The sequence below is a fragment of the Helianthus annuus genome, chromosome 3 (genome assembly GCF_002127325.2).
Source record: "Helianthus annuus cultivar XRQ/B chromosome 3, HanXRQr2.0-SUNRISE, whole genome shotgun sequence".
Lineage (NCBI taxonomy): Eukaryota > Viridiplantae > Streptophyta > Magnoliopsida > Asterales > Asteraceae > Helianthus > Helianthus annuus.
Window position 1 is genome coordinate 120,890,862 of NC_035435.2, and position 72,089 is coordinate 120,962,950.

The 72,089-nt window shown below is 38.4% G+C and overlaps 6 protein-coding genes across 8 annotated transcripts; 1 reads left to right on the top strand and 5 right to left on the bottom strand.

The window, feature by feature from the left end:
- Window positions 1-19,586: 19,586 nt before the first annotated feature.
- On the bottom strand, window positions 19,587-20,114 carry LOC110932003. The gene has a single exon (XM_022175370.1). It carries the CDS (start codon window positions 20,112-20,114, stop codon window positions 19,587-19,589), a length of 528 nt encoding a protein of 175 aa, XP_022031062.1.
- Window positions 20,115-24,356: 4,242 nt separating this feature from the next.
- LOC110929595 lies at window positions 24,357-26,943 on the top strand. The gene has a single exon (XM_022172754.2). The coding sequence runs from the start codon at window positions 24,804-24,806 to the stop codon at window positions 25,896-25,898; it is 1,095 nt and encodes a 364-aa protein (XP_022028446.1). The 5' UTR covers window positions 24,357-24,803; the 3' UTR covers window positions 25,899-26,943.
- Window positions 26,944-29,727: 2,784 nt separating this feature from the next.
- Window positions 29,728-32,411, bottom strand: LOC110929594 (heterogeneous nuclear ribonucleoprotein 1). 2 transcript variants are annotated; one of them, XM_022172752.2, is made up of 5 exons: window positions 32,135-32,410; window positions 31,928-32,034; window positions 31,500-31,724; window positions 30,229-31,417; window positions 29,728-30,127 (listed from the first exon to the last, which is right to left on the bottom strand). In XM_022172752.2, the coding sequence occupies exons 3-5, from the start codon at window positions 31,719-31,721 to the stop codon at window positions 30,114-30,116; spliced, it is 1,425 nt and encodes a 474-aa protein (XP_022028444.1). In that variant the 5' UTR covers window positions 31,722-31,724; window positions 31,928-32,034; window positions 32,135-32,410; the 3' UTR covers window positions 29,728-30,113. The 2 variants fall into 2 exon arrangements, with proteins under 2 accessions (XP_022028444.1, XP_022028445.1); XM_022172753.2 differs by lacking the exon at window positions 31,928-32,034 and having other exon boundaries at window positions 32,135-32,411.
- Window positions 32,412-34,804: 2,393 nt separating this feature from the next.
- Window positions 34,805-37,469, bottom strand: LOC110929593 (heterogeneous nuclear ribonucleoprotein 1). Its single transcript, XM_022172751.2, has 4 exons — window positions 37,147-37,469; window positions 36,596-36,820; window positions 35,319-36,525; window positions 34,805-35,227 (listed from the first exon to the last, which is right to left on the bottom strand). The coding sequence occupies exons 2-4, from the start codon at window positions 36,815-36,817 to the stop codon at window positions 35,214-35,216; spliced, it is 1,443 nt and encodes a 480-aa protein (XP_022028443.1). The 5' UTR covers window positions 36,818-36,820; window positions 37,147-37,469; the 3' UTR covers window positions 34,805-35,213.
- Window positions 37,470-45,091: 7,622 nt separating this feature from the next.
- LOC110929592 (probable serine/threonine-protein kinase WNK11) lies at window positions 45,092-47,613 on the bottom strand. Of its 2 annotated transcripts, none has more exons than XM_022172749.2 (3): window positions 47,476-47,613; window positions 45,974-46,529; window positions 45,092-45,886 (listed from the first exon to the last, which is right to left on the bottom strand). In XM_022172749.2, exons 2-3 carry the CDS (start codon window positions 46,475-46,477, stop codon window positions 45,509-45,511), a joined length of 882 nt encoding a protein of 293 aa, XP_022028441.1. In that variant the 5' UTR covers window positions 46,478-46,529; window positions 47,476-47,613; the 3' UTR covers window positions 45,092-45,508. The 2 variants fall into 2 exon arrangements, with proteins under 2 accessions (XP_022028441.1, XP_022028442.1); XM_022172750.2 differs by having other exon boundaries at window positions 45,974-46,597; window positions 47,476-47,607.
- Window positions 47,614-48,881: 1,268 nt separating this feature from the next.
- On the bottom strand, window positions 48,882-53,554 carry LOC110929591. The gene is made up of 4 exons (XM_022172748.2): window positions 53,352-53,554; window positions 53,170-53,252; window positions 50,299-50,491; window positions 48,882-49,300 (listed from the first exon to the last, which is right to left on the bottom strand). The coding sequence occupies exons 2-4, from the start codon at window positions 53,221-53,223 to the stop codon at window positions 49,170-49,172; spliced, it is 378 nt and encodes a 125-aa protein (XP_022028440.1). The 5' UTR covers window positions 53,224-53,252; window positions 53,352-53,554; the 3' UTR covers window positions 48,882-49,169.
- Between the last annotated feature and the right edge of the window lie 18,535 nt (window positions 53,555-72,089).

Here is a 72,089-nt window from a genome sequence, read left to right on the forward strand (position 1 = left end):
TACTGTATGAACCAGACCCGAAACTCAGATTTCTAATTTGACTCTTTTATAATCTTTTAAAAAGACCAAAATGCCCTTCTAAGGCATAAATTGAGTTTAAAATTATTCCGGGCAATATAGAACATAACTTACTGATATTATATCATATTTAAAGCATATTATATCAGGGAACTTGCATTTGAATCATTTGTCTACCCGTATCGCCCTTTTTGCGTTCGGTTCGGTTTACGTAACTAGTTTGCGTAAATTGACCGAAACGGGTCAAACGTTATCATTTTTATTTGAAAATCCAGAATGTATTTAGTATACCCATATTATACAAGTATTCAAACTTGTCGGGTCTAAATCACATTCTATCCGGTCTTTCGCTTAATCGTGCGTAAACCGTATCATTCTTAAAACTAACCGGTCAAAGCTTAGGCTTAAATAAAAGACCCGTTAGGAATCTAATAGGTTAATTATAAACCTTTGTTCCAGATTAGGAGGCCCAGTAAAAGCTACCACACTTACCGTTTGTGTTACATACTTGCTCAGGTAAATACATTTTGACTTATTTTCCCTATACGGGCTTGGGGTACGGTATTTAAAATACCGCTTGATCGGGCGCACAAGTCCTGCTCCTTATGGGTGTACAGTCTTGAATAGCTTGTGCGACTTCGTTTAAACAGTCTTGTCTTACTTTAGGCTTTGGGGGGTTATTGACCGTGTCCCGGATATCCTTGGCATTATCTTACGAGATGGCCACGACCAGAGCACGGGGTGTAGGCGTACACTCGGCGTGTATAACTCTTTAATGTGGTGTGTCATTTAATTCTTAGCCCGGACAGCAGATCCCGGGCCACCAAAGATACGAGTGCATGTAAATCGTTCACAAGTTTATATTATATAATTATCCCAAGTTAATAAAAATATTTATGCCTTGTGCATTTAAATCAATTTTCAATCATTTTCAAAATGAGTCAGTCGATTTGTATTTACCAGTGTAAACTGACGTATTTTTCCCAAGAGGTTAAGCGCAGGTACTACACGAAAATAGGCTGGCTGTTTCCTAAGAGCGTCCACTATAGTCTCGCAAGCTCGGACGACAAATATCTATTGAACAATATTTTATCTTATTTGTATTTGATCCGCCTGTGGATCCGTTTCAACTACTGTGATATTTATTATTGCAATTTATTTAAAAGTTGAAATGTATCTATTCTGCTTCCGCTGTGCATTATTATATTGTGTTGATTGTCTATGACGATGCCAATTACGTCACTGTACCCCACACCGGGCCCACCGGTGACACGTGGAAATCGGGGTGTGACATTATTAAACTTATGCTTGGACTTTAAACTTATGAACTGTGGAACTTATGATTTGGACTTACGTTTTATGCTTCCGCTGTTAACTTAAAATCGGTTACCTTCTTTAGGTCACCAATCGTATTGTGGTTGGTTTTATTTACTTAATTGTGTTGTTCAATATGATTGGTGGCTCGATCCTGGTCATGTCACGCCTCCAAGCGGTGATACTCCGCATGGTGGATTTTGGGGGTGTGACAGTTTGTTTGGATGGAAGGAATGACCGAGTCCGAAAACATTTTTGGTAGACCTGACATTGTTCTAGGTTTATCTGACAGTCTCAAGGCTTGGATGTAGGCGTTTAACATTACCACATAGATGTTTGTATCAGTAAAGCATGCATGGATTTTTTACAAAACACATCCTTTGATTTATTCAAACCCTTTGTTTTGTGCATTTTTACATATGGTTTAAGTAGTCACTTTTTACTTACCATACATGACATTTGTTTACACATTGCATGATTTATATTTGACAATAGACATGGTTTATACATAAACATTTGACATTCGGTTTAAACAAAACATTTTTGGTGGTTTGTTTGGGTAAGTGATTTAAGTAACGAGACGTGTGTAATATGATAAAAGCATGGTGGATATGTCGCTGGTACTTCCTATATATAAGTGCTTTTATGATATTACATATCGTAGCGTTATTTAAACCATTTCAAGTTGGACATAATACATTTTACACTTATATCACATCTTCATGAAACATTGTTTTACAAACAACATATTTTATACAAACCCATTTTACTTGGTCATTTATTTATCTGTGCATCTTTCTTTTATATCATCTGATTTCTTATCACTGTTTGTATGATTTATAAAAGAAAACATTTTACAAGGTTCATGACTAACTTTTGACAAACATTTTCTTTAAACTTACAAGTCATGAATCAAATTTTAATCAAACCTATGTATCTCACAGGCATTTTTATGCTGGCGTACCTATTTTCACATGTGTTTTTCAGGAGATGATGCATAGGATTGATCAAGATACACTTAGGCGGACTTGGGCCTTAGTGACAATAAAAGATGCAAGACTAGTTAATATATGTTATGTTACTTTGATTTTAAGACATTGTAACTTCTTTTAATCAATAAAACAAAATTTCAATTTCCATGTGTTATGAAACAATGATTCTGTTACAACACTCCCCGACGATTCCGCCGCGATTTGTTGTTTTACACGGTCGGGGTGTGACAGAAGAGTTGGTATCAGAGCTCATGGTTATAGGGAATTAGGTTAGTCTATAACCTTCCTAGGACCCTAACACAAGATTCTTGCGTTTAGATCTTAAAACAATGCCGTCACCTATCCTGAGGCGACAAGCACAACAAGAACATAAATTTCGAATCTGCTTCAAAAACCAATTATCTGTTCTAGGATGATTGATTACTAGGTTTTGAACCCTCTAAGTTTCAAAATCTCGTCAAAGTTGGGTCTTATAATGTGAACACGTGCAATCTGGAAGGGTGGATGCCTGTACTCTGAGTTTTCTGTCTAAGGCTAGAGTGTTCGTACAAATCCACATAATCGGACCAGTCACTCTTACCTGGGAACTCTTGGGGTGAGTGTCCACTTATAGGCTAAAGCATGTCTTCGTGATACATTAATATGACCCGCTTACTTTGATTAGTTACCGTCTCATTTGTTTGCCTTAGGTAACAAACAAATGATCGCAATTTTTATGCATTATCATTCTATTTTGATTATCCGATAACATTTCACTTGTTTCCTCCTATGTCTTCCATTTCCTCTAGAATGTCTCTTCATCGCAGCGACGCTCAGATGTCCGAGCAGACTACCAAATTTGCCCAACGAATAGGCGAAGTAATCCAGAAGACTGTCGAATTAGCTGTTGCCATGTCTCGTCTCAATGATGAAGCCACCCGAAAAGCATCAAAGGAAGCAGAAGCCAAGCCTTCGAAAAGGTCAAAGAAGCGTAAAGCTTCAAAGAATCCTCCAGCCGTTGCACCAAAACAGGCAGGACCTAGCCAGGTGGCAACACCACCAGCCAAGAAGCCATACAACAGAACTGCACCCTTGTGCCACCAATGTAACCTTCATCATCATGCCAGTGTGAAGTGCCACAAATGCCAAATTTGTGGACTTATAGGTCATACAGCTAGGGTTTGCCGAGCTGTTCCATGGTGCAATCGATGCAACCGTCATCATCCGAATCACATACCTTGCTTCAAATGTACCCACTGTGGACGATGGGGACATCTGGTTGGCGTGTGCCGCTTTGCTACCCAAAACAAAGCTGTTGCAAATCTGACCCATGGATGAGCATTTGGCTGTTTAATAGATGTCGCTGCTTTGAATAATTTGAATCTTATGCTTTTGTATCTTTTATTGAACCCTGAAACAATTTGTTTTGTTTATAAATAAATTGTTGTTCACAATTCTGATGTACAAGTGTACTTACATGTGTGTATGGCATTTCCCTATAATACCTACATCAAGGAACTATATTCTTTACAAACTACTCTTGTGATTCTCCCTTTCAAGTGATCTCTCATGATTTCCTCGCAAAATTTAAGTACTCGTTTCATTCTAAAGAAACAAAGTATAGAATATAAGTGACAATTTTTAGACAATTACTCAAAATGTCACTTTAAATCCTTGGTTAGATAACTAAGGGTAATTTTTCGATCTCATACCCATTACATTCTGGTTTTCATAACAACATGCATAGTATAAGTTTTCAAAACAACCTTCAGGATTTCAAAATATTTCATATAGTTTAAAAACAATTTTAACACAGTACATTTACTTAATATATCAAGTGCATGATTTCAAAAGCATTACCCATGTTTTCAAAAACCTTATACATAATTCCAAAATTCATCTCGCATGATTTAAAAACATTTTATAAACATATTTACCTACTACATCTACCGTATGATTTCAAAAGTGTTATGTAAGGTTTCAAAAACATTAAACACATTTCTAAAGAATTCCATGCATAGTTTTCAAAAACATTCCACTCATATGATTGACTTAACATATGTTGTACCCAACCTCCAAATTCTGCTTCATATGTCGTCTTGGCATATCTAGCACCTCAACTTCATGAGCATTTTACCTCATGTTTTGACTTAAGCACGTCCAGTGCAAGGTTTCAAAACATCTTCAAATTCCAAAATCCATAAAGGATCTTCTTATCTTCACAATTAGATCCTTGTGGATGATTATCACTTAAATCGGAATCCTTAATTGAATTCTTTGTATGCCTTAATACGTACATTACGATTCAATAAGGACAAGCCGAATTCCTATTAAGATCTTCCTATCTTTATAGTTAGATTCTTGAAAATGTTTAAAGTGCCAAATGAAATCCACGGATTGGATTCCTGGTGTGCTTTAAATACATGTGCACAGTTAAATTAAACAAAATGATAACAAATTGAAGATCAAGTTAAACAACTTTGTGGTTATGTGATTACGTGTTATGTGTTTTCTTTTGTGTTTTTATTTCCATTATCCAAATCCTCGTAGAATCTTCCATGAGTAATTCACAGTAGGATATCCAAAGGTACTACCTTAAATCCTTAATGGGCTTCTACGTAATAGGTAAGACCATTGGATTATATAGTACCATTCCATAATTCAAAAGAGACCCCTTGAGTGGTCTAGTTAAAAAGATTTATTCAGGATCTGGTTAAGAATAACATGTGATGCTATAGCTGAAAAGACTCCTTGGTGGTCTATTTAAAGAGATCATTTATTGATATAATTAAAAGGATCCTATGGTGGTCTAGTCACACTCATCACAGGTTTGTTCATTTGGTTTTCCCCTACACATTATAAAATGCACTGTGCGGACTATGCAAGGAATTACGTAATTATGGATGCATACATAATTATGAAATTCAGTGCACAGAAACCTCAGTAAAATTATTCATGTGTAAGAACCTATAGTGGCAAAAATAACGAAATGTGAACGATGTAATGGAGGTACGGTGGACGCACCAATGGCGCTTCATATACTTGTATATAAGTGTCCCTCTTACATTGCGAGCATGATGTTATTAAAGTTACTAGAAGTTCAGAACCCAAACTAGTGTTGTTTTATCTTTTCGACTTCATGTTTTGAGCTCTCACAAGTTTCCTCTAAATAAAATTTCGGGACGAAATGTCCTGAAGTAGGGGAGACTGTGACACATGTGCCTCCACGGCCATCAAACAGATACCAAATCAATGAAATATTGTATTTCATACTTGAAATTTGTATAAATATGTGTATCATTTATACATATCAAGTCTTGTTCGATTTCGAGCTCTAAATCGCTTTCTGGAAGGTTATACGCGAACTGATGCGTAAACGTAATCAGTTTAACACGAAAAACACTCCGGAATAGTGACATGGGCTTAACATACCTTAAATGACCTTTACATAACTTAGAAATAAGTTTTGGAAGGTTTGGTGTGTCGAAATCAAGTTTATTCGATTACAGGGACTAATTTCAACAAACTGCAAAAGTATGCTGATTCATACTGTAATGAACACTCTGGAATATGATCATAAGTTAAACATGCCCTAAATATCCTTTACATAGCTTAGAAGTAGGCTTAGAGGTGTTTGGTGCGCAAAAATAAACTTGTTTGATCAACAGGGACTAAAAGCGTCAAAAAGTGTATAAGTTTGCATTTTCGCGCATATCTTACGTTCTGAATATATCAAGACATCCAAAAAAATTTTGTAATCATTAAAATATTTTATTTTTGTGATTCGCTTGATAAAATTCCATTCGTCGCGTAATTTGGATCGTTTTTCGCGTCCGTTCGTGTTTCGTCGTAATTAACCGAATAACGTGATCGTACAACCAAACGAACTGACAGCCGGTATATTTTCAAGCATATTTCATGTCCCTTATGTTTAGGCATCATTGTAGAGCCTTGATAATGGCTTAACGTGCCTTAAACGTGGCAAAATGGGGCTCAAACACTTGCAGGGACCAAAACTGCACATTTTAAAACTATTTGCTGAACAGACTTCGGATGCGGGCCGCGTAAGCCTGCCCTGGCTCTTACGCGGGGCGCGAGCGTCCCCCAGATCTGCAGAATCTGATTTCCAGCTTGTTCCAGCTGTTACCCTCATTTGCACATGGTTTTAAACATTCTATGGGCTCATTTAGGGGTGCCCATGGTATTCTAAATCAGGGGGTGCACATGTACGGCTCAGATCGAAGCTCGTTTATCGAGGAATGATCTTAACGGTTACCCGAAAACTATATAAACCCCAAGCTTTTCATTTGCAACCCACACTTTGATCTGATTTCTCTAAGTTGAAGCCTAAAAACCTTCATACCTGAGAAATTTTGGATCAAATCCCCATTGCTTGGACCTCTTGTAAGTATTCTTTCGTGCGTTTATGTCACACCCCAATATTTCCACGTATTACCGGTGGGCCCGGTGGGGAGTATCGTGACGTAGTTGATATCATCATAGTCAATTTATCACAGTTCAATGCACAGCGGAAGTCTAAAGTAAAAATATTACAAACCGAATCGAAAGTAACATAAGTATTACAAACGGAATGTAAAAGGATCCACAGGCGGATCAAAACAAAAGAAGATAATTATTCAACAGATTTTTAAGCATCTAAAGCTTGCAAGACTCTTTATTGATACTAGGAGTAGCCAGCCCATTTCGCTTAGTAACTGCACCTAACCTTTTTGGAAAATACGTCTGTTTACACTGGTAAATACAATTAACTGACACTTTTAAAAATGTTTTAAGAAAATTTATTTAAATGCACAAGGCACAAATAATCTTTTATAACTTGGGATAATTATTTAAAAATAATCTTGTAAAAGAATTATATGTTTGTTATACGTTTAGTAGCCCGAGTTGAATACCGGGTTAAAGATTAATAGACACACCACATAATATAACCCATGGCGAGTTATTCTCGAACAGGCGGGTTCATTATTTTACATACGCATCGGCAGGTGTATGCCTACACCCCGTGCTTAAGTCGTGGCCATTTCAATGAATGAGCCGAGGATATCCAGGACATGGTCATTAACCCCCCAAAGGCTTAGAACAAACAAAACAGATTAAATGGGTTATCTCAATGATTTAACCTTCATATGGTTAAAAATTCAATACCCGACCAAGCGGTATTTTATATACCGTACCCCAAGCCCGTATAAGGGAAAATAAGTTAAAAGTATTTACCTGAGCAAATTATACAAATTTATCCCAGCCGTATATAATCAGCAAGTGCAAATATCTTTTACTGGGCTCCTAAATCTGGAACGAAGGTTTTAATAACCTATTAGATTCCTAACGGGTCTTATATAAGTTTAAACTTAGACCAGTTAGTTTTCAAAGAAAAGTATACGGATCAAAACGCAAGATTAAGCGAAGACCGGTTTAGAATGTGATTTAGACCCGACAAGTTTGAAGACTTGTATAATATGGGTAAACTAAACACATTCTGGATTTTGAGATAAAAATGATAAGGTTTGACCCGTTTCGGTTAATTTATGCAAACTAGTTACATAAACCGCACCAAACACGAAAAATGCATAACGGGTAAACAAAAGAGTCATGAACAGGTTTCCTAAGTTAATATGCCTTAAATATGTTGGGATATCAGTAGGATACCTTCCATTATGCCCAAAACGCATTTAAGCTCAAATTAAGCCCCGTAGGGGTATTTTGGTCATTTTAAAGGTTATAAAAGAGATTAAAAATTAATCTGAGGTTCTGGTCTGAAATGATCAGTAAAAATAATTATTTTTGCTTGTCATGTCAGTAGGGTATTGCATGTATCTGAAATTTAACATTTATAGCCAAACTATGCATCGTAGGGGCATTTTGGTCATTTCACATAAGCTTTAAAGGTTAAATTTGGAAATCTGAGTTCAAAACTTTTGCTTACTGTTAAAATATATAAAAATTTTCTTAAAACATCAGTAGGTATTAAGTCTTATTTTTCAAAAATAGTTTTAATCCATAATACGCGTTTAAAACGCGTAAAAAGTCGATTTTAGATGATTTTCAGGCTATATAAGGAAAGCTGAGATTTTTATCAGTACAGAAGGCTTAAAATATTTTATTTAACATATAAAATCAGTAGCTAAAGGTTTGGTATCAAAATGTTATGTAAAACTCATTTTATTAGCAAAAAGGGTATAACCGACAATTACCGAATCAAGGCAAGAACCCTATGTTATGATCAGTTTAAAAATAAATAAAAATCTTCAAAAATCCCAAAATATTATATTACATCAGTGGGTAAAAGTTTTGGTGTCAAAATTCAGGCTTAAATAGGCTTTATGCCAAATATACCGTTTAATTAATAAAAAGCTTTCAAATTACGATATTGAGCATAACTCCTAATTTAGACCTCAAACTGATGTCAAATTTTTAGGACATGTTTATAAATCAGTAATAAAGGTTTTTGTCTTCTCACATTTTCAAAAATCTCGTTTTAAGGTCAAAAGGGCATAATGGCCAACATTTAAGCAATTAACAGAAACATGCAAATGAATCGGATAATTAAGGAACCATATAGTATAACCTCAGAGGGTTTTACTAACTTATAATATGGTCCTAAAGGAACCTTAAGGCATATCTAAAACTAGCTAAATCGGGTCAGAACTAAAAGTCTACTTTTGCGACTTTCGGTTCCGAACCGAGCCTATACTCAGAATTATCGGGTTGAACATGCTTAGACATGTTCTTACATTATTTACCAAGTTATTTTAGTGTTAAAACAGGTTTCATAACTTCTATATTGCTAATTATGAATTTATTTGCAAAAATAGCTTCTGTTGACTTTTTAATATTAAGTTTGACCCGACAATTGACTAAGTTAGAGTGATAATCAGTGAGTGCCCTTTTAAGGGTTTATTAACCACATAATTACCAACTCATAGCCATTTTCAATTCTAAAAATGACTGGACCATTAGTGATTAATCACTAAGTCAAAGCTTAATTACGACAGCTTTGACTTTTGGTCATTAAGCTAATGAAACTTGAACTAGAGAAGCTAAGAATGCTTACAAAGGCTCTTAGCATGAATTAGGAACTTGAGGAAACTTGCTTGAAGTCCAGAGAGCTCCAGAGAGTGTGTTGAGAATGATATTTGTGAATGAGCAATGAACTAGTAAACCAACAAGTTCTTATATAGCCAAATAAACTTCACAAGATCATTACACATAAGCCTACAGGTGATTCCTGATCATCCCAGGTGTCCCCTATGCATGTAAAACCATTGGTTCAGCCCCTGGGATCGAAAACCACCATGCAAAGGCGGAGTAACCTGCTGTACCTGCAGCTGTCCATATTACTGCCCAGTTACAGGTCTTACCGACCGTAAGCCTAATCCCTTACGGTCTGTATCCGTAATTCAAATTGTATCGCCAGTTAAGCCTTCTTACGGACCGTAGGGCGAAAGCTTTGCGGTCCGTAAGCCTTCCATCAGAGACAAAATTTTTGAGAACTTTTATATTTGATCATGCAACTTTTTAACTCGAATCTATAGTCATTTTCAGCAGGAATGGTCCACATGATCAGGTCTGCATTGTTCAGAATGTATTGCCATGCATTAGTGTTTCCTTGGAGTCTTTTGAGATGGCCATTGAATGACGAATTGTCGGTTTTTGCACATGTGACTTTATTTATTGAAAGTTGAATAATTTATCACAAATTTAACCGGATGCTTATGAATTCTTTTATCAGATATTCATGAGGGTGTATTTATATTTTACAAAGCTTTGGGAACATTAAAAGGTCACTCAGAGGTAGAATTAACATATTGACACTTTTAATCCCTCCAGTTATCTTTTAACATGATCCGAGTTTATGACACGTGTCTTTATAATATTGGTCGTGATTTTACGAGGTGTTACATCCTCACCCCTTTAAAAGAAATCTCGACCTCGAGATTTACTGAAATAAATGAGGATACTTCTGTTTCATTGTGGACTCAACCTCCCACGTGTATTCGGGACCTATACAGGCATCCCATTTAACCTTCACAATCGGTACATGTTTTCTTCGAAGCTTCTTAACCTGTCGATCCTCGATCGACAAAGGTTTTTCAACAAACTTTAAGCTCTCATCGATATGCACATCCTTATGTGACATGGCTAGCGATTCATCGGCTAGGCATTTCTTCAAATTGCAGATGTGAAACACATTATGGATTCCACTGAGCTCTTCAGGCAGGTTTAACTTATAAGCCACTATTCCGACACATTCGATGATCTCGAATGGTCCTATGTATCTTGGGCTTAACTTGCCTTTCTTGCCAAAACGCATTACCCCTTTCCAGGGTGATACCTTAAGTAACACCTTGTCACCTACCTCGAATTTCAGAGGTTTACGCCTTTTATCTGCGTAGCTTTTCTGCCTATCCCTGACAGCTTTGAGACGATCACGTATCTGCATAATCTTATCTGTCGTCTCCAGGACTATATCAGGTCTTGTTAGTTGGACATCTCCAACTTCCGCCCAGCAAATCGTCGTCCTGCACTTTCTCCCATACAAGGCTTCAAAAGGTGCAGCTTGAATACTGGAGTGATAGCTATTATTATACGAAAATTCAATCAATGGAAGATGATCATCCCAACTTCCACCTAAATCAATAACACAAGCCCTTAACATATCATCCAGCGTTTGAATTGTACGCTTGCTTTGACCATCCGTCTGAGGATGATATGCAGTGCTGAAGTTTAATCGAGTGCCTAGGGATTGTTGAAAGCTTTTCTAAAAATGTGATGTATACCTTGTATCCCTATCGGAGATGATAGATACTGGCACTCTGTGAAGAGATACAATCTCGTCCACGTACAACTGAGCTAACTTATCTGAGTTATGTGTTTCCTTAATAGGTAAGAAGTGAGCTGACTTAGTCAACCTGTCAACTATAACCCAAATAGTATCATTTCCTTGCTTTGTCTTCAGTAACTTAGTGATAAAATCAATAGTTACCATTTCCCACTTCCAAGTGGGAAGTTCAGGCTGTTGCAGCAAACCTGACGGCTTCTAGTGTTCTGCCTTAACTTGAGCACACGTCAGACATTTAGCCACATAAGTGGCTATTGATTTCTTCAAACCTATCCACCAGTAATTTGCCTTTAAATCCTGGTACATCTTGTCACTTCTAGGATGAACAGAATACTTGGAATTGTGGGCTTCCTGAAGGATCTCATCCCTGAGTCCTCCATAAATTGGAACTCATATTCGTCCATTCAATCTTAGGATTCCATCCTTGTCATATGATAACTGTTCAGCAGTTACTCCCAATTTTGCATTCGGATAGTTGGCTTCTAATACAGCTTCCTTCTGAGCGGCTGACAATATTTCATTTAGGTTATTCTTTAATTCAATACTCTTGGCATTGATTCTAATGGGCTTAACCCTTTCTTTTCTGCTCAAGGAATCGGCGACCACATTCACCTTACCTGGATGGTATCAGATTTCACAATCATAATCATTCAGTGTCTCCATCCATCGACGCTGTCTCATGTTCAGTTCCTTCTGGTTAAACAGATGTTGAAGGCTCTTGTGATCAGAATAGATCACACACTTGGTACCATATAAATAATGCCTCCAAAGTTTTAGTGCAAACACAACGGCACCCAACTCCAAATCGTGGGTGGTGTAATTCTTTTCGTGCACCTTTAATTGTCGGGAAGCATAGGCAATAACTTTGCCCTTCTGCATAAGCACACATCCCACACCTGTGTGTGATGCATCATAGTAAACCACAAATTATTCAATTCCTTCAGGCATTGTCAACACAGGTGCATTGCTTAACTTCTGTTTAAGAACATCAAAGGATTCTTGTTGCTTAGGACCCCAATCAAACTTGATATTCTTGCGAGTTAATGAAGTTAGGGGTGCAGCAATCCTTGAGAAGTTTTCAATAAAACGCCTATAATATCCTGCCAAACCCAAGAAGCTACGAATCTCTGTGGGCATCTTTGGCTCTTGCCAATTCATGATAGCTGCAATCTTAGCGGGATCCACCTGGATACCACGCTCGCTAACCACATGTCCAAGAAATTGGACTTCACGAAGCCAAAACTCACATTTTGAAAACTTGGCGTAGAGCTTCTCTTGCTGAAGAAGTTTCAGAATACATCGAAGGTGCTTTTCATGATCAGTCTGGTTCTTCGAATAAATGAGGATGTCATCAATGAAGACGATGACAAACTTGTCCAAGTAGGGTTTGCAAACGCGATTCATGAGATCCATGAACGCTGCTGGTGCATTAGTGAGCCCGAAAGGCATTACCAAGAACTCGTAGTGACCATAACGAGTTCTGAATGTAGTCTTATGCACATCTTCATCTCTAACCTTCAATTGATGGTAGCCTGACCTTAAATCAATCTTGGAGAAATAACTTGCCCCTTGCAGTTGATCAAACAGATTGTCGATCCTGGGCAATGGATATCTATTCTTGATTGTAACCTTGTTAAGCTCACGATAATCGATGCATAGAAGCATCGATCCATCTTTTTTCTTCACAAACAGGATCGGTGCTCCCCAAGGAGACGAACTAGGTCGAATAAAACCTTTTGCCAACAAATCATCTAGCTGAGTCCTCAACTCTTTCATCTCTGTCGGTGCTAACCTGTAAGGTGCTCTTGCAATAGGTGCTGCTCCAGGAATGAGGTCAATTCTGAACTCCACTTGCCTATCTGGGGGTAAACCAGGTAGTTCTTCAGGGAATACTTCTGGAGATTCAGAGATAACAGGGATGTCTTCAACCTTAGGCTTTGGTTCATCAATAGTTACCTGTGCCATGTAAATGACACAACCCTTCTTCAAACACCTTGATGCCTTAAGCATAGACACTTGCTTAGGCAACCCATACTGAGTGTCCCCTTGTATGGTAAGTGGCTCACCATACGGAGTCTTGATAATCACTTATTTCTTGTCACAAACAATCTGGGCTTGGTTATGAGATAACCAATCCATGCCAATGACTATGTCGAAACCAGCTAGTTTCAAAGGAAGCAAAGATAACGGAAAAGAGTGGTTCCTAATGGATATAAAGCATCCATCTAACATGGTTGAAGCAGTTTCTATGGTACCATCGGCCAGTTCTACTTCATATTTTATGCTTAGGGTTTTAGCAGGCAGATTTAATAACTTACAAAACTTATCATCAACAAATGACTTATCTGCACCCGAATCAAATAATACCCTTGCATAAACATCATTGATAAGAAAGGTACCTGTTATCACGTTGTCATTCTGAATTGCTTCCTATGCATCCATCTGAAAGACCCTAGCATTGATCTTCTTGCCTTCCTCAGGTTTATTGGCATACTTTGGGCAGTTAGACTTGATATGCCCCTTCTCGTTATAGTTGTAACAAGTCGCATCCTTTATCTTCTTACAGTCCAATGTCTTATGCTCACTAGACTTACAAATCCCACTAGCCCTAGGCTGCGATTGGGATTTCGATTCATACCTGCACTTTCCCGGATGACGCTTCTTGCAGATCTTGCATTTGGGCTTCTCACCCGACTGTTGGTTATCCTTCTTGAACCCTGAACTCTTCTTGTTTTCAGAGTTCCCTTTATGCTTCTTATCAGAACGGTGTGAGCCCCCATCCTCACGTTTCCTTTTCCCTTCATCAGAATTTCTAAGCGATCTCTGCCTGACCGCATCAAGGGTAAGGGATAATGACAAATCAGCTACAGACCTAAAGGTAGTAGGTCGAGAGGCTTTTACACTAGCTTTGATCTCCGGGGCTAACCCCCCCCCCCAATGAAACGGGTTATACGTTTTGGTTCCGGTGTCACCAAGTAAGGAACCAGTCGAGACATGGTGTTAAAACTTGTGAGATATGCCTGACACTCTAAGTTCTTCATAACCAATGTCAGAAAGTCAGTTTCGATCTTCTCAACTTCATGTTGAGGACAGAAATTCTCTTTGATCAAAGTAACAAACTGAGCCCATGTTAAGTTGTATAACGGAATCTTTCCAGTAGCTTGGATTAAAGACCTCCACCAAGCTAGAGCTTCTCCCTTGAACGATTGTGAAACATACTTCACAATATCTTGCTCTGCACACCCACTAATATCAACTACTGTATCTATCTCATCTAGCCACGTCATGCAATCAATGGCTCCTTTTTCCCCAGTGAAATCCCTGGGCTTGCAGGAGACGAAATACTTATAAGAACAGGTTTTTGCTCGTGGCTCCTTATCAAATACAATCTTCTTAGACGGAATGCTACGCTGGTTTGAAGAGTGCTGGCCATCATCCTTCTTTGACTCGTGAGTTTTAGATGGTGGCTTACTATGAGCCACAGAGTGAGTCTTAGGGTGTGATTTAGAATGAGGTACCGATATGGTCTTGATCTGAGTACCACTTGATTCATTAAACTGCCTATCCATGGCCTTGGTAACAGCATTATCAATCAATGCTTGAAGTTCCGCACCAGTTACGTTGATTCTGGTAGTATCATGATTTTCTCTCGGATGACTGTTGACTTCTTCTGATTCTGCCATGTAGCTTGATTGCTACATAAAATGATGACAATGATTTATTCAGAAGTCTTTAAAGGGATTGCCTTTTATGGCAATTCATTAACCAAGGTAACTATAAACCATATGGGTTAATTTAATTTATTTAAATTTTCATTATATTTTATCCTTATCATAAACTATTTAGTATAATAGGGTGGCATACAAAAGGCCTAGTCACAAGGACAATTTTTAAATTATATGCCATGATTTTATAGAATCAAGACTTTAAGGTTTGAACGCAGTTCATTACCTTTCTTGACAGGGAGTCATAGACTACAACTGTCTTTTTGTCTTATATGACAATGAATATGGCCCGCAGGCATTACATCGCTAATGGATGTTTTTAAATAATACAGAAAGGAATTGGAAGGATCCAATATAAGGATGACTTATGTGATTTTATCGAATCACATTTGCCAAGAGTGTTAACATGTTTTTAGATGTTAACAAGGATTTGAATCTTAAAAGGAATTACCATCATGGCCTTGTCTTAAAATGACACATGGCTAGGTTTTGCCTTTAAGATTTTGTTTAATATATAATGGCAGATCTTACAAAAGGAATGATATATTTTATTTATTTCTTATTTTATATTAATGCATATAATGACAGAAATGAAATTTAATTAAAACATTCCACTAACATTAAAAGGAGTACATAATTGCCCTAAACGAGACTTTAACAGAGATAACTTGCCCACGCAGGGGCTAAATTGAAAATACAAGTCCTCACGTGGACTAGATACATAAATAGATGTCCACACAGGGACTTAATTGAAAATTTAAAGAAAAACAAACAAATAAATAAGGAAATCTCAATGATCCCTTCTGTTCTTCCCCTTGATTAAACTTGCCAAACCCTTAAGAAATCCCTGGTGGCTTCTACGCTCCTCTTGAACCTCACGCTCTACCTGGCTCAACCTTTGAAGAATCTCCTGTTGTTGCGATGGTTGGATCTGCGTCGGCTACGGCTGCTGTGGAGGTTGAGGAGGTGGCGGGTATTGGTACCCATAGGCTGGGTACCCAGTCTGATATGGGACTCCATAGGGTCCCTTAGGATGAAGAGCATTGTAGTTTGCCGCTACAAGGTATGGGTCAACGTCGGGGGCATGGTGGATACGCCGCTGCTACTTCCTATATATAAGTGTTTTTATGATATTACATATCGTAGCGTTATTTAAACCATTTCAAGTTAGACATAATACATTTTACACTTATATCACATCTTCATGAAACATTGTTTTACAAACAACATATTTTATACAAACCCATTTTACTTGGTCACTTATTTATCTGTGCATCTTTCTTTTATATCATCTGATTTCTTATCACTGTTTGTATGATTTATAAAAGAAAACATTTTACAAGGTTCATGACTAACTTTTGACAAACATTTTCTTTAAACTTACAAGTCATGAATCAAATTTTAATCAAACCTATGTATCTCACAGGCATTTTTATGCTGACGTAACTATTTTCACATGTGTTTTCAGGAGATGATGCATAGGATTGATCAAGATACACTTAGCGGACTTGGGCCTTAGTGACAATAAAAGATGCAAGACTAGTTAATTTATGTTATGTTACTTTGATTTTAAGACATTGTAACTTCTTTTAATCAATAAAACAAAATTTCAATTTCCATGTGTTATGAAACAATAATTCTGTTACAACACTCCCCGACGATTCCGCCGCGATTTGTTGTTTTACGCGGTCGGGGTTTGACAATTATTAACATGTTAAGGCATATAATACTTGTCATAGGACTAGTTAGGCGGTCCGAACGCGTTTTACGCGAACGACGCGTTAAAGTAGCGTAAGCTACCTAAACGGGTCGTAATGGGCCGTAAGCACTTAGGTTAGGTTTCAATTTAGTATGTAGGCTTTGTTAAACCATATCATATGAGTTCCAATACTCATTTGGTTTACGAAACCTCATCCTATCTGATCTTCCAATTTAGGTCCGGTTTATTAATATAGTTACCTATATTAGGTGCCGATTGATTCTGTGATCCCTCTAGCATTGCTTGGTTGTTATTCAAGACTTCTAAGCATTCTCAAGTGAGTACATAGTCCCCTCTTTTACTGTTTTCAAACATTTTGGGGTGAAACACATGTGCCTACTTGTTACTTTCGTGTTTTTCGTGCTTTCATGATATATACTTGCTATGTTCATTAGTACACATATAGTACATGGTTTCATTATGTTTTGCTATGTATGTTCACTTAGCATGCTAGCACATTGATTTTCATAATTACTTTTGTTGCATATGTTCACTCAGCATATGGACACATTGATTTTCATTGCATTTTTGTTGCATATGTTCACTCAGCATATGGATACATTGTTTTACATTTCTACTTTGTATGTTCATTTAGCATATTTAGTACATTATTTTCATATAACATGCTTACACTTGGTATAACATTTGGTTTGTTTAACAAAACTAATACATTCATTAACACCGATCATGCAGTTCGTTAGTAGGTAGTGGTACCATAGGAATTGACAACTCTCATTCCTGAAATCCTAGGTTTGTTTAGGTGGAAGGAATGACCGAATTCGAAATACATAATTTTGATAAACCTTTAACTTGTTAAGGGTTTGTCTCCTCAGTCGCAAGGCTTGAATGTAGACGTTTAACATTACCGCGTAGATGTTTGTATCAATAAAGCATGAATTTTACAATACATAACTTTTGATTTAAATTATGATTTGTCAAATAGATTGTTTTGTACATTTCTTTCTTATAGGGTTGAGTAAATGCTTTTATTCACTATACATTACATTTGATTATACATGAACATTTTTACATTGGTGGTTTGTTTGGGTAAGTGATTTAAATAACGAGGCGTGTGTAATATGATAAAAGCATGGTGGATACGCCCCTGGTACTTCCTATATATAAGTGCTTTTATGATATTACATATCGTAGCGTTATTTAAACCATTTCAATTTAGACATATTACATTTTACACAAATAACATATCTTTACAAAACATTGTGTTACAAACAGCATATTTTATACAAACTCATTTTTACTTAGTTATTTACTTAATTATGCATTATTCTTTTATATCATCAGATTTCTTATTGATTTTCGTTTGATTTTTAAAAGAAAATATTTTAAGGTTCATGACTACTTTTGTTAAACATTTTCTTTAAATTTACAAGTCATGAATCCTATTTTAATAAAACCTATGTATCTCACAGGCATTTTTATGCTGACGTACCTATTTTCACATGTGTTTTCAGGAGCTGATGCATAGGATTAATCAAGATACACTTAGGCGGACTTGGGCCTTAGTGACAATAAAAGATGCAAGACTAGTTAATTATGTTATGTTTCTTTGTTTTAAGACATTGTAACCTCTTTTAATTCAATAAAACAAAACTTCAATTTCCATGTATTATGAAACAATGATTCTGTTACGACACTCCTCGACGATTCCGCTGCGGTTTGTTGTTTTACGCGGTCGGGGTGTGACACACCTCCCTCAGAATCCCTGCTTTTAGCAGCTCACAAACTTGCTCATTCATAGCTTTAGTTTTATCCGCCCCTAGGCTGCGCCTTCTTTGCACTTTTGGCTCGACGGAGGGATAAGTGTTCAGACAATGTTCAGTAATGTCATGCGGGACACCGGTCATGTCGGCCGGGGTCCAGGCGAAGATGTCCATGTTCCTGAACAGTAACTGCTTGAGGTGCGTTCTGATATTTGGTGAGATTGCATGGCCTATCGTCACCGTCTGTTCTGGGTACTTGCGGTTCAAGACCCATTTTTCTGGCTCGGCTGTTGAAATTTTTGGTGCTTTGACTGGGCGCGCATCCTCAGCTGCCATCACTTCTTTCTTTGCATAGATAATCGCCACCCCTGTCTTGGTAGGGAAGCCAATGGCTGAGTGGGGTGTGGAGGTTACCATATTCATTTCTCCTTGGGTTTCTCGACCAATCAAAACATCATGCCTTGATCTGACTAGCATCACCATGAAGTTAACGTTTGTAGTTCTTAAATGTTTCCCGTCAGATAGCATGACGGGGAAACTGATCTGGCCTAGTGGGAAGACCATCTCATTGCAGAATCCTGATAGAGGATAATCAACAGGTTCGAGGCGCGTTTTATCTTCATTATCGAACTGATTAAAGCACTGTTCATAAATGATATCAACTGTACTACCCAGATCGATGAAGATGTATTATGTTTCATAGTGCCCTATGATGCCGGTAATGACAACGGGGCGCGTGGCGCGTGGTCCCCCACGCACTACCGGAAAGATGACTTGTTGTTCTTGCCATGCTGGTTCGAATGGGCGCTTGCCTTTGTCTCTAGCGCTGTACCTTGGTCCATTGACCATATGTGTCTCTAAGTGCCTAACCTTTTTCTGATTTCCATCACCATTCCTCTGAATCTGGCGCGTCTCCTTGCTTACATTTTTTACCAGATGGCTTAACTTTCTGCTCTTCAGCGCTTTCTCAATTTCTTGCCTTAGACTGATACAGTCATCTGTCAGGTGACCTGTATCCTTGTGAAAATTGCAGTACAGGTTCGGGTCTTGCCCCTTCTTGTTTGTCAAAGGCTTTGGTGCCTTGAAGTCATGATTCTCCGTTATGAGCACCTCTTTCGATGTTTTAATGAGCGGAGTCTAGTGTTTTTCTCGATTCTTGTTCCTGACTGCCTTTCGATAACCAATGTGATTGAGTGTGTCTCGCGCGTCCTCTCTAAATCAAGACCTATCATCATAACCGCTGGACTGGTTTGCTTTCCATCCAGGGTTCCTGTTTTTGTTCCGCCTGTTGTTATCGCGCGAGCTTCCCTTGGAAAAACGATCTTCAGTGTAAGAGTTCTTGGTACCGGCCAATGACTCTTCAGTTTGCGCTACTAATTTCGCGGCCTCCATGAGTTTGTCCCACTCCTTGGGCATACCGTCTTTTGCTGTGATAGTCCTGATGAGGCTATCACAGCGAATGGCTTTCTTGAAGTAAGCGCGCATCAATTGTTCATTTACACCGCCAATCTCTACACACTCCTTGTTGAAACGAGGGATGAAATCTTCTAGCCCCTCGTTGTCGCTGCGCCAGATGACTGTTACCTCAGCCGTGTCGCGCTGATAACGTCTTTGCTGGCTAAAATGATTTACAAATTGGGTTCTGAAGTCGACCCATGACGTGATATTTCCAGGTGGAAGGCTGTCGAACCAGGCGCGAGCAGCCCCTGTGAAGGTCTGGATAAACAAATGGCACCACATCGGCATGTTCCATCCTCCCATAACACCCACGCTTGTAAACACTCGAACATGATCGTCAGGGTCAGTTAGACCATTGAACTTTACCACTATTGGAGGCAATTTTTCTTTTGATAGCGGGGCTAGAGCAATCTTTGGAATGAACTTCGAATGTTCTGCAGCTTCAGCTGGCCTATAGGCGAGGCCGAAGTCTCGTTCTACTTCTTCGCTATATGCGATGCGCTGCCTTGGCTTGTAAGATTCATGATTTTTCTACAAACGGTTGAAGACTGAGGAAACTTCGTCCTCTTGCCAAGTATAATCCTCCGGATCTGTGTCATCCCATTCGTTGTTCATGTTGCGCGGCCCGAGCCGGCTATGAACTGGACCCCTTTGCACATTTGACGGGTGGTCCTAATAACCCTCTGTCTCCCCTCGTGTGTCGCGCGTGTCATGCACGCTTGGTCTTCTAAGGGGAGGAGGTCTGTTGATTCTTCCTTGGATATTTTGCTGTGGGGTGTCTGGCGCGCCCCTTGACTTGGACCCGGAGGGGTAACCAAAGATGGTTTTGCTTGCAAGACTGCTTGTTATGCGCTCAAAGACTGATACGCAGCATTAATGGTAGCAATTTGCTTGGTGTACCAGGAAGCTAAAGTTTCGCCTTCTGATAGCCCTAGTAGCGCCGAAATGTTCGGGTTTGTTACTTCGATTTGCTTGGGGTTCCCGTTGGAGTGATGCGAGTGATGCTCGCGCGGGGTCCCCCAGTGTTTGTTACTTCGATTTCGCCTATCTCCTCGACAGGTTGGACTTGGACATTGTGATTGTCCTCCCCCAATCCTGCGTTGGAGTTCGTGCCGAAACCGAAATCAGGAATTATCCCTTGACCAGCCATGATCAAGAGAACTGCAAAAACTCAGAAAAAAGAAGATGAAATTGATTGTAAAAATCGGTGGGCGCCAATGAAGAAACGCGGAACTAATTTTAGGGTTAATTACTTTGGTTTATGTTTCAAACATGAGGGTTAATCTTCTTTTAACTTTCCTGAGCTCCGTAATGATCCGATCTTCCTGCAAAACAAAACACCGTTAGCTCGTTAAGAGGGGAATATGGGGGTTTCCCTCTTAACCAGACTTCGGCGTGAGAATAAGTATCTGCTTTGAGGAAATAAGTGTGTGTTAAGAGTGAGAGAAGGGAGTGCAGAATGTTTAACCTGTGCATGGAGGTCTCTATTTATAGCCGGAGAGGTGTAAGAGGAGATGGGCTGATGGGCCTTGGGCCGGAAGGCGACAACCAGAGAATATGCTCTTTGTCTCACTGGTATCGACCGTTAGTGTCTTCTAGAAGGTCTCCGGTGTAGGCGCACCGTGATTGGAGCCTCACAGCTGTCGGCCTTGTTGTCCCTCTGCCATCAGCAGGTAAGTGGAGATCATGGGGCAGGTGTCGCCGCCCCCTGATTGGTGCCACGTAGGCGTCCTTGTGTACTTTCTATCTCCTTCATGTCAGACGATCGTGGAGCACGATAGAGCACAGCCTGGAGGACGCTGATTGGCTTTCTCTTCTGCCACTTGTACCTTTGGTACTTTCTGAAGTGGCCTTGCGCCCTAACTCATGCGAGCCTTGCCGGGCACGTAAGTAGCTCGCGCAGGGTTGTAGGTGCTGAATGCTCTTATTCAAAATGCTAAGTGCTGAAACTGATGTTCTCTCTTGTTTGGACCTCGCGCGAGGTCAGTCTTTGTTTAAGCAACCCACGCGAGTCTAAGATTGATCAGTTTGCTGAATAAGGAGTATGGTCCAGCGCGCGACTTGAAAGGTCTGCGCAGCTTTTTGGGACCATACCCCTTTAACACCCCTGTTAGGAGATTTCTCTTTCCTCTACCCCTACCTCCGGGTCTCCCCTCCATTCCCGTTTTCCTTGTATGTGTAAGTTATGTGTATGTAATCTAGCGTACATAAAAACATCTATAGTTGAACATGTGAACTTTTATTCTCTTTTATGTTAAAAAACAGGGGAAAAGATCAAATAGGAAGTTTATTTTGGCTAGGAAGTGTAGGAAGCAATAGGATTAGGACATGTGGCAACATTTAAAATAAAGAAAAAGGGTATTTTAGTCAATCCAACCCCTTCTTCTTCCTTTTTCAAAACCCAGTAACTTCAAAACCCACCATTTTCAAAACCCACCAGCTTCAACCATTTCTTCACTTTCTATCTCAATAATCACTACATTATAGTGCGATTTTCATCACCAATCAATGACTCAAACACCCGATCAACGTGTTCTTCAGCTTTTTTTTGAAGAAAACCTAGTTTAAATTCATAAAAAAATCTCGTTTTTTTCCGATGATTTTGGAGATAATCACTCGATTCGTTCGATTCGAGAGCTGATAAGTGTTTCAATCATTCAAAATTCATCAATTGTTGAAGAAATCACTTCGATCCATGTAAGAAATTCTTTAATTTCATTTTTACGATCTTGGTTTTTTATTTAGTCATTACGTTTTACGATCATGGCGGGGGTCCGGGGGCAGCGCCCCTGGTAGCGGGGTCCCCCCTGGCGGGGTCCAAGGGGCAGAGCCCCTGGCTCATTTCGAATGCATCAGAAAAATTAATTGATGTAATAAAAATGCATCAGAAAAATTAATTTTCCAGAAATTGGCTCATTTCGAAGACAGTAATTCGTAGACAATTCAGACAGTTCACAGTGACAGACAGTTTTATGTGTCCATTACGTTTTAGAAATAAGAGAGTTTTATGTGGTTTCTGGCTATTGCGTTTTAGAAAAAAACACATTTTTAAGTGTTTTTAGTCATTGCGTTTTAGGTAAAACACATTTTTTAGGTGTTTTCAGTCCATTGCGTTTTAGAATGAGTCATTTTTAAGTGTTTTTCTAGCCATTGCGTTTTACAAATAAGACATTTTTTTGTGTTTTTTGTGCATTGCGTTTTAGGTAAAACACTTTTTTATGTGTTTTCAGTCCATTGCGTTTTAGAAAACAGACATTTTAAGTGTTTTCTGGCCATTGCGTTTTACAAATAAGACATTTCTTTGTGTTTTTGGTGCATTGCGTTTTAGGTAAAACACTTTTTTAAGTGTTTTTGGTGCATTGCGTTTTAGGTAAAACACATTTTTATGTGTTTTCTGGCCATTGCGTTTTACAAATAAGACATTTCTTTGTGTTTTCTGGCCATTGCGTTTTACAAATAAGTCATTTCTTTGTGTTTTTGGTGCATTGCGTTTTAGAAAAATGTCATTTTTTAGGTTTTTTTTTCAATGCGTTTTACGTAACTGGTGGTTTTTCTATTGCGTTTTACGCAACTGGGTTTTAATTTTTTTTAAATATAGCAATAGTATACTCGTTTTAAAGATAAAAAAAACGCTCGTTTTTTTAGTGCAATTTTTATAAAAAAAATAATGTCGTATGAAAGAGTTATTAACGTTTAAAAAAATGGGGGGGAATTGGAGGAGAGAGAAACTATTGGCTTGGATTGACTAGAATGCCCTTGAACAAATTCACGCGCCTCTTTTCTTCCTTTCAATTTCCCTGATTTAATCTTAGCCCTTGATTAACTTAATGGATGGTCAAGATCACTTCCTAGCCTTCCTAGCCAAATAAACTTCCTATTGTATCTCCACCCTAAAAACCAGTTCAAAAATATCATTATTTTAATTAACTTTAAACAAATACTAAATGTTAAAAACCAGTAAAAAATATCATTATTTTAATTAACTTTAAACAAATACTCTATATCATGATTTATAATTTATGAATTTGTGATTTTATTTTTGAACACCCATGTTAAGATATGTTCAAAAGGAGGTTAAAACTAATGAAATATCGATACTCAAAATAGTAAGAGACTAATACTAATAACTAATAAAAAACATTAATAACAATAATAACAATAGAGTATGCATAATATATCTTCTAGATAGATAATAGGCCTTCTTAGACGTGTTTACTCGCCCAGTGGCTAACTTTAAACGGGTGTCTATCTGCAATTGTCGTGCCACACCTGCGCCAGATTCTATATCGCAACATAGCAGCGGGCGATCATGGCACGGCGAGCGGTCGAGGGTGGGGAGCAAGTGTGCGAATTTTCTCTAGTCAAACCTCTAGGAATTTCCATGGTCAAATGGGCTATATAGTAATTCTCCATATTTTGAACACTATTTCCGTACCTAGTATTGACATTTGACTAGGATCCGTATGAAAGTCACAAAAAATACTCTTTGTCCTTGTCTTGTCCTTCTAGCTTCCTCTCAAAAGTCCCAAAAGTCTTTGTACCCACACCAACATTTCCATATAATAATCGTCCTACCTATATTTCTGGACACGTGTCATACTAAACCTTAAAGTTTCTTTCTTTATGGAACCTCGTGTGTGACTCATCCCTCTTTAATTGTCTCATTGATGCTGCTAAAATTCTCTTAAATTTTCTTGATTTATGCTCCAAGTCTTGATCTTTAGCTGTACCCATCATTTCTTTTAGGGTTCTTCATCTTTGAGTGGCAAAATCTGAGCTTAACTTTCAAACAGTTTTTCAAGATTTCTTGAAGAAAAAGTTTCAAAGTCTTCATCTTTAACATGGGTAAGTTGTAATTTAGGGTTTTCTTAATATCTAGTGTTAATAACTTAATATATATTGAGGGTTCTTGTTTCTTGCTCTGTTTTCTTGGATACCCATATCATATTTTTGATCTTAAAGTCCAGTTAAGTCACTATGGGAACTCAATCAACTCATCAAAATGCTATCTTGTCAAAGTCAAACCCCTTAGTTTATGGTCAACGAGATTTTAGTTATTTGGTTATAGGTAATGGTAACAAAAAGAATGATATAATGGAGAAGAAAGAGGGGTTTATAGGGGTTCTTGAAGTTTTTATACACCAAGCTAGAGATTTACACAATATATGTATATACCATAAACAAGATGTGTATGCCAAGATTTTCTTGACTAGTGACCCTGAGGCAACTGAGTCGACTCAGACGATTAACGGGGGCGGCCAGAATCCGGTGTTTAACGAAAGTCTTAGGATTAATGTCCGAAATAGCGATTGTTCATTAAGATGTGAAATTTGGATGCTGAGTAGGGTTAAGAATTATCTTGAAGATCAGCTTTTAGGGTTTGCTTTAGTACCGTTATGTGATATATTTGTCGAAAATGGGAAGTTAGAGAAGGAGTTTGAGCTTTCGACTAGTGAACTTTTGCATTCGCGTTCCGGTTTTGTTAAGTTAAGTATGGTCTACACTGGATCGCCACCCGATGTGGTCGAAATCCCGACCCCACGTTGTTTACGTGATCAAGATTCGGTTGAATCGAATCAAGTTTCTTGTGAACTTGAAAGGATCGTGTTTCCAGATCCGAAAGTGATGAGCGAAAACGAAATCATGGTGTCTGAATATTACTCTGCACAGGGTGTGGTCAACGTTCAGTCAACCGAAAACTACGATTTACTTGATTCAGATTCAACTGATCATTTGATTAGTTCTCTTACAAACAATGAAAATGAAATATCTCCAAGCATCGATTCGGAATCGTTGGAAAAGAAAGAAGAGAAAAGTCAAACTTTCGTTGACTTGATTAAAACCGAACCTGAGGAGAAAGTGGTGCAGCAAGAGATTGTAGACATGTACTTGAAAAGCATGAAGCAGTTCACCGAGGCGTTGGCGAAGATGAAGCTTCCGATTGATAAAGAAACTGGATCACCTGATTCAGGGGATCGAGATAGTTTGGAGTCAAACGGAAAAATGTCAAACGGGTCGAAGGGGGAGGGTCCAAGCCCGAAAGTGTTCTATGGGAGCAGAGCATTCTTCTGAACCGTGTTATTTGATTGGTTCGGTAGACAACTATGAGGTAATTTCAAGTTTTCTGTGCATTTGATGAGAAATTAGATCCATAAAAACTTATATTCTCTGTTGTTTCAGACTTGTAATATATGTATGTATGCAACTATGGTAATCGGAACTGGTTTAGTATAAATGGGCTTGGATCAGTTTCGGGTCAAATTCACGAACACATTTAGCTACACGGGTCATGTTCTTGTCGTCCTGACGGTGTCACAGATTGACCCATTTAATTTGTTTGTTTTTTTTTTAAGTTATTTTTAAAAATTTGTTTGTCATAGCTTAAACTGCTTGGATTTTTTTATGCTAAAATTCGAAAGAGAAATAAGTACAAGGTTTTATAGTTCAAACGCAATTATTTCGTATATGTTTTAGATTATTAATACGCAAAACAGTAGAATAAAATAAGTTTTTTGGGTTAAACGGGTTATGTTCGTGTCAATCCAAAAAAAAAAAAAACTCATGTATAAAATTTATGGATTTGACCCGCAAACCCATGAACACGGCCCATTTAAAACACCTACACCTAGAGAAAACCGCAACTCATGAACACGACCCCTTTAACACGCATTGAAAATACCTGATGATGATAGATACATTCTTTACCGAATAAGTATGCGCTTGTGCCAAGTGATCATGTATGTGGCCACTCCTTATTAAAGCACCAACACTCATTAAAGCACCAACGGCAAGCACGGTTCAAAACTGGGAGATCAACTACTTGACCCGAAACAACTTCTTGGTGAATGTTTGTTTAGAGCTCATGTAGGGATTATATACGAACGTTAAGCAGGTTTTACAAACAAGTAGGATGACAAACACAAAGATTTCATTAGAACAAGACACGACAGACAACGCGACATAAATGATCAAACCTCATGATTCAGCTCCAAAAACTTCACTGAATGATGGGTGTTTTTTTGTTTCCAAAAATGACATAAACTTGTAGTTGAGATTCAAGAACACCCTTTTGTTGGTTGTCATGATGTAAAAGATACAAATCCACTTTCATGTGCTTTCTTGTCTCTGACCTCCCCTCCCACAATTTTTTGATATCTTTTCTTTTTGGTCATATAAAGCAAAATCTTAAAAAACAAAAGCTTTACATCCTGTCACAAGATTGATTATGGTCAAGAAAGCAGCTTTTGCACAAGATTTCAGAAAGTGATGATGGGAGTGTTGTTGTTATGCTATTTTGGTTTTCTTTTTTATGTTAAAAAACATATTGTTTGAGAATGTGTGGAGGCAAAATGAGCATGTTAGGAGGTTTGGTCCCTTTTTTAGGTGTAAAAAAACTGAATCATACATGTTCCAATGCAACCTAAATAGTAAGATATGAATGGTTTTATGGACAAGGATTTTCACTTTTTACTACTTGTGTGACAGTGTGAGGTTTGCAATGGCATGTGTTTCCTAAAAAGTAATTCTAGAATTGGTCTTATTTCATAACTAAATCAAGTTTGTGGCTATACCTAAAGTTATGAATGAATGGCTTGAGCTAGATGCAAAGGTGGGGGGGTGGGGGGTGGGTTGAGAAATTTCGGACACTACTGGTACCATACTGATACCGTACAGGGTGTCGTACCATTCCGCCAGTGGCGGACCCAGGAATTTTCCATGGGTGTGCGGAACATTTTTAAAAATTTTAGGCCCCAAGGTATATAAGTAAAAAATCGGTTCGTATCGGGTCAGGTCGGGTCATGTAAAACAAAAGAACATCGAACTAAATTTATATAATTATCAAAAATATGTCAAATCTTGTTACAAACATAATTAAAACGTCACCCTACGGGTTTTCATTTTTTGAAATCTATCCAAAACATGGCTCCATAACATATTACATAATATATCAACTATTCAAGCCTTAGAAATCATAATGTAAATAACCCTAAAAATCATCTAAACAACATATACACCATAAAAAGAAAAAGCCAAACATTCTTCACTAACAAATATATTTCACCAGATCTACTGTGTGGTGTAGGCGGCTATAAAAAAGGCAAAAATATCACCACTAACAAAATATAACCCACCATATAACATAATGAAAAACAAAACGAAGCACATGTGTATTGTCATGGTTAGTATGCGGCTAATATCAACCAAAAAAATTTACCTGTGTTCGATCGGCGGTGGTATGGTGGCTAATTACGGTGGTATGCGGTTGCTGGCTGTTCATTGTTGTCGCTGATGTTCTGATCGCTGGCGTGCGGGGAGGATAGAGAGAGCGGGAGAGAATATGTAGGGGTTTTGGGCTTGTTTATTTTATTTTAGTTTGAAATATTGTTGATTTGTTGGGTTTGTTTATTGGGCTAAAACTTAGTAGTGGACTAGTTAAAGTTATATAATTTGGGTATTTGGGTTTAGTTATTTAGGTATTAAAAGTTATATAATTTAGGTAATATTTTAAAAAAAGATAAGAGTTTACTAAAAAAAATTGAATATAAATTGATAACACTTTTTACTTAAGGGGTGCAGACGGAAAATTCTAAGAGGTGCGGATGGAAAATTCCAAGGGGTGCGGACGGGATTTTCGACAGAACTTAGAACTAATTTTTTTTTCCTCGGGGGTCCGTCCGCCCACCTTGGCTTTGTCTTAAGTCCGCCCCTGCATTCCGCTATTGATCGGTCATATACGGTACGGTATTCAGTTTTGTAGCTCAAATTTGGTATTGGTACTATGCGGTACGGCATCGATTTGGGACTTTTAACGGTACCGACCAAACATATAAAGTACGGTATTTGATTTTGGTTTTAACTAAATTTCAGTATTGGTATTATGCGGTATGATATTGATTTGGTATAATATAGGTACTGATCTCATTCCCTATGCTAGGGTGTATATGGTCCGGTCTAATCTAGATTGAATTGATTACGGTTTAAGAGAACATTAAACCAAGTCATCCAAACCGTTCCATAACATAGATTCAAACGGTTTGATAGTTTAGGCCAAGTTGGTTTTTCTAAAACAACTCAAAAAGATTATAAGTGTTAAAAATACATTTTGATACTAAAAAAAAAACTATAGCAATCTTATATTATTTCATCTTTGTCGAACATCATAGGAAGATTCGACTTTCCGAATTTTTCTTAAATCTTTGAAGGTATCCTATATCCTAATTCTTTGATCATGAACAAGCCTCTAGTTACTAATTCATCTTGTTGGGAACATTGGACATCAAGTTGACTATTTTGAGAACATTGGACATCATGTTGACTATTTTGGTTGACAAAGTCTATTGTTGTTTTTTAATAATGCATTAGTAAAGGGAAATGTGACCCACTTAATAATACTTTGATCTTTTCATGGTTAAATTAACAACTAACAACTAACTCGTGGTTCGTAATTTGTTTGGTAAAAAATCAATTGTAATTCAGCTCAAACTACTTAACTCTTATAAACGAGTTCGAGCATACGGTATCTCATTGCCGACTCCAAATAAATTATCCTTGAATTTTCTTGTATATTGATACGAATTTGGACTTATATGATTTGATGGGTCAAGTTATTTTACAAAGGCTTCGAATTGTAAGAAGTGTAAGAAGGATTTATAGAGTGACAAGTGTTCAATAACCTAAAAGTAAACCCACTACATCACCACCAAAAACCTAAACACCCACCCCCACCCCACCCCACCGCCACCCAAAAACCTAAACCCCCCTCCCCCACCAAAAAGTTATTTATGCCACTGAAAACAAGCATAACTAATGGCTTTACAAACTTGTAACAATTATAATCCAATATGACTTCACTTAATAACCAAACAAAATAGTTCAGGTAACTTGTCAAATATTCAAACACTTAAAAACGAAAACAAAATCTAAAAATGAAACCAAGAGACAATGAACTACAAGTTTTTGCAGTCTTTTTCATCTAATATAAAGAAACAAATCATCATCAACTCATCATCTATCCTTTCCTATGCATCACCAGAGATACATATCTCGACTATAAGCCGCAAACTCATATTACATCTCACTCAAAAACCCAAAAATGTAAGTCAAAATCAAAGTATCAATCCTTAAAAAAAAAAAAAAAACACAAAAATAGCTCACTTATAATCCTAATATCTCTAGAGAAGCAATCTACTTGGCTCCACTTTTTTTGACACTTCTTTCGACTTCAAGACATGTCGTTCCGAAGTTTGTTCACCAAAATTCATTTGTTATAGCAATCTGGACTCCATATTATTCAAGAATTCCTGTAACAAGTGAAATGAACAAATTAGAAGACATGTTTGGGATAGTTTTGACTTTTGACTCATGTTTTCTAACTTATAACATGTTTAAGGAGCGATCATACCTCTGTTTGTTTGCCGTTTGGCTACACCGTAACCATCGACATAACCAGGACTTTTAGTATGGACATCAGAACTGCCACCATCACTGCCACCACCTATCCCATATCCACCAAACGAACCGGACCCCTCTTGCTCGTTGTTTCTTGACTGCCAAGTTGGGTCTCCACCATATACAGAACCGCCACCGCCACCGCCACTTCCACCAGCGTAAAAGTCTGAAAAAGGCTCTTCATAACCACCATTAGCAGCAGCATACGGTAATGTTCGGACCTCGCTAGTAGTAACATTTCTACCATACCCACCACCTCCTAACCCATAACCGTTATCACCTCCAAAACCGAGATTCCCACTTTGAGTAGAGGCGTTCCTACCACCTTGATTTGTAATCGGATTCGAACCCCAATTGAGACCTGTATTTCCAAAAATACCCCCACCGATAGCACTCGACCGGGTCGCATTTGACCCATAGTTAAATCCACCATTACCCCACAAATTCCGGGGGTTGGAACTGAAAAGAGAAGCATTCCCTCCATTCCCGCCACCATTGCCGCCATCAAAACCGATAGGACCCGCAAACCGATTTGTATTCCCGACAAAATACGGACTCGGGGTCATTCCCCTTCCATAGCTCAAACTCCTATTGTAGTTTGCGTTTGTCATCCCCGGTTCAAAGTTCAATCCCATTCCATACGCGGAACCAAATGGGTCAAACCCGCCTCTACCAGCCATCCTAACACCGTAACCACCAACCGCACCAGGAGAATACGGTCCTTGAGTGTATCCATTAAGAATGCCACTTGCTCGACCCAAACCATATGGATAAGCACCAAGCATGGCTCGGCTAGGACTCGGTGAAAGCTCTTTTGGTACCGCACGTTTCACTTCAACCATTTTGCCGTTTAGTTCATGGAAGGTTTTTAACAACACTTTGTCTACAGAATCTTCTGAATCGTAAGTAATGAATCCAAAACCTCGAGGTCTTTGTGTGTTATGATCATACATAACCACAACATCCGTAACTGCACCGAATTGTTCAAAGTACCTTCTGAAATCATTTTCAGTGACTGTCGACGCTAAACCTCCTACAAATATCTTTCTTGTTCGGTTTGGACCCGGAGAACTTTGAACGCTACCACTGTTTCTACTGATTGTACTCTGTTCTTCTCTAGGAACAGCCTTCTTTGCCTCAACCTAACATTTGTATAAACCTTTAATAACATTATCATATTTCAAGATCCCAATTCAAAGACTTATGATCGACGAACGAGCTTACCATTCGGCCATCGATATGATGCTTCTCCTTGATGACTCGCTCGGCGACAGCAGGATCCGCAAAGACTACAAAACCAAAACCACGGGCACGTCCTGTGGTGTGATCCTTCATGATCACAGCTTCCAAAACCTCACCGAAACCGCTAAAATACTCTTGTAATCGTTCTTCATTCGTGTCCCACGATATCCCACCCACGAACAACTTGCCGAGATCCGACTGCATTTTCTGTACACCGAAATTTGCTAATCAGCAACCCTAAATCTCAACTAATTCACACTTTACAGTTAACAAACCACAAGTTCCCATCAAAACAGGGTTTCAATAACATCTAAACAATCTTAAACTAAACTAATCACAATCATACTAGTTCATCAAGTGAAAATGCAGATCAAATTAACATAAATTAATACAAATTAAAAGCATTGTACCTAAGTATTATGTTACACACAGATTAATACACCTAAAATTAAAACCGATAATCTTATTTTCAATCAAGAAAACATCGGATCCCTCGAAGACGACAATTGAAGTCCTCCTGAAAAAAAGGGTCACAAAATTAACCAAACCTTTATCAAACTTAACCAAGATTAATAAACAACAAATACCCAAATCATAAAATAAAAAATAAAAAATACCCAGATGATAAATCTTGAAACTTTAAGATCTGAGAGGAGGATCAACAACAACTGAGGGCAAGTTCATCCTCCTCAACACTCAACACTGCCCCCTTTGATTTCACTTTCAGAATAATAAAAAAAAAAAAAGAAAATCTTGATTGAAAAAGATTGAATTGTTAGTAACAATTGGGATGAATAGATGATGAATATATGTGTGTTTTTCTGTATGTGTGAGAGAGAGAAAAAAAGAAAAAAAAAAAAAAAGAGAGAATTTTGGGTGTTTGATCTGATTAATGGAAGCAATGGGTGTTCTCCAAACAGATGCTTATATAGTTATTGGGAAAATTTAGGTTGTACAATGTATGTATGTACATGCATATAGCGTGTGAAGATGTAATGATGTTTGTGAGATGATGGATCAACGGTTGAGATTGCTTGATGAAGGGATTTATATTTTATCGTATGTTGTTGCAACACACCGGATGTGTAGGCTTTATGAGCAACTTGTGTTGGGTCTACACACAGTTTGTCTATTTGACATTTTAACGTACTTTTGTTAATTTATTTGGTAAAATAAAGTTGCTAATTATTGTAATTTGTAGGCATTGTCGATACAAATTATGTTGATTATTTCCTTTAAAAAAATTATTTAGGATAGTTTTGTTTATTAAAATGTTTTGAATAGATATGTGTTGGAATCAAAGTCTATGAGAAGTAACGTGGGGCTCAAGAAATAAAGCTTTGTGGACTCCTAACTTGTTAGGTAACTCTTGTGTTTTATGCACTATGCTTCGATGATTTTGGTGTGGTTTTGTTTTGATTTGATTTGTATTGTCATATTATTATGCAATAGTATCATATTGTCGTGTGACTATCAGGGGGCGAAGCCAGTGTACAAGGAGGGGTAGCTCGGGTTACCTCTCAACTTCGTTTGCGTAGTGTAAAAATATCATTCAACTCCGTCTACGTAGTGTAAAATTTTTATATTTTTATACAAAAGATATGCTGATCCAAAAAAAATGAGAAACCCCTGATAAACTAGATCCGTCACTGGTGACTATGTGAGGTTTTTAACATATTGTTAGTGTTTGGAAACGGGGCGAGAAACCTGTCAACTCGTTGAACCTTTTTTTATTCATAAAATCTGAGTTTTTAAGAAAAATATGAGTTAGACTCCTTAGCTGTGGTCGGTAGAGAATAAAAACTTTATGATAACATTAGACCAACTTGAGTGGACTTAGTATATAGAATGGCGAGTCTCCGTAATTTTATGTTTATTTTTATAAATAACGTATATTGTTAGTTTTCAACCAACAATCAAGATTGTTGACCCTGACCTAGAATGACATGAATTATAGCATACAAAACACACAAAGTTTGTAGAAACATGTTTGTAAGATTTGTTGGCAGTCATCAACCAACCATATCCATTCACTCCTCAATGTTGTCAACTACCACCTCAACATAACGTGGATACCCTACTACCCTTAATATTATAATATAGCCGCAATTATGTTTTAGGCTGAATCATAGTGATAAGGGTGAGAGGGGCACTCCTCTAAGAGGGGAGTCCCCTCTCTTACGCATAACCAATCCTTGTGTGCCACGTCAACTCCCCTTTTAAACTCCTCTAACACCCTAAATTGATGGCGGCACTCCCCTCTTATGTGACTTGTTTTTTTTATTAAAAAAAAAATTCATTGGTTGATTGAATGGGGGGCCCACCTTCTCTCTCCTCCCCTCTTCGGTGCCGGCTCCCCGATTTGGCCTCCCGCCTTGATGGCGGCACCGCCCCTCTTCGGCGAACTTGGTCCCCGCATGGGGTCACCGAGGGTGCCCCCCTCACCCTAAAAAGAATAACATCTTTACCTAAATATATATATGTTATATATTTGTGAAGTTAGTGTTATCGCTAAATCTTTAATATTTTATTTAAATATTTAATACGTGTAATACACAGGTTTCTAGCATACTAATGTATAAAACAAATAATGAGGGAGAGAAATGATCTGGATGACGAGGATAGCTCTCTCCATTTGATGAGGATAGTTCTCTCCATTCGGGATCAAAAACCTTGGTACCAACCTGGCGAGGCGAGTTCACCTGTCACATCAGCATTTCCACCCCATGGCAATTTCATCGCGCGTGCGCTTATAAGATTTATCTTATATAAGTTATTACTTTGTGATTGTAAGAACAAGAATTGAAGTCACATAAATTAGAGGTATTAAAAATGTATAATAATAAATACTTAAATAGATATGTGCAATACTAGATAAGAGTAGAAATAAAGTGATGATTTTTTGTGAGTAGCCTATATTAACATCACTACTAGTTTGAAATGATGTTATGATGTCTAAAAGTTGCTAAGCATGTTAATAGGTGAATGAAACAAGATTTTTTTTTTTTTTTTTTTTTTTTTTTTGCGCATGTCAGGATAATGGGGTGGACTTGAGGAGGAACATGTGCAAATTTCCCATTATTACCCAGAATAAACTAAAAATATGAAATTTTGCATCTTGGCTAAAAGAAGTGAATACTATTAGTATAGTCCATACAAATGTGTGTAGTAGAATCAGACACATAACAACACTCAAGTAACCAACTTTATAGTTCAATTCAGTTCAAATAAACTTACTAACTGGAAACCTATATCAGTACCCTTTAACTGTTCCAGAAAACCAACAAGAATATTGATGCAATCCTCATAACAATGCCAAACAAAACACGAAAACAAAATCCAAAACACGAAACCAGGAGACCATCAACTACAAGTTTTTGCCATCTAAAAGGTAACAAACAGATAAAGAAAACCTCAACCGAAAGCGAAAATCATCATCTATCATTTTGTATGCATCACCAGAGATGCAAGATGATACATATTTTGACTATAAGCCGCAGACTGATGTTACATCTCACTCCAAAAGACCAAAAATCTAAGTCAAAATCAAACTATCAATCCTTAAAAGACACAAAAAAAAAAAACAACAACTCACTTATAATCCTAATCATCTCTAGGAAAGCACTCTTTTACTTTTTTAAAGATTGTTCACCTGATACACCACCATTCATCTATTATAGCAATTTCAGTTCCAAACTATTCAAGAATTCCTGCAACAAGTAAAATGGAGTAATTAGTAAACATTAAAAGATGAGTGGGATTATATTGGGTACGTTTGTTTGTTTTGAAGATTAAGCATACCTCTGGTTGTTTGTCGTTTAGATACATTATAACCATCAACATAACCAGGAGGACTTCTATTATGGACATCCGAACCACCACCGATCCCATATCCGCCAAACGAACCGGACCCCTCTTGGTCACTATTTCCCGCCCGCCAAGTTGGGTCACCACCATATAGAGGGTTGCTAACACCACCGCCACCGCCACTGCCACCACCACTTCCACCAACATAAAAGTCGGAAAAAGGTCCTTCGAACCCACCATTAGCGGCGGCATACGATGATGTCTGCACCTCACTAGTAGTAACATTTCTACCATACCCACCAACTCCTAACCCATACCCGTTCTCACCTCCATAACCAACGTTCCCACTTTGAGAAGAAGCATTCGCATTCGCATTCCCACCTCCTTGATTTGTAATCGGATTAGAACCCCAATTGAGACCCGCATTCCCGAATATACCCCCACCGATAGCACTCGACCCAGTCGAATTTGACCCATAGTTAAACCCGGTATTACCCCACAAGTTTCGGGTATTAGAACTGAATAAAGAAGCATTCCCTCCATTCCCACCACCATTTCCACCGTCAAAACCGATAGGACCAGGAAACCGATTCGTATTCCCGACAAAATAAGGATTCGGGCTCATTCCCCTTCCGTAGCTCAAACTCCTATTAAAGTTCGGGCTTGTCAATCCCGGTTCAAAGTTCAATCCCATTCCATACCCGGAACCAAACGGGCTGAACCCACCTCTACCAGCCATCCTAACACCATAACCACCAACCGCACCAGGAGAATACGGTCCCTGAGTGTAGCCATTAAGAATGCCACTCGCTCTACCCAAACCGTAAGGATAAGCACCAAGCATGGCCCGGCTAGGGCTTGGCGAAAGCTCCTTTGGTACCGCACGTTTCACTTCAACCATTTTACCGTTTAGCTCATGGAACGTTTTTAGCAGTACTTGGTCCACCGCTTCTTCTGAGTCATAAGTTATGAATCCAAAACCTCTTGGTCTCTGTGTGTTATGATCATACATAACCACAACATCCGTAATCGTACCAAATTGTTCAAAGTACCTTCTGAAATCACTTTCAGTGACTGTCGATGCTAAACCTCCTACGAATATCTTTCTCGTTCGATTCGGGCCAGGAGAACTCTGAACGCTACCACTGTTCCTACTAATCGTACTCTGATCTTCTCGAGGAACAGCCTTCTTTGCCTCAACCTAACATTTGAACAAATCTTTAACAACAACATCATATCAAAAACTTATGATCAACATTCAACTAACTTACCATCCGCCCATCGATATGGTGCTTCTCCTTGATAACCCTCTCGGCGACAGCAGGATCTGCAAAGACCACAAAACCGAAACCACGGGCACGCCCTGTGGTGTGATCCTTCATGATCACAGCTTCCAAAACCTCACCATAACTGCTAAAATACTCCTGTAAACGTTCTTCATTTGTATCCCACGCTATCCCACCAACGAATAACTTTCCGAGATCCGATTGCATTTTCTGCACACCCAATTCAATCCATCAACAACCCTAAATTCCATAAACTCAAACTTTGCATAATATCCAAACACAATTGGTACAAAATTAAGCATAACTAGTTACAAGCTTGTTGTACAAAACTAATCACAATCATCCAAGTTTATAGAGTGAAAATGCAGATCAAAACAATAAAGATTAAAAGCAAAACATAGGATTAAATCAAGAACACATCGGATCCTTCTAAGACGACCAATCTAACGACAATTAAGGAAAGCAATCAAAGAAAGATGCAAACTTTTGTCGAATTGAGAACAAATTATATAATAAAAAGTAGAATAAATGGATACCCAGATGGTAAATCTTGAAAAGAAAGAGTTAAGATCTGAGAGGAGGAGTAATAAGAACTGAGGGCACGTTCATCCTCCTCGATACAGCCCTCTTTGATTTTGATTTTGATTTTGATTTCAAATTCAGTTTCGATTTCGATTTATGAATAGTATTGGTGTTGATAAAGATTAAAGAAATCTTGATGTGAACTTATCTTCCTGTATGTAAAAAATGGGGGATGTCGAAAAAGATTGGAAATTTATAATCAAATGGTAGAGAGAGGGGGTGTGTGTGAGAGAGAGAGAGATGAAGAGAGAGAGAGAGAGAGAGAGAGAGAGAAATAATGAAGGGTGTTTGAAGGAAAGATAAATGCAATTGGATTGGATGCTTATATAGTTAATGGGAAAATGTTTGGTATTACGATGTATTCATATCTATTCATAGGATGGTTTCGGTACCGGTATTGAATATATCAAATCGAAAATACTGATATTATAATGTATTTATAGCATAGTATTGATACTGGTATAGAATATATCAAATCGAAAATACCGATCTAAAAAATCATCAAAATTGGATACCTGTATCAAAAATACTCAGCACGGTATTTGAAGGTAAAATCTGGGAAAATACTTGTACCGTACCAAACTTAAAGCATTGATCCAGAAACATCAAAAGGTGGGTACCAAATTGGTACCGAAATTTGATCGTGTTTTATTTTGTGTAACGGTATTTTTTTATACCAGTACTAGAATGTTCATCCCTAATGCATAGAGTATGTGTAGTCATGGAGCAATGTTTGTGAACGTGGTCAGTCCCATAGTATAAGTAACCTAACCTTGAGTCTAGGGCCGACATAAAAATAAGGCCTCCGCTTAAATCGCTTGGCTACTTCAAATCGCAATTATGGTTGGACTTGCTTCAATTCTTGAACATGATTATTGTTGATTGAATTGCAATCTCGTTGTGCTCAAAAATCACAATTATGCTTCTTCTCTTTTAGCTTCAATTGACTCAACACGTTAGTAACACTTTAACATAATAACTTATTTGCTAAGTTTGATTGCGTAAACTTAAGCTTATTTGTCGATTAATTTAGTCATTTAGGTAATAAAGTGATTACTTATCTGCTTGATAGTTGATACTTGATTTGTTGATTGAACTATTTTTCGAGCTATTACTTTTATAATTGGACATCGAATATGATTGTGTGACTGAATTAAGTGTTGATGTTCGTAGATCAGATCTAACCATAAAATAGTATGGTTTATAACAAATTAAAGACTGAAAAAGAGCCCCAAAATTTTATTTTGCTTGGACTCCAAATTTCATTTCGCCTTAAGCCCAAAAAAAGTTGGGTTGGCCTCGTTTGCGACGTTGCAGCTGCTAGATCATTATCATCAACGGTTAAGATCACTTGTCAATGGGATTCATTGTAGGTCCTGCCACACCGGATATATAGGATTTGTCCTTCACCTTGTAATTTGTTTGGTCTACAAATTTTATATATTTTTGGTCCTTCACCTCTTGTAATTTGTTTGGTCTACAAATTTTATATATTTTTGGTACTTATTATTGTCATTGTAAAGGTGTTACCTAATACAACTTGGCAACTAGCTAACTTGCTGTTGGTTTTATATACATAAATATATTCTAGTGGGATTCCTCCACATGATATAATGGAAATTTAGTTTTGTTCAGAAATTGGTTCGGTTTGTTACATTATTTGTATGTGTTAGGTAAAATAAAAACTTTGATGACTTGTGAGAACATAAAAAACTCGTCCAGAGCGAAGATTTTTTTCCAAAAGAAATTTACCAAAAATCCTAAAAAATCAACTTTTACAAAAAAAAAAAAAAAAAAAAAAAGTTGATTTACACCACCGTAAAAAAAACTGTTATGGTGGATGTAAATGCTAATGTTAGTAACTTTTTACAGTGTTGTAAAAAGGTTAAAAACACCGCTTGAATTTTTTTTTTTTTTTTTACAGTTGTGCTTAACATTTTCATATACGTGTGTGCAAAAAATAGTGGCAAAACTCGTACGAGAAGTCAGGGTTCTCTGAGTTCTCACAACTTGGGGGGATTCTCTTGATCTGAAGCCTATATAAATATATATAGTCTGATAAGCCCAAAACGATATCAAAAATTGTTTTACGTCGACTGAAAACCACAATAACGAATACTGGTACTGATTTCGATAATGCCCAATACCATTATCAGTTTGTTTTTTCATCGTACCAGTACTCGCTACAGTTTATGATATTAGAAAAATAGTTTACTTTGAAATTTGAATACAACTCCGTTCTCAAAAAAAAATTGTACTGGAACGTCGAGAAAAAGACTTAAAACACATGTGTACTGGAACGTCGAGAAAAAGACTTAAAACCTTCTTAGAAAAGTTAACGAACGTAAGTTATTAAAGAAAAATCAAATTAAATAAAAATTTGGTGAGTTAAAAGGCGTATATCATTTAAAGTATGTAAGGTGATATTGAAACTTTAAATAAGAGTTAATTGTCATTTTCGTTCCTGTAGTTTGTTTACTTTTGCCATTTCAGTTCAATTTTCAAAAATTCACCATTTTCCTCCCTGGCATACTGGAAACGTGCCACTTCAATCCAAAAATTAAAAACCAATTAAGTCAGACAGGTTAAATGAAGGATATTATTGTCAATTCATATATCTTTTATTATCACCTTATTTTATGAATTGACAATAATACCCTTCATTTAACCTGTCTGACTTAACTGAGTTTTAATTTTTGGACTGAAGTGGCACGTTTCTAGTATGTCAAGGAAACTGGTGCATTTTTGAAAATTGACCTGAAATGACAAAAGTGAACAAACCACATGGACGAAAATGACAGTTAACTCCTTTAAATAATAATAAAAAAACACTGAACTATTGTTCATAACCCATGTAAAATTAAGGAATAGTGGATTTTAATAATCCCAACTATTTGCCGTCGGCCGACAACAGTCCCGACTTCAAAAATAACCACCGGCAGTCCCAACTATTGACATATTGGCCATCAATAGACCCTGACTAACAGAACCCTAACGCCGTTAGTCTCCGGTCGTTGGAAAACCATTTTTTCTAGAAAAAGGTTTCTGAAGGTCCGATCTAAGGTTACAAAGAGGCCTGGGACAAAAATGTTGAGTTTTCCGGCTAAAAAGAAAATTTTTGACGAAAAATGAGTTATTCGACGACTTTAATAATTGGGGCTTTTACTAGGAAAAGGTTCCTAAAGGTCTGAGATAAGGTTACAAAGAGGTTAGGGATGAAAATGTTGAGTTTTCCAGCCAAAAATGAGTTTTTCGGCAAAAAACGTTTTTCCGGCGACCGAAAACTAACGACGTTACGATTCTGTTAGTCAGGGTCCATTGGAGGCTAATATGTTAATAGTTGGGACCGCTGATGGTTATTTTTAAAGTTAGGACTGTTGGCGGCCAATGACGAATGGTTGAGATTATTAAAATCCAATATTCCTAAAATTAATAGTATATAATTTGATGAATTTATTCATGACATTATATAGAAAACGCATAAAAAGTTAAATTACTATTATATATATAATATAACTAGATTATAGTCTCGTGTATTACACGATTTAAATAATAAAAGCTATTTGTTTGCATAGTACAATAAGACAAGTAGATATACATGATAATCATTTCACAAACTTGCAATCTTTTGCTAATAGGAATTAATATCCAACCTGCTTCTAAAGTGTTTAATCATAAATTTTTTAGAAAGCTTTGTAATTATTTTTACAGCGTGTAGTTAAACACTGAAAACATATTTTTATAACCCATAAGTTTATTTTCCTTTATTTTGTAATACAAATTAACCTATCTTGTCTCACGTATAATTTAAAAAATTGTTAGGCTATAGTAATAAACTGTTAAGTTATATTGATAACCGTAGAAGTTTTATAATAAAAAGATTAGGCTGTTAAATCATGTAATATGGTTAAATCTGAAAAATATTTAAACTCATACTTGGGTGTACATTTGATTATTCTCCACAGTAACTCAAAGTTTGTTTCAAACATTTAAAAATACGTAGATTATGCATTTTTCCGGTAATTTAATTCAAAAGTGTCATTATTATTACTATTAGAAATATAATGGAATTTAATTGTTTTTAGTAAGTTTTAACACAAAAATATCATTATAAATTATAAATATATATTTTGCAGTAGGAGCGGTTATTAAGGTAACGATATTAAAAGAAGCAATACTGTCATTATATGATATTAACATGATTTAAAAAAATTAATTTTGATTAGAAACGATTTTTTAGGGATGATATGATGTTGACACGTGACGTTCTTTAAAATCGTGAGTAGAGTTAATTACATAGTTAGTCCATGTGGTTTGCACAAAGTAACATACTTAGGAACTAATAGTTTAAAATCACATTCTAGGGTATTAACTTTTCATTTTGCAACGTTTGGAGGTATTAACGTTATTTGAAGGTTTAAAATCACATTTTATTAGTACCTAAGTATGTTATTTTGTGCAAACCACAGGGACTAACTATGTTAATACTCTAGAAGTTAATACCTCCAAACGTTACAAAATGAAAAGTTAATACCCTAAAAGGTGATTTTAAACTATTAGTACCTAAGTATGTTATTTTGTGCAAACCACAGAGACTAACTATGTAATTAACTCTTATAAGTAAGATTTGTTCTTAGAAAAGTATAGAAAACTTGTACATAAATTTTGTTACCATGTAATTTATATTATTTATATTGTATTGATAAGATGTAAACAAATATGAAAACCCTAACCGTGTACTACTACGCTAAAAGTAGAAGAACTAGTATATAACAAAGTTATCTCCAAAAGAAGAGTAAACTGCCAAAATGGTCCCTGAGGTTTGTTCACTTTTACCACTTTAGTCGAAAACTCAAACCTTTTGAATCTGGGTCCCTGTGGTTTCAATTTTGTTGTCATTTTCATCCAAAATCAAAATCTGATAAGGTTTTTCAGTTAACATCCAACTTTTCTGTCTTTTCCTCCCTTTTAATGAAGGGCAAAATGGTCTTTTAACGTTTTATTTAAACAAATTAAAAAAATCTAACCATTTTGCCCTTCATTAAAAGAGAGGAAAAGGACAAAAAAAAAAAAAACTGGATGTTAACCGAAAAATATGGACAAATTGTGCTTTTGGATGAAAATGACAACAAAATTGAAACCACAGGGACCCAGATTCAAAGGTTTGAGTTTTGGACTAAAGTGGCAAAAGTGAACAAACCATAGGGACCATTTTGGCAGTTTACTCCCAAAAGAAATACAACAATTAGATGATAGTAATAAAAAATAAATGAAAATTAATCAATATCATGAACTATAATTTTGATAATAATAAAAAAGGGATAAAAGACAGAAAATTAATTTTCTAAAAATTTAAATTAAAGGAGGTGAGTTTGATTAAATAATATTAATCTATTAAATAAAATATAAATAAAAATGAGAGATTGTAGGAGAGAATATCATATGATACTAAATAGAGTCTTTTATTAATATTTAGATTAGATTTGATGAATTTATTCATGACATTATATAAAAAGAAGGCAGAAAAAGTTAAATTATTAATTTGTTCAATCCTAAAGGTGAAGGGTATGGTTCAATCACTCTAGGGTGTTTGAGTTATTCTCTATCCAATAATAGCATGCCATGTCAACTCCCTATTTTATACTCAATCACTAAGTATGGTTCAAACACCCCTCAATTAAAAAAAAAAAACAAAAAACAAAACAAAACTTGATTGGTTGTATCTCTCCTCTCTCTCTCCTCTCCTCTCTTCTCTCCTCTCATCGGTGACTATACACCGAAGTCAACCATCCCCACTCACCGATCCCCACTCCTCTCTATGGTCGGGATGGTTCACCGATCGATGAAACCATTCACCGATTACACTCAATCAAGCCATACCGAGTGCCCTAAACAATTTTTTTTAGTAAATACGAATAATTTTCGTTTTTTGTATATTACTTACACATGTCTAGTTAAAGCAAAGGTTATAATATCTACACTTGTTTACGTAACAATAGAAAAATGAAAAACCTACAAATTTGTAGGATCTAATAATTTTGTCACCGTGTTCCTTTTGTTAGATTCTCATAATTCTAACTATTATTTTCTGAAGAGATAATTCTGATTTGGTGGATTATCCAGAAAGTTAATATGGGTTAAAGATAATTCAAGTTAGTTATAGATAAAATTAGTTTGAATTGTCCGTTTATTAGATATGTTTATCTAGTTAGTTTATTTAATTATTCAAATAGAGTTTGAGTAGGTTTAGGATTAGTTCATGTTTAGTATAAATATAGGGTTATGTATTCAGTTTTATTCGTCGAGTTCAGTTTAATAATATAAAGAGCATGAGACGTGTTAGTTTCCAAATCATTTGTGTTTGGTTTTGTGTGTTCGTTATTGGAAGCCTGGGCCAGCATTTTCCAAATCACACAAAGTTCTCACGAATTTTTTTCCAAACTGAATGGGTTCCTAGGAACCCACAAAAGTGGCCTAGTTCCGCCCGTGTGTATGTGATTGATACAATTTTAATGTATCGACTTATAAAAAACTTGAACGATTTAGATTTAGATTCGAAATACAATAATCTTGTGTAATGATTCTCATATGTTACGCCTCTATATGTATATATGTGTGTCTTATTTTGTATAAAGGTTTTTTAAGAAGTGTAAAAAGATTGGAATGGGTTAAACATAATTGTTAAGCCATTGAATTTCTACAACTACTATAAAATAATAAAAACCTTATTAGATTTTTCGTATTGATCAATTGTTTATGAGAGTATAATGACAATGATTACATATAAGAGTAATGACAGAAAATGCATATTATCTTTTTCCAGCGATCCCTTTCTGGGCGTTTCTAAAACCCCCCAAAATGTTGTTTACATCGTCCAAAATCAATTGCTTTTGTACTAGTGATCTGAGGTAAAGACGATTGAACGCTTGATGTAAGATGAGCGAAAGATCTTGAAGAAAGAACTATAAAAACTATTGGTGGGAAAGACGACGACAAATCTACAACCATAATGGTGAAAGGCAGGCGACAACAGATCTACAACCAAAGTGGTGAAAGGTAAAGCCTTGTATATATAATTACAATAAATCTTAACTATGATAAAGACAATTACAATAAACTATATATAAACAAATGTATGTTGATCTGACTTGTATGTTCTAATGATTTAGAATAACAAAATTATATTTCATGGTTATTTAGTTATTACTGTATTCTTGTTTGTTGGTCGAGCCTTTGACTAGAGACTAAAAAGACACTTGCATATGTTGCTAAAGAGGGTTTAAGAGGTATATGAATTTGCAAAGTCTTAGCAATTTAAGTTTTAATTTTAGGCAAAAGATATGAGTTTATTGAAGTAAATGTGAGAGTAGTTGCCTTATCCTAGCTTTAACTTTATTCCACCCTATTGTCTGATTCCCATTGCATTTAAAAAAAGTTGGTTAAAGTTGGTTTGGTGTCTTTAACTTAAGTGGAGTCTACCTTATAAATCAATGAATTAATGTGTTAACTAAATAAATAATTGATAGATATAGTTAATACTAGTGTACTGGCGGGATGCATTGCCCCAAGTTGATAGCTAAACTTTATGTTACACACTTATACATGAAAAGAATAGTTAAGAGATATATTCATAACTGTAATTATATTATGTTTAGCTGATCAAAGGTTCTTGGATTGGTATAAGGACCTCATGATGAGAAGCTTAGTGAGTACAAGGAAATGGGTGCACTCCTTTAGTGAGTCTGTTTAAATGTCGGATGTTACGAGTTTGAATTTGCATGATAGTTTTTGTTTGACTCTGACCCGACGGAAATTGAGTTGATAGACATCCGAATTCCAATAAGTATCCGAGTGAAATAATTTTCTGGTACCATCACTAATTACAGCTACAACTCAAAATCTGAAAACAACTTGACCAAATGTCATTTCATACCCTGCCTTTCAGTTCATTACACTAGGCGTAAAATCTTATTTAAAACTACTTCTACGTCAACAAAACGATAACTAACTAAACCTTCTCCGGTCATGAGAACACTAAAAATCACTAATCGATTGCATTCAAGAGAACACTGAAAACCACTAATCGATTGTGTCCAAGAGAACACTAAAATCACTAATCGTTTGCGTTCAAGAGAACACTAAAAATCACTAATCGTTTGCGTTCAAGAGAACACTAAAAATCACTAATCGTTTGCGTTCAAGAGAACACTAAAAATCACTAATCGTTTGATAGCCCGAGTTAACGAACAAATGAAAAGATTATATACGCTTAGGATAAAGAAAACGTTATAATAAAAAAAACCTCCATACGGGACCTCATTCAGTTTCTTCATCATCAACCTCCATAAGAAAGGGATCCTTTAGAAGATCAGAAGCAGAAGGCCTTGCTCGTTTCTGACCGATACATCTCTCAATAAACGCTTTTAATTCCGTATCTGTTACCTTATCAAAGGCTTGCGGCATCACACCACCCGTAACCTTCTTGTATATTTGAGCAACACAATCACATTCAGTGTACGGTATCTCCATTGTAGCCATTTCTAGCAAGCACATTCCAAACGAGTATATATCCACTAACTCGTTGTAATCCTCCTCGTACAGCTCAGGTGCCATGTATTCTGGTGTTCCTATCAATGAATGAGCCACATGGCTCTTTCCTACAACTGCCGCTAAGCCCAAGTCGCCAATCTTAACCTGCAAAACGTATATCGAAAATTAGCATGCGTCCGTTTGATATAATCAACTGAAAGCAAAGGGTATGTTTAGTTATTAATTATTTACCTTTCCGATATTTCCATTTATGAAGATGTTGCTACAATTGAGATCTCGATGAATGACACATGGCTCGTGGGTGTGAAGATACTCCAAGCCTTTAAGAATCTGTTTCGACCACTTTTTTAAAGCTTTGGTTGATACACGCTTATGTTTCTTCCTGTAATCCCTCAGATTTCCTGATGTGCATTCTTCGGTTATAAAGTTCAAGGTGTTATGTTCAGTATCCCTCCAGAAACCATACATAACTATGAGGTTTTCGTTCTTTAGCGTCTTCAGTAGTTTTATTTCTGAGAACAGCCTCTTTAAGACAGACGGGTCCCCACTGAAATTCCGTAGCTTGACTTGGTTCCAAGCCACGTCTCGGCCTTCTGCTTGGTCAAAACCCCTATAGACCTTCTTTACCGCACCAGCACCCAACAGGTCGCTGTACCGACCGAATCTTCCTGACGGGTCAACCTCAACGAATGGTTCTCTGTCTTGATCAGATGGATCAGGACTGATCACTTGCATCCTATAGATTTCTTTCGTTAACTGGCGATTATCCGACAGATTCGCCTAGTTACTGAAAGAAAAAAAGGAGCATAGATTAGAGCCATTAGCCAAACATATCACGAGGTTACATGATTTCACCTGCTCAGTAATCACAATAACCTGTTAAGCTGATAATACTAGCTATCCACTAGGATACAGATGATGTAGCTATACTATATGATTCGTTACACGTTATAATGTTCAATCATCATTCATCAAAGCTGGTAAATTGATGATTATCCAACATATTTGCCTAATTACTGGAAGAAGAAAGAACCATCAGTTAACCAAACATATCAAACAAGGTTACATGATTCCACCTACTCCGTAATCACTACTCACTATAACCAGTTAAACCGATAATACTAGCTATCCACCAAACAACAAATGATGTAGTTAGGGATCATTCACAATTTATCATATGTATGCATACTAGATGATTCTTAAAAGTTACAATGTTCAATCATCAATGCTGTTAAAGGCAAGTAACAAGTTCATGATTAATAATCTGTTTATGAGCTAACAGACAATGAATATATTTCATCTACTCAAATTGGTGATATGAACTAAAAGTCACAAAACTATTTACACTACACATAATCAGAAACAACAAATCCTATTAATGCACAGTAGTTGAAAGTAACACGAATCGATCTAATGTAGCTTTTATATTCCTCTATTAACCAATTGCAGTGTCGAATCTAACAAATCAAACTACAAACAAATAATGAAATAATCAACAAAATCATAATGGAATCATCACATTCTAAGGTTCAGATGATCAATATTGACAACGATTCCGATCTATTACGATAAATCAGAAATATAAAAGTTGTAGAATTCAAATTAGGGTTACGATTCAGCAGATTTAACATGAAATTAAACATAGAGTTTATAGACTACAACAATCGGAAGAAATTGACAATTGAAACAGATGAATTATATTACATTAAATCAAAATTAACTACTGGTGTTACCTGACCGATTAACAAGTGGTTCACACGAACGTTCTCGAATCTCTGCTACTTGTCGATGCGAATATGCGTGACGAAAGGCGTGTGGGCGAGGAGTTTGTGGCGTATAAATAGGAAAACGAGAATGATTCCGTACTTGAAATATATATTAACTATGGTTTAATATTTTTTTAGGGCTTTGACTTTTGCTTTATAATTTTTAATTCAATTTAATATTAAATAATTGTTAAAAGTCAGAATTGATTTTGACGTGTATCTGAAGTATACAAAAATTGGTCAGCAAAGTGCTGCCAGCATGTCATGACAACTCAATTTCACATGAAAACGTGGACAGTCATTTTATTCTTTGATTAAATAAAAATCATTGGTGACAAATCATTTTAGCAAATTGAATTTAAATAATCTCAGTTTTCTCAATTTAACCGATAATAATCTCAATTCAGTTATTGACCGATAATAATCTGAACTGGTCCACTTTTGGCCGATAATAGTCTGCGTTAAACATAGCTTAACGGAGTTAAATTTTTTTTTTTCCGAATTACAAACAGTCTGCGTTAAATATAGCTTAACGGAGTTAAATTTTTTTCCGAATTACAAACTGATATTTTAGGGCTTTTGATTAGAACGAGTATACGAGTTGCTTGATGTAAAATTTGCCTCGAAATATTGCCTCAAACAACAAAAATGGTGCTTCAATTCGGGTGTTTAAACTTCCAATTAACAAAAATCAAGTCGTTTGAAGTATCGTTTCGAGGTAAGTTTTACATAAATCGACTCGTATCCTTGTTCAAATCCATAAAACATCCGTTTGTAATTTGGAAAAAAGCTTAACTTCGTTAAGCTATTTTTATCGGTGGACTATTATCGGCCAAAAGTGGATTAGTTTGGATTATTATCGACCAATAACTGAGTTAGGATTATTATCGGCCAAATTGAGAAAGCTGAGATTATTCAAATCCAATTTGCCTTTTTAATATACAACTTATTTACTTTATTTATCGAATGTCATTATCACCGGCAATCTCTGACCACCTTACACCATCGTGACCACTTTGTCCTAGTCTGGACCGTCGCCAAGAACCCTAAAAACATTGGGGCCGGGGACAAGTCGAAAAAAGACCCCTAAAATATAAAAATGTTAAAATAATATTTTAAAAAATCAGGTTCCTGGGGAAAGCTAGCTCTGGTCGTCGCTCACCCTGCCCATGCTTTGGGCTGGCCCTAGTACAAGTTCATACTATCCACACATTTGCGTGTGCATCGCAGCTATAAGTATAATTGCTTGTGTGAATAAAAGAAGAAAACTGAAAACTGATATGCTTTGTCCGATTAGAGGTGTTGCTTCTGGTGGTGCCACAAACAACCAGCAAACCAAGATCAGCTGAAGAAACAAATTTGACACTAAATGATGATGTGAAGAAACATATCTACACAAAATAGAATACAAACTTTTATCTCCTTGTTATGCAAACTTTACACAAAAGCGATTAAATAAAATCAACATATAAGATACAATATGGCTTTTGCGCATGCTCGATCACACACCCCATTTCAAGACACATCAGAAAAGGTACTCTTTGCTAGTTTGATTTCTAAGAAGAGAAATGAAACAAAACAACATGTGCGGATATAGTGGGTGGATTACATGGGATGTATAATTAAACATTTCATACATCCTCTACCCCTTGCATGTTCAGTCAAGGTTCTAGTTTCATGGAAACGACCCGTGATTGCCTGTTACGCTTTGCCACCCTCACAAAGACTATTGATAGGCAAGATGGGGCCCACCATGGCCGCCGCACTTTTTGCTCCCCCTTCAAGCAAGCAACTGTAAAAGTACAAAAATATATTAATCAAAGTGTTTCACCAACACTGGTGATTCAAAAACATGATATGGTCCTAAAGCTTGCAAGTTCCAGAATTTTATATATGGCCATATAAAAAGGGTAATGATTTAAAATAGTTAAATACATTAATGATCCCAGTGTGCTCTGGTAAATTCAAATTTCAAAACATTTTGTAAAAAGCTGCCACATTGTCAGCGGAAGTGGTGACCTCAGAACCCTCAGAAAGATCCTAGTCACTTCCAGCCTCTCTTCTACTCACTCCACCAAACACCTCGAGATGCTACACGGTGAACGACATGTCATGAGCTTTAGTGTCGTCAACAATGATCACCGTCTTGCCAACTACCATTCTATACTTCTATAAACAGTTTACCACTCTCTACGTCCTCGTTATACGGCCTGGGAATACAAAGAAATAAAACACAATCATCCAATCATTAGCTCAGATCGCCGAGAGCAAACTCAGGTGACGATATTAGAGTTTCGATTGGGAGTCTGTGACACCATGACGGAGCAGAAAGAATAGAAGAACAGGGGGAGAAGACAGAAGAGGAAAGGTCAAAGAAGCAAGGGGAAGGTGGGATTACTATTTTTTATTATTTATGGAAGGGTCAAATGATCATTTCACAATGTGAATGACTTACAAACATATTTAACCTTTGTCCGTTGGTGTTAGGGACCAATTGGGTCACAGTGTGGCAAAAGGCTGTGACAATCCGTAATCTGGAATTTACCGGTTTACCCCAGGGACCATCCGTGTAATCAACTCTAACTCAAATAAATGAATAATCCTATATTATCCGTCCCACTAACAACATAAGCAAATATCCAAAATATCCAAATAACATGTCTGCTAAGTAGATACAACTTTACATCTAACAAATTATGATTTATGATATTGCATAATTACAGGGGAGCTTGTAAGAGACTAAAGTTAACTAATAACACATGGCAAACAAAGGAGTTTGAGAGAGATAACCTTTAATCCTTCTAAGTTCCTTGCACAGTGTTATGAAATCTCCCCATTTCATGTGGCAACGCCGAATAAACCGAAGAATTTGTTCAGTTGTAAACATGGACATTCCTTCTAGATACTCCCCGTTAACACCATTTTCTTTGAATGTTTGGCGATACCCGCCCAGATTTATTTCCTCTAACCAAAGGCCAACATCCTGGGAGACAATATTTGAGCACATAGTGTCAGTCACTCTGCAATATTCTCCCATAAACATAATGACAGTGTAATTCAAAAAGGAATGATGGTGATTCACACAGAAACATACATGCTAAGGTGGCATTTACTACTTGGTTCTTTAGATACGCAAGTTCTATGAGTCTATGACCATGGTATGGTATGATCATTGTAGCTAACTAGTGTTATAAGCATGCACAAATAATTAGTTTATTACTTTGTTTGTGTGCTGGGAATTGGGATTAATAAAGGGTACAGATATATCTGTTGAGCTTACAAGTGATATACAAAAACTAACAAGATTATCGATTCAACCAATTAAATTGTCTTCCTTTTGCTCTTTCTATTATAAATGATCCTCTAATGCCTAAGACCCCTGATGTGTATGAAAATAATACATTGAACACAAACAAATGGGATCATGACCGAAAAGTCAAGATACTTCAGGCTCTTAATTGAACATGCTCAACTGATCCCAAGTACAGTACAATAAACGCTTTCAAAAAAGGGTGTTTGGATGTGCACTTGGTTTTAAGTTGTGTGATGCGCTCCGATGCGTTTGGTCCAAAATCTGATGCGCGATGCGAGCGCATCACGTATGCGAAGCGCTCTTTATAAAATACATAGTTAAACTAAAACACTTGACCTAAAAAGAAAATAGGAGTTGTTCTTTTTGGTTCAAATCAAGCATATTAAAATGTATCTAGAACCACAAAAAGTGTTTAGGAACCATAATGGTCCAAATCAAGCATACTAAGATATTAATTATTGAAAAAATCCAACCCATTTCATAAAATCTGGAAAAAAAATTAACAAACGCTGTTGCATGCATCGGAGCGCATTATGCGAAATCGGCGCAATATTCTCGCATCACGTAAACGCTACGCATCGGCTGTGGCGATGCGCTCTCATCAGCGCATCACGCACTATGTGCGCATTTTAAGACCCAAGGATGTGCATTTAAAATGGATTGTTAATTCTAAACAATAGTCGGATAAAATCTTGGTCAAACCTTGGTTTTGAAAGGCGCGAGATGCTTCGATGCTTTTTTATCTCAAAAGATGGTGCGCGCGGCGTGCACATCACGTATACTAGACGTTCATTATTAATAAATACTAAAAAACTATTTATAGTTAACATTTTAACTTGTTAACTTTTAAACACTATAATATAAAATATTCTCATCATCTTTGGTTGGATATGTTAAATCGATGTTAAATTTGTTAAAATATCAGACCAAAGATGATGAGAATATTTTACATTTTAGTGGTTAGAAGTTAACTAGTTAAAATATTAACTATAAATATATGGGTTGAGTTCATTTCAGAACTCTAAATAACTACAGAACTTTCAGAACTCCTAATAAACAATCATTTTATATATAAGTTTTTGTATTTAGGATCTTTTTATCATCTATTATATGTATTTCTTTGATTACATACATGTTAAAAGGAGTTTACATATGTTTAATTGCCAAAATTATATATATGTGTCATAACTAATTACATATATGTAAAAAAACTAGTTTACATATGTGTAATTATAAAATTACATATAAAAAATGATAAAATTACTCTTAACATGTATGTAATCGTAAAAATACACATAATAAATGATAAAATTATCCTAAACATAAAAATATATAAATAAAAAGATTGTTTATTAGGAGTTCTGCGAGTGCTGTAAATATTTATGGTTCTGAAATGATCCTGGCCCATAAATATATTTATTAATTATTTAATAACGAACGCCTAGAATATGGGATGTGCACGCCATCGGCCACGCACGCGTATCAACTTTTGGGATAAAAACGCATCAGAGCGCCTCGCGCCTTTAAAAACCAAGGTTTGACCAAGTGTTTATCTGACTCTTGTTTAAAACTAATAATCCATTTAAATGCACATCCAAACACCCTTTTCTGAAAGCTTTTGTTGTACTTTACTTGGGATCAGTTGAGCATGTTCATTAAGAGCCTGAACGATCTTGACTTCTCGTTGATAGTCACGTTTGTTCCTTTGATTCAATTAACCGGTTCACTCCTTTAAATATGCAAGTTCTATGACCATGGTACGGTATGATCATCAATCATTGTAGCTAACTAGTGTTACAAGCATCCGATAAAACACAAAAATCACTTATTACTTTGTTTGTGAGCTAGCATCAATAAGGGTAGACGAATATCAGTTGCACAGACAAGTGACCTGTTATTCTAAAATCAAGCTTAGTTTCTAGTGTGATAGAACCTATCAAGATACAAAACCTTTAGATGTGTAGAATAAGATTCTAGATTCAACCGGCGAATTTGCCTCTCTTTGCTCCATCTACCACAAATGATCCTCTAAGAACACAAACGAACAGGATCATGACCGAAAAATAGAAACCGAGCACAATTTAAACCCCAAGAACAACACCTCCACCAAAATTAAGATAACCACAACATCAACATAAAAATTTAATTAATTTATCGGTATAGCATTCACTATCAAAACACACAGAAAACAAAACAACTAGAATCAAATTTCATCAATAAATGAATATACAATCCCCAAAAAGGTCAAAAACACCTCCAATTTGACTATCCCAACAAAACGCCCAATTTCACACCACAAAATTTCCAATTGAATCACTAGATCTATAATAAGAGCGATTAAACATTACCTCAACCGTCCAAATGAAGAAATCAAGCGGCTCCGGAGGCCGTTCTTTGCTCATCTCACGAAACAATAATCCAATAGGAAACCCTAGAAACAAAATCCGAAAGTCAAAACCGCAATTGAAAGGAGAATAACATGAATTGAAGGAATCTAGAAGAAGAAAACAAAAGAATCGGTTAGATTTACCGTGAAAAAGTGTAGCGATTAGGATATAGATTCAGTGCATATGATAGAGAGAGAGAGAACTTTTTGAGTGTGTGTTAGTGTGTGAGAGAGAGAGAAAAGAGAAAGTAGAAGGTTGAAAGGATGGTGGTTTGGTTGTAGTTTGGAGAGTGTGTGTAAGGAAGGGAGAGTGATGCGTTTGTCAGCATTGACATGTGGACCATCTCTCGTTGCTTTGTATTTAGTATTTTCCGCTTTTGTCCCTCCTTGATGAATTATTTTGCAACTCTTTTGCTTTTTCATCTACCAAAATGTGTCTTCTTGTTTATCTATAGGCGAGTATAAGAAAACAGGGCTTGAAGAGGTATGGTCTCAAAAAACCGCACAGACCAATTAGGTCGCGCGTTGAATCATACTTCTTATTCACTAATCTGATTAATCTACAAGCCCCGTGCGGGCTTCTAAGGCAAAACCTAGATCGTGCGCAAGGTCCAAGCAAGATGTAACATCAGTTTTCACACTTAGCATCCTGAATAGGAGCCCTCAACCCCTGAACCTTGCAAACTACTTGGACACGTACCAAAGGTCGCGCGAGGGTAGCGGCGCAGGGCCATTTCAGGAAGCAACAAAGGTACAAGTGGCAGAAGAATGAGCCAATCAGCGTCCAGCAGGCTGCACCCTATCGTGCTCCACGACTAACGATCGTGCAGGAGACAGAAGGTACACAAGGACGCCTACATGACACCAATCAGGGGGCGGCGACAACTGCCCCACGATCTCCACCCACCTGCTGATGAAAGAAGGATAACAGGGTCGATAACCCGGACACGTGGCTCCAATCAAGGTGCGCCAGCACCGAAGATCTTCCAGAAGCCGTTAACGGTCGCCACCTGAGAGGCAAAGAGGATATTCCTTGTTGTCGCCTTCCGGCCCAAGGCCCATCAGCTCATCTCCTTCTACACCACTCCGGCTATAAATAGGGACCTTCATACACGGGTTAAACATTCCGTTCTCTTTACTCTCACTCTTAACACATACTTAATTTCCTCAAAACAGTTACTTATTCTCACGCCGAAGAGTGGTTAAGAGGGAAACCCCCATATCCCCCTCTTAACGAGCTTAACGTGCAGAAAGGATCACACTCAAGCTCAGGAAAGATTAAGGATATTAACCCTCATGTTTGAAACATAAACCCAACTAATAAGCCTAAAATTAGTTCCGTGTTTCTTCATTGGCGCCCACCGATTTTTTACAATCACTTCATCTTCTTTTTTCTGAGTTTTTTCTACTCTCTCGATCATGGCTGGTCAGGGAGTACCCGATTTCGGTTTCGGTACACACTCTAACGTAGGAGCAGGGGAGGACAACCCGCACGTCCAACTCCAACCTACCGACGAGTTAGTCGAAGGCGAAGCAACAAACACTGGGGGACCCCGCGCGAGTATCACTCGCATCACTCAAACGGGCACCCTAGCAAGCAATATCGCTGGTCTGCCAAACTCACCTCCAAACCCGAATATTTCGGCGTTATTAGGGCTACCGAATATTTTGCAACTCTTTTGCTTTTTCATCTACCAAAATGTGTCTTCTTGTTTATCTATCATTACCTTTATAGATTTATGTCCATGCTTGAGGGTCGTCTTCTAAAAATCTCAAGAACATTTGGGTTCTGGGTGAGTAGAAGAAAACGGGCTCTTATAATATAAAGTCAATAACTTGATTTTAAAAAGAAATGATAAATATGTGTGAATCAGTACATTCGTATATTACTTGAAAACATAAAAATAAAAACAAAATCTGACACGTTACGCTAGGTGGAAACTTAGTCAGTTTTGATACACTTTCTTTGACAAACGAGATAAACAAAAATCCAAAAACAATAACAAAAACAAAATAAAAACCGAGAATTGATAATATAAACAAAATAACACTTCAGGTTTAAATTGTAAAAGAAAACTGAGAATTGAAATAGGAAGAAAATGAAAAACAACAACAAAAAGAAAAAAGAAAAATTAAGTTGGAAAGAAAAGGGAAGAAAAAGGAAAATAAAACAGCATTAGAAGTATTATGGGGGAGAACTGAACTTGAGACATAACTTATCCACCACTTTTAAGGGTACGGTAGTAACCACTAGAGCGTGTCTTTTAGTTGTTAACGTATCTGAAACAAAGAATACATACACACACTTATAATATATTATAATGTAAAAAAATATTCGGGCTTCCGGGGGGACTGGGCCCTGAGTGGTGGCCCACCCCGCACACGACTCTTTTGCTTTTTGATCTACCAAAATGTGTCTTGTTTATCTATCATTAGCTCTAGAGAAAATCATAAAAAGTAAATCCAAAGCGACCAACAAGACGATTACAACATGTTTACTATATCAAAGTTGGACCAGCTCTCCCAGGAAGGAGATGGGAGCTTTGATCTATGGCAAGTACAAATGTAAGTGTCTTCCTTGATGAGGTCCACTGTTTTAGCAACCGGGATGAAACGGTCTTCGAAAGTCTTCTTGTTTCTCATTAGCCGAATCCTCCAAACAGTCGCAATAGTTATTATATGAACAATCTTTCCATCTCTTTGAACCAGGGCTGGAGTATAAGACACCAAAGATAATTGAGATGGAGTCAAAATTGGTTGCAAAAAGAATCCGCATCCACACGAACACATTCCACCAAATGCTTATGGCAAATAAGCACGAGGCAAAAATGTGGTATGTGGACTACACCATATACCCACATCTAACGCACTGTAAATCCGCAACTGGCACTCCACGATTAGCCAAAGCCGTCTTTGACGCCACTCTATCCATGAGCGCTCGCCAGGCGTCCAGCATGTTATCTTGACTCGAGGTTGCCCCAACTTTTAACTGAGAAACCACCCCTTTTGTATTCTAAAACACTTATGTGTCTTCTCCTCTATCAAGGGCAACATGATATAATGCCTGTTTTGATCAAAAATGTAACAACCCGCACCTTCGTGCGTTGTTACTACTCGATACACTCGTTACGCCTAGCACCGGAGATTCGGATCATAATGTAATCATACCAATTTTATCGCTAAATCGAAGTATAATCGAATAATTACGCATATTCTATCGCTATTACAAACCTATTTTGCATAACACTCACGATGATGTCGAATATGGGCCTAAACTACCCTTCTCGATGAGCGTGAGGTGTCAAAATGTGAGTAATCAACGCTAACGAGGGTTATCGGGTGAGTACTATGACTCTGACCGTCATGACGATGATGGCAATATGAGTAAGTGGTGCCCCGATAATCATTGTGGCACATCACATCGAAGAACGCACTCGAAGGCACGCGTAACTCGATCACCGCACTGAGAATTGGATACATAAATACGTATATACGGCCCTTTTGTGATTAATAATAATAAATAATTTAATAATTATATAAATATATGAAAATATGGCTCAAACCGTCGAAATCGCACCAAAAACGGGATCAAAAGGCTTCCGAACGGATCAATTCGATCAGGCTAGTCCAATTGGTCAGACCGGCCCAATCAGATAGGCCAGTCCGATCGGATGGACCAGCCGATCGGATGGACCAGCCGATCGGATGGGCCAGTCCGATCGGATGGGCCAGCCGATCGACTGGGCCAGCCGATCGACTGGGCCAGCCGATCGACTGGGCCAGCCGATCGACTGGGCCAGCCGATCGACTGGGCCAGCCGATCGACTGGGCCAGCCGATCGACTGGGCCAACCGATCGACTGGGCCAGCCGATCGACTGGGCCAGTCGATCCAACTGCTGTTTTGCCTTCCTTTCTCCTTCCTTGCCTATAAATACCCCTCCATTCCCTCCCAAACACTTGTGTTGCTGCTCCTAACCGACCAAGACGTTCCAGCCCTCAAATCTCTCGATTTCTTCCGATTCTTGTAAGTTTTCAACCCGAATCTTGTACTTTCTTGATCCAAATGCAATCCTTTATCTTTCTATCTTTCAAATCCCAATTTTCAACCGTGAAATCAACGGATTTGGGCTGTTCTAAGGTGATGTCACCCCAAAGTTCTTCAAAGGTGATGTCATCCCATGAAGAACAACTCAGATTCGGATGATTTACGTACGATTCTTCATAAATCTCAACCAAATCAATGTTTTTCTAATCAAAGGGCCACGGATTTGGGATGTTCGGATAGATTTCATCACAAAGTTCTTATGAACTTCAAGTGTTGACCTCATATCATCAAGAACAACTCAGATCCAGGGCATTTCCTAAATAAAATCAAGGTTTTTACATCAGATCTAGTGATAAAATGATCGATTTCGAGTTAAACACGGAAAAACCGACAAAAACGACCAGTTCCGACGAACGGGGTGATTCCCGGCCGATGAAACAGGTTGGAATTGACGGGATTTCAGTTGCTTAACACCTCATCGTAACGACTCGACCCAAAACGCCGAAAAACGCTCGAAAAATCATCGAAAACAGCCGAACAGGATGGCCAATCGAGTGGCCCAATCGATCGAACAGACCAGTCGATCGAGTGGCCCAATCGATCGAACAGACCAGTCGATCGAGTGGCCCAATCGATCGAACAGACCAGTCGATCGAGTGGCCCATTCGATCGAACAGGCCAATCGATCGAGTGGCCCATTCGATCGAACGGCCCAATCGATCGATCAAGCCGTCCGATCGATCAGGCCCATCCGTCCGATCGATCAGGCCCATCCGTCCGACCGACCAGGCCCACTCGATTGAGTGGCCTGTTCGACTGGGCCAGCCCAATTTCACTATTTTGTCCGATTTTAACCCAATTTCGCCCGATTTCACGCAAATCGATACCGTTTAACGCATAGTAATCTATCACTCACATAAATTGTCTGAAATCAGGACATTCTCCGGCACCGATTCCGCAAACCTAACCGAAAACGCGCTGTGAGTATACTTGACCCTTTTTATCGAATTTTGGGTGTAACATACGTTCCATAAAAACCAAACTTATCAAACGAATGATTTAATTGGACTATTTATCACCTGCGAATAACTGTTTGCATAGATATACGTGATGCTAGTACATGTATGCTAGGACTTATACTCGTGACGTCCCACCAAGACTAGTATAGTACTATTTCGCCCGACGGGGTCTAGTTATGCCATCAAGAGTCGAGCATCGAGGACTTAGCTGGTAGTATCAGTTTTGTGAGTATATATGTTGTGTATTACGTTTATGCATATGGAAATTCGCAGCACTTTCAATCTATCACACTATCACATATCAAACCTGTATACTCGCCAATACTTTTGTATTGACAAAGTTTTAACGTATGTTGCAGGTTTAGCCGAAGTTTACATCAAATCAAGCTAGGAAGTCTAGAAACTCATCTAAAATCTAGGTTGTCGGATTTGAATTGTTCGAGAGGACAAGAAATCTGTGATGACTTACGTGATTGTATTGTTTGTTAGTATGGGATGACAAATGTAATAAATATTATCGCAATATAGTTGTTATGGATTCTCTTGAGCAATCTGATTCGCCTAGTGCCGCGCCCCGATGATTCCGCCATCGGTTGGGGTGTGACAGATTGGTATCAGAGCCATAACTATAGGGAATTAGGCAAAGTTTGAGACTCGACCTAGTCCGGGTCGATGTCTTATGAAAGTGACCTAGTCTATAGTCTAAGTACCAACAGGCCGACTCTTACGAACTCGTTAGGGTTTGTTTGGGCCAACTTGCTACTCTCGATCGAATTTGTTGAAAAAGTTACAACTATTGTGTGAACACCGTATACTACAGCTTCACACAAAGAGCCTTTCCTAAGGCTAGAAGGTTACTTAGCCTTTCCTAAGGCTGACACAATACACATGTTTTCAAAACTACTCGCATAACAAAACCGAGTGATCTAGTCGAGACCAGGTGTGAAAACCAATAACTCTCGATAGGATCACTCACTCAGCGTATTTTTCTAGCACGAGAACTCTTCGTTGAGCTAGGAGTGACATCCACATCTCGACAAAAGGTCTCCATTTCGAAATTCTGGTGGAACTCTCGGATTTATTCGATGAGCACAACCACCAATGGGAACGAAGTTGTTAAGCCAGGGGTGAAACCCATACCTTAATCAACTGTTCCACTCTATAAAATGGTTTACAAAAGCTCTCACCAAGGACACGACCATAACAACGACTCAGGCTGCGCGAAGACTAGAGAGACGAATGTTAGGAGCTGCATCCCAGTGGAAGCGTGAGTCCTCTAGGTCAACGCGTATGCCCGAACCTGTTGGTTATAGTCGGGTTACTTGGGTAGTCAACGCCTAAACACCCAAGGCATTCCATCTAAATTTTACGTGTATGGTTTACGTCTATGAGTTTTCAAATTTAAGTTTTACGATTTACCGATTTCTCGATTTATCAAATTTACGAACCTCGATTTACAAAGCGCACAACCTGCACAGCCATCACAATCTAAAACAAAGACCGAATGATCGCAACAAAACAAACGCCTAAGTACTCGAATTCGCTTACGCTATTTCTCTTGTCACGTCCTCGCAAATTCTGAACCAATATCTATGTGTAACCTACAGCTATACCTATACGTACTATATACAAAACGAATCAATTATGTGAGAGTTTAGGAACCTAGAATTTTTCCTATGTGGCTCCTATGTGTTAAATTAAATTCTATAACAAGTTTTGATCGAATCAAATCGCATCAAAAGTTCAGAAATCATTATGATCGAATCTCATTCCGAATCCTTCTGTCTAGATGCCTTCCAACAACTCGATCTCGAGACGAGTAGCTAGGAGAAGAGCCCAACGACGCGCCGATAAGAGGATTGCCTCAATTGTGACCAAGGAAGTGGTCAAGCTCATTCCTCAAATTGTCGCGCAAGTGCACTCTCAAAGCCACTCTCGAGCCCCGGAAGACGTCAAGACGGAATCTGCATTCCTCTACAAACACTTCAAAGCCTGTGATCCGATGCCTTTCACGGGTGAAGGAGATGTTTCTCAATTACTCCAGTGGTTCGATGCCATCGAGGTTACCCTTCGTCAGAGTGGGTGCCCCGAGGACCTTCAAACTACTTGCGCCACCGGAGTATTCCAATCCCGAGCACTCGATTGGTGGACCGCCGAACGCAACAAACGTGGGATCTCCGCAGCTTACGCCCTCTCATGGGGTGAGCTGAAGGAACTCATGAAGGAAGAATATTGTCCCCCTCACGAAGTCCAGAAGCTAGAGAACGAATTTTGGGAAATCAAGCAAGCCGAAGGTGACAATGCGAGCTATACAGCAAGGTTCAAACAGCTTAGCATAATCTGCCCAAGTCAAGTCGACACTCCAAAGAAAGCTATCGCGAAGTATATTCGTGGCTTACCAGAGTGTGTGGGTGATTTTGTCGAAGCTGCAAAACCTACTACCATCGAAGAAGCCTACCGTCTAGCCGCAGAGCTCAACAGCAAACGAGTCGTGGACGGATCCTTCTCCAAGAAGCCTGTCACACGAGCTCATCAAGCAATCATCATCAACTCATCCGACGATTCCTTTGGAGAATCGGTCGATGGTTCATCTGACCGCGCCTCGGAGGATTCTTCCAAGAATCGCTCCGACAATGCCTCCGTTAAATCGTCAGGCGAATCCGAAGACGACACTGCATCAACTCAAGAAGCCCAACCGAGCCGCAAACGAAGGACCATGAGCCCAGACTCTTCAACAACTGGACTGCCGCAACCCGAACCTCTCCGATCAGTCCCAGTTCAGTCACTACGCGCTTACAATGGATCTCATCCCCTGTGTTTCACATGCACGTATCATCACCCGCTAGAAGCAAAATGTCGCTATTGCGCAAATTGCAACTGGTATGGGCATTATACGTCGCAGTGCCGTACAAGACCGTAACCTGGAAGGAAGTCATCAACAACCGCCGTCTCCGCAAGTATCCACAACAACGTTATTTTGATCCTAATGTTGTTGTAATAATGCGACTTAACGCTATCATTTCTGGAACTTATTTCATATATCATCGTGTGTGGATTCTATTCCTCTTACAATCGAGCACTATCTAGACGCTAGCACTATGTACTATATTATGTATTTTATCCCTATAACACTCTTAGAACGAGGTACGGTATACGTGCAAGGGACAACTAATCACGGGTGCACACGGGATTATCTTGGTCAGTGCACGGAGATCGTAGTGAAGTTCTAATGGTGCCATAACGTTTAAAAGCACGGTCAAGGCCGTGTCAACAAAGTGTGACACCAAAGCACGGGGCATAAGTAGTAGGGGTGACGCGGGGGTACGCTTTACCATACTACCGAAACTTCGTGAAGAAAGTGCCATGTGGAGTTGGACGTTATTAGACCTATTATACTATTATGGTTAATTTGACACTCTACCATCAATCACAAGGCGTAACAAAACTAAACCGCATCACTGCGAGGCTTCTCGTAAGTCCGCGTACACAAATTGCCACATCGATGAACTTAGGTAAGTTCACCCCGAAGAGCAATTGGAGCAACGCGAGACTGGTCGTAAAGTCTAGAACGCAACTTAATCGCAGTTTTGCCGGATCAATCTCGCAATCAAATCATTCGATAAGTGGCTCGAAATCGCAATCGCATCATGTGTTTGTCTAGAAATCTCTAACGCTAGTTGTTGTCAATTGTGTGAACTTCTATCAGCTGGTGTGGATCGTCTATTGTGGATTCGCTAGACGAGTATCGAGAATCACTCGCCGCCTTCCACTCTTAACGCGCCTCGCACCTAATCCACCAACTCGATACTCTTATCATGGTTCGCTATTACTTATCAATGCACGCATTCTACGTGTCATGTTAGCGCACAAGACCTCGCTTCACGAGACGAAACTAACAAGGTTGAAACATGGTGATGTTTTGACCATATTAGTTGACTTTGTGGAAAAAGGCCGTGTGGGCTAGCCTTAGTACTATTCGTGGTGTAATCAGTTCAATCAATCGTCTATCACTCGCAACGCAACAATCGTCTCTATTCAATCTGTTGGAATCTATTGTCTATCGATGTTCGAATGTTACTTGGAAGTCATCGCAGGTGGTGTAATGTTAGGGTGCATGACATTGCTTCACAAGATAAAACTAATATGGAAACATGGTGTTTGTCATATTAGCAAGTCTTGTGGAAACGTGCCATGCGAACTTCGTGTGGAATCAAATCAAAATCTCATTTACCCGAATCAAAATCGTGTCATTCGTTGCCCAACCAAGCATACCATATCAGCGTTGTGCGACCGGACTACTCGCACCCGCTGCCTACGCTTGGTTTGCATCCAACTTATTTCTATTCAAAACTCGGTCTAGCACCTCATCGCTAGGATCAAGGGAATCGAAATTCTATCTGTGTCTTATCGGCACGCATGACACTGCCTCATGAAACAGAGTTAATATGGGTAAAGCATGGTGGATACGCCGCTGGTACTTCCTATATATAAGTGTTTTAACCATATTAACGAACTTTTGTGGGAAGGTGCCACGTGGGGCCCGATGTAAGTTATTTTTCCATAGTATTAAGGAAAACCTATTTTTATAAAATTTTTACTAAAACCGTTGGACAAATGAAATTCCTTACAACATGGAGAAAACATTGAATCAGTTTGGCTCCGTGCCCAATGAAAATTTCATAAGTCCAATTCTTTTCTTAAAAACCTTTGCAATGACCGACAGGAATCTTCCCGAGAACGAGGGTTCGGCAGTCGAGTTCCGCTCGAACCCACGTTGTAGGAAAGTTTTCTTAAAACTTATTTTGCCACCTGATTCTTTTAAAATGTAAAACTCAAAACCTGTTATCAAATAACAAAACCCTCCACATAGCGCTGGTGTGGACATCAAAACGGTCGACACCGCGCCATGAGGAGATTTTTCTTAATTAACTTCGGAAATTAATCGAGTATTGGTAAGTTTAAAACGCTATAAAAAAATTGCTTTTTGTATGTGTTATCACTTCTAAATAATCGAATCGTATGCTCTCTCTATTTTCACTCGCCAAATCGTAATCGATCGCTCGTTATCTAGACGCTAATAATCTCTACTCTCAATCGCATCAACTCTTACGACCCTACTATTGGATTAATTTCGGGACGAAATTTCCTAAAGGAGGGGATACTGTAACAACCCGCACCTTCGTGCGTTGTTACTACTCGATACACTCGTTACGCCTAGCACCGGAGATTCGGATCATAATGTAATCATACCAATTTTATCGCTAAATCGAAGTATAATCGAATAATTACGCATATTCTATCGCTATTACAAACCTATTTTGCATAACACTCACGATGATGTCGAATATGGGCCTAAACTACCCTTCTCGATGAGCGTGAGGTGTCAAAATGTGAGTAATCAACGCTAACGAGGGTTATCGGGTGAGTACTATGACTCTGACCGTCATGACGATGATGGCAATATGAGTAAGTGGTGCCCCGATAATCATTGTGGCACATCACATCGAAGAACGCACTCGAAGGCACGCGTAACTCGATCACCGCACTGAGAATTGGATACATAAATACGTATATACGACCCTTTTGTGATTAATAATAATAAATAATTTAATAATTATATAAATATATGAAAATATGGCTCAAACCGTCGAAATCGCACCAAAAACGGGATCAAAAGGCTTCCGAACGGATCAATTCGATCAGGCTAGTCCAATTGGTCAGACCGGCCCAATCAGATAGGCCAGTCCGATCGGATGGACCAGCCGATCGGATGGACCAGCCGACCGGATGGGCCAGTCCGATCGAATGGGCCAGCCGATCGACTGGGCCAGCCGATCGACTGGGCCAGCCGATCGACTGGGCCAACCGATCGACTGGGCCAGCCGATCGACTGGGCCAACCGATCGACTGGGCCAGCCGATCGACTGGGCCAACCGATCGACTGGGCCAGCCGATCGACTGGGCCAGTCGATCCAACTGCTGTTTTGCCTTCCTTTCTCCTTCCTTGCCTATAAATACCCCTCCATTCCCTCCCAAACACTTGTGTTGCTGCTCCTAACCGACCAAGACGTTCCAGCCCTCAAATCTCTCGATTTCTTCCGATTCTTGTAAGTTTTCAACCCGAATCTTGTACTTTCTTGATCCAAATGCAATCCTTCATCTTTCTATCTTTCAAATCCCAATTTTCAACCGTGAAATCAACGGATTTGGGCTGTTCTAAGGTGATGTCACCCCAAAGTTCTTCAAAGGTGATGTCATCCCATGAAGAACAACTCAGATTCGGATGATTTACGTACGATTCTTCATAAATCTCAACCAAATCAATGTTTTTCTAATCAAAGGGCCACGGATTTGGGATGTTCGGATAGATTTCATCACAAAGTTCTTATGAACTTCAAGTGTTGACCTCATATCATCAAGAACAACTCAGATCCAGGGCATTTCCTAAGTAAAATCAAGGTTTTTACATCAGATCTAGTGATAAAATGATCGATTTCGAGTTAAACACGGAAAAACCGAGAAAAACGACCAGTTCCGACGAACGGGGTGATTCCCGGCCGATGAAACAGGTTGGAATTGACGGGATTTCAGTTGCTTAACACCTCATCGTAACGACTCGACCCAAAACGCCGAAAAACGCTCGAAAAATCATCGAAAACAGCCGAACAGGATGGCCAATCGAGTGGCCCAATCGATCGAACAGACCAGTCGATCGAGTGGCCCAATCGATCGAACAGACCAGTCGATCGAGTGGCCCATTCGATCGAACAGGCCAATCGATCGAGTGGCCCATTCGATCGAACGGCCCAATCGATCGATCAAGCCGTCCGATCGATCAGGCCCATCCGTCCGATCGATCAGGCCCATCCGTCCGACCGACCAGGCCCACTCGATTGAGTGGCCTGTTCGACTGGGCCAGCCCAATTTCACTATTTTGTCCGATTTTAACCCAATTTCGCCCGATTTCACGCAAATCGATACCGTTTAACGCATAGTAATCTATCACTCACATAAATTGTCTGAAATCAGGACATTCTCCGGCACCGATTCCGCAAACCTAACCGAAAACGCGCTGTGAGTATACTTGACCCTTTTTATCGAATTTTGGGTGTAACATACGTTCCATAAAAACCAAACTTATCAAACGAATGATTTAATTGGACTATTTATCACCTGCGAATAACTGTTTGCATAGATATACGTGATGCTAGTACATGTATGCTAGGACTTATACTCGTGACGTCCCACCAAGACTAGTATAGTACTATTTCGCCCGACGGGGTCTAGTTATGCCATCAAGAGTCGAGCATCGAGGACTTAGCTGGTAGTATCAGTTTTGTGAGTATATATGTTGTGTATTACGTTTATGCATATGGAAATTCGCAGCACTTTCAATCTATCACACTATCACATATCAAACCTGTATACTCGCCAATACTTTTGTATTGACAAAGTTTTAACGTATGTTGCAGGTTTAGCCGAAGTTTACATCAAATCAAGCTAGGAAGTCTAGAAACTCATCTAAAATCTAGGTTGTCGGATTTGAATTGTTCGAGAGGACAAGAAATCTGTGATGACTTACGTGATTGTATTGTTTGTTAGTATGGGATGACAAATGTAATAAATATTATCGCAATATAGTTGTTATGGATTCTCTTGAGCAATCTGATTCGCCTAGTGCCGCGCCCCGATGATTCCGCCATCGGTTGGGGTGTGACAAAAAATCACAACAAGGATAATGTAACCAAGTCTGATAATGTCACACCCCAACCGATGGCGGAATCATCGGGGCGTGGCACTGAGCAAAACAGATTGTTCATGAGGATCCGTAACAACTATTGTTACACCCCCAAAATACCACATGCGGGAACACCGCGGGGCGTGTGACGTACCAGGATCTTAGCCACCAATCACATTGAACTCATAAATTTATTTAAATAAAACTTTCATTCATTTTCATAAAGTGATACAAAACGTGAAGTGTAATTCACCGTATACAGCGGAAGCATAAATCATTTGTTAAGTGTTTCATAAACTACATGTACAAAGCCGTTAGACTTGTCTTGTGATTCCAAGTATCTTGACCCATGACCACTCCAGCATCCCAGACAACAAGTTCCAAATGATATAAACCTATAAACCTGCAAGCATGCAGACAAGTGTGTCAGACGACGCTGGTGAGTTCAAAGTTTTGTTAACGTGTTTAGATACTAGTTACCAGATTAAAACGTTTCACAGATTTGATTTGATGTTGTTATTAACTCAATTACCGCAGATGGCAGCTAGATTTATTTGCCCAACCCCAATGTCTATATCAAAACATTGGTCAAGTGGTTAAGGTAATTAGTTCACGCCCGTCCTCTCCGGTACGGTGTGAGGGTACCAGACCTAATAGCGCTATCAACTAATAACCCCGTTGCCTCCCCGACAACTAATCGGTAGATGTAAGGGGACTTACCGTTAGAAATGAGTGTAATAACCAACATCCCAATAACCCGACGTTCCTCCCCGGAACGATTACCAGATGTCCCTCCCCGGGACGCATGCTTGGAAAGAGAGCAGTGAACTCACCTTAGATTTGCTCGGTATGTTACGTTACATTACCCGTTCCCAAACCAAACCCTATCGTGGTTACCAATCAACATCAGTCACATAATCAACAAGTCACGTATTCGTACACATTACTCAAATAACAAACATGCCAGGCACATGTCATTACGTAAGTCATAGCAAGTATCTGGGGCATATTTACATTCACGACACAAGCTCATATTGCACCATAGCACACGTCAAGTGGTTTGGTTCCCATTAGAGTAACTTGTTAGTTGTGACAAGAAATCATGCAATGTAATTAGTCGATCATCATCGTATAATAATCTAGCAGGTATTTGGGCCTCACACGATTTTACATTACAATTTCCTGTCTCAAATAAACAATTAACAGTCCCATACATAATTCCTAAGAGTGTACGGTTCATTTGGTTCAGGCCCAAGGAGGTGTACGGCCCATTACATAAACATTTGTTTCATGCGGCCCATTTGTCTACACGTGATCATTAAATTGATGTTATGACATTCATTGATCCAATAAACTTGATCACAGTCCACTAGATTGAACGGTCCAATTAGATTCATTTTAGTTGCAATATTGACAGAATCATTTAGAAGTTGTCGGCTAAATCGTTGATTCATAACTTATCTTATCTTAGTTTACAACACATTGGACCACATGCTCACTGTCTCGACGAAAGACCCTAACATTCGTCACAGAAACCAGTCGACGAAAGACCATGTTTCGTCGACTCGGGTTTTTCGTCGGGAATTATTCATCACTGAAATTTCGTCGGGCGAATCATGAGCAGCAAACCCTAACTGCCGTCGGTCGGCAACAATGCAATAACTAATCAATTTCATAAACATCAAAACATCTATTATCATATAAAGATCATTGGAAACCCTTATGTTAAACACATCATGGTTTGAATAACGATTTACACGATCACCAACAGTCACCATGGATCCTGTTATCATGCAGAACTAACACATACACATCATGCAAAAGTAACACATATACATCATGCATAAACCCGATCGCTACTAACAATCACATATTACAAAACTATGCATGACAAGAGAGTTGATTCAAAACATAGTAAGATTACACTAACCGAAGGAATCAAGCTACAAGATGAACTCGAAGGAGAAAGTGTTGCCGTCGCGTGCTGCCGTCGGGTTCAAGAAGTTCTAGGGTTACCAAAAATGCAAAGTATGCACAGGTACACGTTTATAAGCTAAAGAAGGTGGGTTGGGCCTGGGGAAAGAGCTGGGCCGAAAGTCCCTGTTGGCGAATAATATCCTCTCCGACGAAAGACATGTTTCGTCGAAGGCATAGATGGCGAAAAGTGATGTTTCGTCGTTTATGGCGAAAGTCCACAATAATATTCATATTATAATAAGACTATCACGTGACTTTAGAGACCCAATAAAGTTGTTGCATTTAGTGAGTTAATTCAAGTTTGACAGCCCACCATTGTTTTGATAATAAATTATTGTTGAATTGTGCGGCCCAATCAAATTGATTTTGAGTTATTAGGAGGCCCAATAGAAAGTGATATAAGTGGAGGCTCAATACCACACAACTGATCAACCAAACACACCAAACATTATACATCCACATTAACATTCAAGCATTACAATACTATAACCATTCATATGGAACTATACAAGACACTTCCTAAAACCAATATTAACAACAGAATTGTAAAATCATTGATGTGTATGGGAAAGGCCTTGAAATCTCGGGTTGTCACATCATCCCCAACTTGAAAGAAATTCCGTACCGAAATTTGATGAGTGATCCAAAGCGGCGAGGTGTTAGACCAGGATGACGGTGGATTTTCCTCGGGGTACCACATCATCCCAAACTTGAAAGGGAATTTCGTCCCGAAATTTGCCAGTGACATCAGGAGTTGCTTCAACCGCTTGAACAACTGAGGATACTAGAGCTTACTCCAATCATTGCGTTCCCACGTGAACTCCGGTCCATGTCTTGAGTTCCAACGAACTCTCACGATTGGAATTCGACTATGCTAACGAATATTGATGTCCTGGTCCATGATTTTAGTAGATTCCTCAACAACTGCAACTTGTCATTAACCTCAGACTCTAATAAGGGTATCGCAAAGCGTTTCATCAAACACTTCTTTAGGTTCAAGACATAAATGACATCGTGATCGTTACCCGATTCATCAGGTAACTCGAGTTTGTGAGCCATGTCACCGATTTGTTCACAGAAATCCAAATGTCCCAACGTATCGTAAACTAAGCTTGCCAAGTTTTCCATGGTGTACCGCACCCTCCCAGGGTGAGACTTTTGCTTATGATATGTTCGCCTACAGCGAACTCCCAGTGTTTCCTAGGCTTATCAGCTTTCCTGACGGTCATGCGTTGCCGCCAAACGCTTTCCGATCTAAACAATCTTCCCAAGAGTTTTGAGGACCATAATCTAACAAGGAGATTAGCGTTACTGTCCATGCAATGCCTCAAACAGAGCTGTCTAAATACTAAAACGGTGACTGCTGCAGTAGAACTCAACCAAAGGTAAATGTCCTTCTATCTCTTGCTAAAGTCAATCACACACACGCTCGCAACATGTTTTCGAGTGTCAGGATGGTTCGTTTACTCTGACCATTTGTCCAATGGTGATAAGCAATGTTCATGTCTAGACATGAGCCGAGGGTGTTGCGTATTGCCTGTCATAAATCGGATGTAGTTCAAAATCAGATGTAACAAGAGTTGGCACCTCGTGCCTAAAAGCCGCCTCTCCCAGAGGAATATTCTCAAACTGTGACGACTCGTCAATGTCCTTGATTGCAATAAAGTGCGCTGGTTACGTAAGACAATCAACGATCACCCAGGTGATATCGTTTCCGTTTCGAGTTGTAAGTAGACTAGCGTCAAAATCCATGGCTGTCTGTTCCAATTTCTAAATAGATGTTTCTGATTACTGACACAAGCCAGAAGGTTTCTGACGTTCCACCTTGACTTTCGCACAAGTCAAACTTCGTTCTCATGCTTCGCTGTGTAGGCCTTCAAGCCCAGTTGCCAGTACAAGATCCTTAGATCCTAATATATTCCATCAAAATCCAGTTGACTAGAATATCGAGGCTGGTGTGCTTCGCTTAACACAAGTTCCCTTGGATTGTTGTACAGTGGAATCCGTAGTCGTTCCATGAAGTAGCGAATATCGTCCAACTTACCAATGGTTGCTTCTCCATGCCCCGCATGGGTTCACCTTGAAAATTCTCTTTCTTCAGTTCTTCGGTTTGAACATAGCGAGCCTGATCAGGTAGGTTAGAGTTGATAGTGGGTTGCAAAGCTTGTACACGTTCAGGTTTCACAGCCTAATCATAATCATGCAAAAGTTCCATCCAGCGATGTCATTACATGTTTTAGCTCCTTCAAAATAACGGTACACGGGAGGCCCTTGTGATCGGTCTAAGTAGCGTATCTGGTACCGTCCAAGTAATGCCTCCAAATTAAATCCAAAGACCGTGGTTTCCATCGCAGGTTGTGATTCGTGCAACTCTTCTTATAATTCCACTACGTAAGCCATCACCTTCTCGTGTTGCATCGGCGTGTAACTGGGACTCTGATTCTAACCATCATGATATACCACTAAATCACCCACACCCTCGGGTAAAGACGATGCTCAGTGCATTGCAGAGTTGGGATTCGAGAGCCGGAAAGACGTCCTCCTATTTTGTCTTCTGCGAACACAGCACCCTGCTGTGCTGAAGATATTAAAGTTGTGCGATTTTCGAAAATCCTGTGATGAATCTACGATAGCATCTAGCGAGACCAAGAAATTGATGTATCCTCGAAGGGATCTGTTTTTTTTTGTGTCGATCAGTTTCTAACCAAAATGGGTCTTAGCGAGATCCACGTGTATTCCCACTTCGTTGTTTATATGACCAAAATGTACCTCTCGAATCCAGAAGTTACCTTTAGCAAGACTTCGCGCGGAGTGGCTCCTCTCTCAGGAGCTCTAGAATAAGATCCATATGTCGCCCATGTTGTTCCTTTCCCCTGGTAATGATTCAAAAACGTCATCAACAAACGCGGTCGATTCATGTGACCCATAAAGCTGCTGGTGTGTTGATTAACCCCAAGGTCATGGGATACAAAGTCGTATGGCCGAATTGCATTTGATAAGCCGCTTTAAGAACATTCTCCCCGTGGACTTCCATCTGATAATAGTTCGTAAATCGATCCTCGAATGAAAGCTTGTCCCTCGCAACTAGTCGACAGGTTGTCAATACGTGGTCGAGGCAAATGGTTCTCGACTGTCGCCTTGATGAGTTCTCGATAACCAGTACACATACGAAAAGGCTCATCTTCATGGATAGCTGGGGTTCCCCCAAGCGAAAAGCTAGGTCTGACAGGTGAAGTAAAGTCGTATATAACTGAGTTCTCGATTAACCCCAAGGTCATGGGATACAAATTCGTATACGCGACACATGTTCACCGAAACGAACACGTGAAGTAAAGTAATGTGATCCCTAGCAACCCCTGTCACAACAGGTGCTGAGTCTAAACTATAGTACTATCGTTGCTAGAGGCGGTCTAGTGTAACATGTATAAGCATAGTAACAAGCATTCAACAAATCACGTATAGCATGCGGGGCAGTTAGCGTCTATAAAGTGTTTGCGGTGTGTGTTGTGTTTTGATATAGAAAGTATGTAACACCCAAAAGTGCGTTAAACGAAAATGGGTTCGAGTATACTCACAGTGTGTGTTTAGCAAGTAAACACAAGCTGGATTGGATTGAAGGGAGCGCGTCGGGTCATCCTGTGCACGGAAACAGAAGCATAAGTCTTCCTTGGGGCTGAATGGTTGGAAAAAGAATGTCGAACGAGTTAGGTGTTTAACAGGTGATCCGAACGGATGGGTTCCATCCGGACGGATGGTCATCCGGGCGGATGGCCATTCGAACAGTGTGTGGGTGTTTGTGAATCGTTAAAATTTTCGAAGTCTAGTTAAAAGCGTTTAAACAAGGGAAGCTATAAGGGTTAGGTCATCCGGTCGGATGGTCATCCGGACGGATGGCCATTTGAGCGAGTGATCTGTAGTTGAAGTTTTTTGGAAAAAAATTCTAAGTAAAAGTTTTAAGTTAGCGGAGACGGCGTGACGACGTGTCAACCAACGGAAAAATACCAAGTCCAGTTCATTCGGTCGGATGGTCTCAGCCCATTCAAACAAACGCGCTGTTCTTGATGAAGATTCATGTTTGACCCGTTAATCGGTCCATCTCTTC

Coding starts and splice junctions, on each gene's coding strand:
- LOC110932003 (XM_022175370.1), bottom strand. CDS start 20,114: ATGCCGATGTGGTGCCATTTGTTTATCCAGACCTTCACAGGGGCTGCT.
- LOC110929595 (XM_022172754.2), top strand. CDS start 24,804: ATGGGAACTCAATCAACTCATCAAAATGCTATCTTGTCAAAGTCAAAC.
- LOC110929594 (XM_022172753.2), bottom strand. CDS start 31,721: ATGCAGTCGGATCTCGGCAAGTTGTTCGTGGGTGGGATATCGTGGGAC. Junction 31,418..31,499: donor ATCATATCGATGGCCGAATG/GTAAGCTCGTTC, acceptor TACAAATGTTAG/GTTGAGGCAAAGAAGGCTGT.
- LOC110929593 (XM_022172751.2), bottom strand. CDS start 36,817: ATGCAATCGGATCTCGGAAAGTTATTCGTTGGTGGGATAGCGTGGGAT. Junction 36,526..36,595: donor ACCATATCGATGGGCGGATG/GTAAGTTAGTTG, acceptor TTCAAATGTTAG/GTTGAGGCAAAGAAGGCTGT.
- LOC110929592 (XM_022172749.2), bottom strand. CDS start 46,477: ATGCAAGTGATCAGTCCTGATCCATCTGATCAAGACAGAGAACCATTC. Junction 45,887..45,973: donor TAAATGGAAATATCGGAAAG/GTAAATAATTAA, acceptor TACGTTTTGCAG/GTTAAGATTGGCGACTTGGG.
- LOC110929591 (XM_022172748.2), bottom strand. CDS start 53,223: ATGAGCAAAGAACGGCCTCCGGAGCCGCTTGATTTCTTCATTTGGACG. Junction 50,492..53,169: donor TCTTCATTTGGACGGTTGAG/GTAATGTTTAAT, acceptor ATTGTCTCCCAG/GATGTTGGCCTTTGGTTAGA. Junction 49,301..50,298: donor GGAACTTAGAAGGATTAAAG/GTTATCTCTCTC, acceptor GTACTTTTACAG/TTGCTTGCTTGAAGGGGGAG.